The sequence below is a fragment of the Dermacentor albipictus genome, chromosome 1, assembly GCF_038994185.2.
Source record: "Dermacentor albipictus isolate Rhodes 1998 colony chromosome 1, USDA_Dalb.pri_finalv2, whole genome shotgun sequence".
Taxonomy (NCBI): Eukaryota; Metazoa; Arthropoda; class Arachnida; order Ixodida; family Ixodidae; genus Dermacentor; species Dermacentor albipictus.
The window spans coordinates 476,427,912-476,500,000 of record NC_091821.1 but is presented as its reverse complement, the minus strand read 5'-3'; the positions used below and the strand labels follow the sequence as shown (position 1 = coordinate 476,500,000).

The following is a 72,089-nucleotide window of genomic DNA, read 5'->3' as shown; positions in this document are numbered from 1 at the left end:
TCCATGTGATAAAAAATAGTGGTACAATGAAATTTGCTTAGTGACATGATACATACTTCCAAGGAGCACGGTGCCTGTGTTTACTACAGAAAGCAACAGCTCATGCTTGGTTAGGTTAGGCCCACTACAACATGCAGGCATGGGTGATTGGCGCTTTTTTTATTTCCGTATCGTGAGGTTTATTGACGTGCGCATAGGTGCAGTGGCACGCAGTATGGCTAGTACAAAAAGGGGGGGGGGACATATATATGTATGCCACTGTACACGACACAGGCTCAAGGAAATCCGTGTTCAGCAACTATGTTAAATGCCATGTACGTAAATTTTACAACGCTACTCATTCGAAGCGCGCACAGGTGCATATTGAATATAGGTTTTCCAGGGTACATAATTTAGTGGGTAATTTACGCTAATTTTGTCCTAACCACGAGACAATAATTTGAATATACTGCACGGAAAAACCTAGAGCGAATCAAATTGTGCGTCAGCTTCGTGCGTATACATATAGTCTTTCCTATGCATTAGGTTTTCCGCGTAATGCATTACCAGTTGACAGCCTATCTTATCAAGTGTACTCTGTTTACATTACAGTTGTTTATTAGTTTACTCATTTGTTATGCAACATATGAACTGCCGGTGTATATATATTTTCAACATTTGACATAACCCTGTATGTTTTGTAGGCACAACCCAGGACGTGCATTTCTCAGCACCCAGTCAACTGCAAGAAGTGACTCAAACACAGGCCACCAGTAAGAGGACATCAGTTGCAATTTCACATTATGCAGTTGGCTGCTGCCTTCTAGTGAGGCTTTTTTTTAATGAGATGGTGGTGTCGTTCTCATGTACATTTTGACCACAAAGGTGCGATCATGTCTCACAGAGGCATATATGGTTGTTATTCTCTGCGAGGGACGTGTTCTCGTGTTCGTGAAGCATTTGTTTGGCAATATTGTCGCCCAATGAGTCAGATATAAACACTGTAACTCGCCACTGCCGGCAAGTAGTTGCGAGAAACACAATATAATCTGACGCTGTGAAGTTATTTCATTAATTCGAAGGAAAGTTTTGCAGAAGGAAGAAAGGTTGCTATTCCAGGTAACAATGTCTTTTTCTCACAAGTTATTTAACAAAACTGTGGATGCATGAAATTCGTGACTTATGAATAGATTTTAATTCTTCCTTTAGTAATGCTTCTAAAAGAGACTAGAAATAGCATGTGACTACCTCTCCAATCACCAGATCATACACTTACAGTCATAAGTGGTAGTTCCATGCAGTCTCGCACTCTATATAACCTGTCCTTTCAGCAGCATTGGAACTGGTGGCTGCGTTTTCAGAAGGAGGAATGCACTTGGCACTGTAAATGGATGCGTGAATTCGGTTTTCTTTGTATGTGTCGGCTCACTGACACAAACAATGCAAAAATCAGTTGTACCATGAGGCTGACGACGCCTTCTACTGCTAGAAATGCGGCACTTCATATTTTATGGTATTGCATGACATTTAAATAAAAGCTAGCACATAAAATGATCAAGAAACCTAACCGCTGTTATAGCTGTTTTCCTCAAAGAAAGCTTGTCCTTTATGGGCTGTGTTAATCTGAGCTCTCCACTGATGTTTCAGTAGTATTATCCCTTAGTGAGTGAGAGATTGGGGGAATTATTCATGTTAGTGTGTAAATGGTGTCCTAATTATGTGTATTTCTTCCAACAAAGTTGTCTAGATTACTTTATTGTGTAGTGTAAAGCTTATGAAACCATCAGCAACTACTGAGTTGCTAACATGCATATGCATTTGTCACTATACAGGTGGTACTCGGCTGTACCACTGCAATGCTGCAGAAATTGCCAGCACCAGCGGTTTTGCAACTGCTGTTCCACAGCATGTCGGTATGTGCTAATTTATAGTGATGTTGGGATGGGCTAGTATTATGGATCACTGCTAGTCTGTACTGTGACAGATCCATATGATAAGTCATGTTATGGGCGCAGCGAAAACCTGTGAATGTTTTATTATGGTACATAAAAAGGCTCTCTTTTTCGTCACTGGAGCAGGGAAGGAGACTTTGCAGGCACTCCTTCATATATGCATATATGGGACTTAAATAAGGGACAAGCCGCTACTCCCTCAAAGAGAGTGCCCGGAACTCTCTTTGTTTTTAGAGTGTATCGAAAGTTATCGCCGACACTGTGCGTTCCTGCTCCATTCAACACACACTTATCACCTCATGCCATCCTCAAACCAATGGCCTGACAGAGCGGTTAAACTGTACTCTTACCGATATGCTGGCCAAGTACGTTTCCAAGGACCACCACGACTGGGCTATTGCCCTTCCTTACGTACACTCTAAAAACAAAGAGAGTTCCGGGCACTCTCTTTGAGGGAGTAGCGGCTTGTCCCATATTTCACTCTCTCTTCTAGAGTAGATCGACCCTCTTTGAGAGAGAGTAGGTCAACTCCTGTTGACAGAGTTTTGTTACTCCACCGCAAGGGATTGCTAGCACTCTTCCGCAGATGTGATAATACTCTTCCCACAGGGAGTGCTAGTACTCTTCCGCAGAGTGCTAATACTCTCACCGCAGGGGTAATGGCTCTCCACGAGACCGAGTACTTCTACTCCCCCAAACAGAGTGCTAGTACTCTTCCCAATACCCTCTTAGCGAAGTCGTGGCCACGCATGCAGGCAGGAAATCAGATCAAATTAGGGCCGCTGATATACCGTTCCCTAGGCGACCCTCAGAGTCAGTGGCCCAATTCCAAGCGGCCTTCAAGTAGGCGTGAGCAAAGTAATGTAGCATTTTAAAGTCATTTTTCCTGGCTATTTGATGCCTACCATCGGGCGCGACTTCTCGGAATCGGCCTATGCGTATGCGTCCCGAACGCCACTGCGGAGAAAAAAAAGCTAGTTAACATTTAATCCGCAATTATCATCGCAAATTTCAAAATCAGCACTCACATAATCTAATTAAAACACGGTATTCAAGGGAATCACAAACTTATGAAGAACCACATTGCTCTATACATGGCGCGCATTTGAACCCGCGCACACTCGCACCTATACAATTCAAAGCACACATCCCAACCATTAAACCACAGAGCCACCACGCCTAGTCGTGCTCTTCTAGAGGTTATATATATAACAAATGTATTTGAGGGATCGGCTGCAGTGGGTGGAGTTTCTCTGCAGTGTGCGGTGATCTTGTGTACTGGAATACGTTTGCGTTTGCATCATTTCCATTCCTTGCTACGACTAACGAAGGAATACGACGTAGACGACAACGTGATAACTATTCCTGGCTTGTCGTCACCCCAGGAAAATAACAAATGTACCGTTCAGCTCACGATCGAGTGCTTTTCCAGTCCCTGCATTATATGTTCTCCGAAAATACGCGGATACAAAGTATCGTGCCAACCATCCACGTATGTGAATTTAATTCCCGCGTATACTGGCGAGCATTTCTGTTTATTTTTTCCGCCAGTTCCATTCGTATGTGGTCAACTGCGACGCCAGTACTAGGCATTTCGACGTGCCTCACGCTGCTGTGTAGGCGTTCTTTTCAAGTACATTAGTTTAGAGTTTGGTTCAGCCCGCTGTGAACTCTTGTCCTGCATTAGCAGCGGATCGTTAGCGTTTTGACGAGCATCCATTTGGAGACTGCTTATGCCGATAGCCGCGTCACATGCATTGGCACGCATGTTTAAATAACTAATGTGTCCACTTGTTACGCGTGCACTGCTCGTATCCTGTGGCAGTGCTGTTTCTAAAAGCTTCGAAGACCATCTACACTCATACTTGTGTTCAATATACATGCACAGGATGGACTTGCCGGCTAGTTGGTTGAGCATTTTAAAAGAAGAAACAGCGCAACACAACACAAACACAAAGCGCTGGTGTGGTTGATGCTTCTTTTCGTTCTGGTGTTTGCGCTGTTTCTTCTTCCACGATACACGCACACCACAGGTACACGAAAGTTTAGGAGCATAGGGCGTTAACTTTGTTTTCCGTGTTTCCTCTCAGTGTCAGTGGCACAATGCGTTGCCCGGAATTGCGCAAGCTTACCCCCATATTCAGAAATGCATCATAACTTGAAGTCCATGCTTGAATTGATCTAAATGACGCAAGTCGTGAACGCACCAAAAGAAAGGCAGTGAGCGTCTGCGGGGCGTTCGCACCAGGCGTCGTTTATATAAAGTCAAGCATGAGCTTTGCATTAAGATACATTTCTGAATACGGGGGTTAGTAGTCTACTTCTCACAAAATATGTCGAAGAAACGCCCACCAAAACCAGGCACATTCGTAAACTTAACCAGGCAGTACGAAGCTCCATAGAAACAGAGTGGTATTAAAAGCTTTCAGTATTTTTCTTTAATCCAAAATGGTTGCGCTCTCGTGGCTTCATTGTACAGAGATTGTGCAGCGTTAGCTAAAAAGCATGAATTTCCGAATTCCATGCCAAAATAAGCTTGTAAAATTATTTAGGTGCTAGAATCCAGGGTTTGTAGCGATCCTTGAAAATCCTTTATTTCTAAAATACCATTATCAAGGCATTGAAAACTCTGGAATTTTTAGAAGTACTGGAAAGTCCTTAAATTTGTACACTTGGCTAGACTTAGCAGACATTGCGAAGCGTTTTTTTTTCCTTCTGTGACACTCCCTCGCATGTCACAGAGAATTGTCTGTGGAGGTAATAGAAGGAAAGCGACATCCTTAAAGTTGAAATTACAAAGGAGCTGCAGATACCAGTTTTAGGCACATGGAACCGGCGACAAATGGACTTGGAGGAACAGAAGCAGGAAGCTCAACAGTTGAGGCATTCAAAGAAAAGCCGTGATGAGTAAATCGAGAGCTACAGACACAATAAAAGGAAATTACAAATGACTATTGCTTATTTGATGGTGAAAAGCTGAGGCAACAGATGACATCACATACACTGTCAAACCAAACAGTATTCAAAAACTGCAAATGTTGCAGGTCCAAGTAGTTAATTGTGCTTTGCAGAAAAACTTTGAGCGCTTTCTTGAAATGCTTCCTTGTGTGCGTTTAGTGATGGGCGGTGAAAGGAAAATTAGCAGTCTTTCAAATGTTTGAAATCAGTGAAATGCGATTTGTTTTGTTTTCTTTTGTTTGCATTAAAGTTAACGATGTTGTTGAACAAGTTATTGCCTGTCCAAACTACTAAAAAACTCGCACGAGGTCCTTGAATTTACTGTGCCGGGGCCTCGAAATTTCTTGAAAACCATTGAATTTTTTTCTTCAATATTGCTACGAACCCAGTAGAACAACTGTCATGGAGTAAAAGCCTTGGCTGAACAGGGGCTTATAAGAAGAGCACAGGAAGACTAGAAATGCAGTAGTAGGCACGGAGCGCCCTAAATAAAAATGTACCACATCTGCTCGTCTGCCTTATGTTTCTGTATTGGCTGTCACATTTTTAATAGAAGTGCACTTCCTGTTCTACTCCAATAAACGCAACATTACCAACTCCAGTGTGGGGCAGTCCTTCAGCCAGTGCAGAACTTTTTCTGTACATCCCTGTCAGCTCTGTCATTTTTCCAGCATTGTAGTACAAGATTTGTTAAACTGGTTTCGCAGAATATGAGCAGTATACTCTTAAATTAGCTGCTTATTTGTATGCACAAGTTCAGGTCCTCAGTTTGGTTGCATGACAAATTGCCATACCTCAATAGATACAAGAAACAATTTGATGAGAGTTTAATAAAATCCAAACAGTAATAATCACAACAATATAATGACATACATTCATTTGGTACGTATACAGCCCGTGTCGTGGCAATGTATAAATTCAACTATACATCGCAAGTACTGTGTCCTGACCACTATTATTCACATGTGAAAAACCATCACACCAATTCTTCAACAAATATCACAGTGATTAGTGACATACACTTTGTAACTGCTTTACATGAGCATAATGTATACAAATGGTCCCTGTGTACCTACACATGACTAGTGCCACCCGAGACTATATTACTCACAGGTGTAAAACCAACAAAGCAGTTCTTTAAAAATTTCACAGCGCTTAGTGACGTACATGTGTAACTCCCTTGTCAAAGCTTAATACAAACACGTGAGCACACAGAAAGCTAGCAGTGGGCCTACATGGAAATACCACCGCCTCAATACTAATTCACAAGTGTAAAACCAACCAAGCAGTTCTTCAAAGAATATCACAATGCTTAGTGACATATATTTTGTAACTAGCTTATATAAGCTTTATACAAACATGAGAACACACACAAAGCTATCGGTGCACCTACATAGAAGTGCGGCCAACTGAACACCAATATTTGCATGTGTAAGCTCAACAGAACAGTTCGTTATAGTGACGCACATTTTAACTGCCTTATACAAGCTTAGTGCAAGCACAAGAATGCGGAAGAAAAATAATTAAAAACTTGCTCTATGAATACACAAACAGATCAACACAAATGGTAAACACCACTTTGAAGACACGTGACCGTGACAAAGCGCGGTGCTGTGCCGGTTGAAACTGCCATCCACAAAAGTATTGAGAAATGCTTCAACCACACGAAATAAAGTGCTGAGAGACTGCGTCTCTAACGTACCTATCTTAATTGAAATTTCTTGAATCTAGGGCTCTCTTGCAGATGAGGCATCTGATCCAACTGACCTGATTTTACACCTGCTAAATGCATACAATGCACCCAGATATAACTGGTAATAATAATTATAAAAGGCATTTAAAGACTTGATAGTATGATGAAGATGTATGACTAGAAAAGTTCTGTTCCCCTCGTACTTGGTAAAAACGTGTAAGTACGACACATGTTCTTTTTTTCCGCAATTTTTGCATTAATGTACACCCGGGAACCTCGAACCTTTAAAAAAAGAAGATACTGCTGTGTTAATAGTGTTATGAATAATTTTTTGTGAAAGCTTTTTACAGACAAGTTGCAGTCTCGTTTCTGGAGGTTGAGCTGTATCATGCAAAATAACTTGGAAAGTGGTCACATGGGAGCATGACACTATTGACTCTCTTGCTCTACAAGTCACTACGCACTGCGACCAGTGATGGAACAGCAGTGTCTGTGTGATTTTCATCACACTTCTGTCCTATGCTAGCCTTACCAGAGTTGGCGGCACATAGATACCCAAATTTCAATAGTGTTGCTTTCACAGGTGGTTGTTTTTGATTTGCTCAACTAGTCAGTTGGCACTTCAGCTGCATCAAACTTCTTTTTTACCTCTTCAACAACAACATCAACAACAATCTTATGACACCTGTGTTGTCCTTCTAGTTGCCTACAACGACCAGTTAATCTAGCAACAACACTGACAGTCTCTACTATCTTCTAATAGGGAAGAGGTGTGTCCCACCATGTTTTCCACATTGTTGTCGCTATGTCGGCTGGCTGGGGAGGACAACTGTAGTATGTTTGTATATCTTAAAGTGATGCTTGTACTGTGTTATAACACCTAACTTAGTCTTGCATTTGCTGCACAAGAACACTGGCTCACAGTCGTGGTGAAAAGCTTTTGTATGTTGAGCAAATGAGTTGTATGCACTACAAAAAAAGTCACAGTGATAGCACACATGTTACTCTACCACGCCTGGCGCGGTTCCTTCTGAATCTGCTGCTGATGCTGACACACTGCTGCAGCCGCAGTAGACATGGCCGTCTCTGTATCTATTGCTGCCGTGTCACCTGTCATGGTAACTTCGGGTGGTATCGGGCTCACTTCTGCAACAGAGATGTCGTTTGCTCCTTGAGGGCTCTCGTCATCAGGCCCAATAATTTCGTAGGCATTGTTTCCTGCATCGAAGAACCAATAAGAACAGCCCGAATTAATAAACACAGCTTTAAAAAGTACGGACATCAAAACTTAACCACAAGCTTTGCATGTCAGTGACCAGGCTTAATGAATAATACTTGCAGTAGGAGTTACACAATTGTGTATGTACATTACAGTTAAGCCTTATTAGAAGAGATACTCAAGAGGCACGGCAAACATGTCTCTCGAAAGCAAACATTTTTAAACACTGAGGAGCCAGACTAGATCACTTTATTATGCATCATCACTAAAGTAGGTTTAGATATATCTGAAGGAATAATTGCTCCGGGTGGCTTAAAGGGCCCCTAAACCACTTCTCGACATTTTTTGAACATTTCAAGTAAACACGTGCATGAAAATCAGAATGCCATCAAAATTGACGATGCCAAACGCCACAGTGCGTAGCACTGTGGGAGCACCACAATATAAAGAAAACGACCCCGTGCGCCTCTCTGGACCTATCCTGCACCCCCCAGTTTGTCCTCACATCACCAGGCTGTCTCTGATGATGCCACCAGTTTCCGGTGCTGTCGATTGGTCGAACGAAAGTGTACGACTGCTGGCAAGGCCTGCCAGCAAATACACACTCCTTCTTCCTTGTCGCGTTGCTCGCGATGCCATTGTGGGCAGCCAATGGGGCCAAGGAACAGAAACGCCAACAGAAAAGTTTCCCTATGAGGCTCTTCAACAAGAGCCACCATACAGTTCCATTGCATTGGCGAGCTCATTAGCGCCACCCCTCGCAGGATGACGGGGCAGCGCAGCAGCAGCAGAGCTCGTTGGTGATGGCCTGTCCCGTAAGATTTGGAGGTGTACTAGGCGAGGAAAACACACTGTCCAGATGGCGTGTACCAGATGAAAGAGTAAAATGAGCGGGGACTACTTTTCGATAATCAAACACACGTAGCTCCACTATTACTGCACCGCTTCGAAAAATTCTCGTGGCTACGTGTTCGTTGCCTTAACATGTACAACTTCAACACCGCAATTAAATTTCAACCTCGGTGGTTTAGGGGTCCTTTAAAGAAGACATTCACAGCTTTTTAGTGACTGTAGATTGTGTTAGCTTCCTTCCTAACTTCAGGAAGTTGAACACTTCACTTTGCAAGCCTTGTTGCTCGCAGGACCTTTGAGCTGCTCTTAGACGCTCGTCAGCTTCAACTGCAGACACTCTCTGCCCTGCACTGTCCTCGTTGCCCTCCTTTTCTAGTTCGTGCTTAAATAGACATGTGCAATTGACTTGTGTGACGATTGCGTGATCTTCACGCCCTTCGGACAACACAAGGTGCACGAAGTGAATGTGTCTGGGTTGTGTCCCTTCGATGTAGTGAATACTTAAAAAGTCGTTAGTAACAAAGCTGTCTCTTGTGTAGTGTTCTAAACGTGGCAAACATAGGAAAACCAACCAAACCATTTTCAGATGTCTCTTACAACCAAGTGCATCTCATAATTAGATTCTACTGTACTGAATATTTTTCATCTATGGATCATCTGCATCTACATATCGTCACAAAGACATGTTGTGTGGAATGGCGAATCAGGAAAAAGCTCGTACTCTTACTTTTTGTCCCTAACATAAGCAGCTGATAACAATATGTTAAAAAAGCAGGTAATGAGGCTAGCATGGAACATAATCCTTCAGCTCTAAACAGTTTTTTGGGCCCACATCATTCCCTCATCTGACATAAGGAAACAACTTGATTGCAGTAATGGCTGCACGTGAACTGAGTTGATTGAAACAAACACTACGTAAGGTTGCCCTGTATGTAATTTTATCAGAGTGCTTTTTAAATGTCCTGCTGGTGATCCTGGCTGCACGGTGTTTCTCATGTTTTTTGGCATGATTCCTTTCTTTTCCACTCCTCTTTTTTCTGGTTTTCTCCCCTTTCCCTTCCCCCTTGCATAATATAGCACACCTGAAGTATCAAATCTGTTCAATTATGGTGTGTATCAAACCTGTTAACATGCAGGCTTCTCTGTGGTCTGTGTTGTGCTTTTGCGCTGCACAAGTCAATTCAACATGAACGATGGAATGTCCCTGCCTTTAATTTAATTGTATATATATATATATATATGTATATATATATATATATATATATATATATATATATATATATATATATATATATATATATATGTCTGTCTCATGTTTTCCACTGTATGTGCATTCAGGAGTGCCTGCGTGCTCTTCTCCCCTGCTCCAGTGACGAAAAGGAGAGCATTGTTATGTACCCTAGTAAACCATTCACAGGTTTTCGCTGTGCCCATTACATCACTTATCATATGGGTCTGTCACAATATAGAGTAGCAGTGGCTCATAATACTAGCCCATCCCAACATAACTATAAATTAGCACATACCGACATGCTGTGAAACAGCTGTTGCAAAGCCGCTGGTGCTGGCAATTTCCGCAGCACTGCAGTGGTACAGCCGAGTGCCACCTGTATAGTGACAAATGCATACGCATGTCAGCAACACAGTAGTTGCTGATGGTATCATAAGCTTTACACTACACAATAAAGTAATCTAGACAACTTTGGTGGAACAAATAAACATAATTAGGACACCATTTAAACACTAACACGATTAATTGCCCCCAATCTTTCACTCACTAAGGGATAATACTACTGAAACATCGCTGGAGAGCTCAGATTAAGAATGCCCATAAAGGACAAGCTTTCTTTGAGAAAAACAGCTATGACAGCAGTTAGTTTTCTTGAGCATTTTATGTGCTAGCTTTGATTTAAATGTCATGCAATACTATAAAATATGAAGTGCCGCATTTCTAGCAGCAGAAGGCGTCGTCAGCGTCATGGTACAACTGATTTTTGCACTGTTTGTGTCAATGAGCCGACACATACAAAGAAAACCGAATTCAGACATATATATACAGTGCCAAGTGCACTCCTCCTTTTGAAAACGCAGCCACCAGTTCCAATGCTGCTGAAAGGAAAGGTTATATCGAGTGCGAGACTGCATGGAACTACCACTTATGACTGTAAGTGTATCATCTGCTGATTGGAGAGGTAGTCACATGCTATTTCTAGTCTCTTTTAGAAGCATTACTAAAGAATGAATTAAAATCTATTAACAAGTCACGAATTTCACGCATCCACAGTTTGGTGAAATAACTTGTGAGACATGTTTACCTGGAATAGGAACCTTTTTTCCTGCTGCAAAACTTTCCTTCGAATTAATGAAATAACCTTACACCGTCATAATATGTTGTGTTTCTCGCAACTACTTCCCGGCAGTGATGAGTTAGTGTTTATATCTGACTCATTGGGCTACAATACTGCCAAACACAAATGCTTCACGAACACGAGAACACGTCCCTCGCAGAGAATAGCAACCATATATGCCTCTGTGAGACATGATCGCACCTTTGTGGTCAAAATGTACATTAGAACGACACCATCATCTCATTAAAGAAAAGCCTCACTACAAGGCAGCAGCCAACTGCATAATGTGAAATTGCAGCTGATGTCCACTTACTGGTGGCCTGTGTTTGAGTCACTTCTTGCAGTTGACTGGGTGCTGAGAAATGCACGTCCTGGGTTGTCCCTACAAAACATACAGGGATATGTCAAATGTTGAAAATAAATATACACTGGCATTTCATAAGTTGCAACACAAATGAGTAAACTAATGAACAACTGTAATGTAAACAGAGTACGCATGATAGGCTGTCAACCACTAATGCATCACGCGAAAAACCTAATGCATAGGAAAGACAATATGTATACACACGAAGCTGACACACAATTTAATTCGCTCTAGGTTTTTCCGTACAGTATATTCAAAATATTATGTCTCGTGGTTAGAGCAAAATTAGTGTAAATTACGCACTAAATTATGTACCCTGGAAAACTTTTCTTCAATATGCACCTGTGCGCGCTTCGAATGAGTAGCGTTGTAAAATTTACGTACATGGCATTTAACATAGTTGTCGAACATGGATTTCCTTTGGCCTGTGTCGTGTACAGTGGCATACATATATCTGACCCCCCCCCCCCCTTTTTGTACTAGCCATACTGCGTGCCACGGCACCTATACGCACGTCAATAAACCTCACGACACAGAAATAAAAAAAGCGCCAATCACTGCCCCCCCCCATGCCTGCATGGTGTAGTGGGCCTAACCTAACAAAGCATGGGCTGTTGCTTTCTGTAGTAAACACAGGAACCGTGCTCATTGTAAGTATTTATCATGTCCCTAAGCAAATATGCAATTTAATTGTACCGCTATTTTTTATCACATGGATGTATCTGTTGAGAGGCAAGACAAAAAGCAGTCACTTCTCAGAACTAATCAGCTTTTTGAAAACACATTTCTAACTTTTCAATGGCACTTGCTGCTATGTGTTTGTCTCCCGAGAGCATACTTGATTTGACTTTCCAGTCAGAGACATTACATAATTATACCATGTTAAGGTGACTGCCTGGAGCACGTGAGAATTTTCATCTTGGTGTAACATACTGTATCTTGATTTTGTTAACATTTGGTCAAATGGTACACCCGATATACCCACATACTAGTTTTCTTGTCCAAATTGCATGCCAATGTGTTTTGATTTTTGGCATTGGCTCCTCTGCATTACGTGAAGACGCGCTGAACTGGCTCTTTCACATCCTCGCAGCTGCCTTCTTCCGTTATATAAAGCGGGTGCCTGAAAAATATCGTATGCAAAAGTCAACACAAGGGCATGGTGCAAAACAACATCAAGGCAGTCAAGGCCATGGCAATAAAAGAAAGTCTTAGCTCTTAGTCTTCCTGGTGAAATGCATGCAAAAACATCCAAATGACTGCAACAGTCAACTGCTAAGCTAACTTCAATTTTTCAGATTTAAGCAAAAAACAAATAACCAACAATTCATCCTTGTTTGTCACGAATGTTAGAATACTCCTGCTAATGAACAGAATATTGGTCATTTTGAGGCGTCATAGGTCTGTCACGAGTCTGGTGTATCGCAAACACCACTTGTGACACATCCTAAGCACGTGCCCAGTGTGCCCCATGCACCATCCCTGGTTGTGCCACTGCTGAAGCCACAATTTGAGCATCATAGCTGCAAATATGATGCTCAGTAGGGAAGAAAATATTGTCCTTCAGTACAATGGATATATGGATGTGCCTATAAAAAAGGGCAACAAGGCTTGTTATGGCAAGCTTACCCACATATCAATACTAACAAGAAAGTTCACTGCGGCCTGCATCTAAGCTTACTAGAGAGAATGAACTTATTATCATGTATGAGATGCGCAATGGAGTTCATTTTTGACAGACCCGACTACTGCTGCAGTTAGAAATCTTGCATTTTAGATTCTTGAAGGCATGTAAAAGTTGCATTAAACCGCAGTTATTAGTTTATTACACCAACCTATTGTTCTGTGTACCACAGACTAGAAAAACGGAATTAAAGCAACATTTTATTTGGTATTTTATTTTTCTACTAAAAATATTCAAGCGTTAACACATTTTGATCTGCCATGCAATAACAAAATGCACACATTACACTTGCAACCCCCAGAGGAAGGCTGATTTAGCTGTTCATATGACATAACACTGACCCGCCAACTCATATTAGCTAATGCGCAGGCATGTCCAAAACAATAAACGTATGCAAAGCGCCCCTGCATTTGTAATTCCACGCAGCAGCTGTTATATTCGATGCCGATGCATAGCTAGCTGCTCGACAATTCACCGAGTTCGTAGACATAAGGATCCTTTCAGTTTCGCACCGTGCGCGAAAACCGCAACAGGAGACAAAACCAGACCTATAATCACACCATTTCAATACATGAGCAAAAACAGTTCAGTGTTAAGGATAAACACGGTGAGAGCGATTTAGTGCGCGACGGCGAAGAGCGACGGCTTCGAGCGATAAAACGGGCTGTCGCTTGAACAGATGGCTCGGTTCTGGAAATCTAGTAATCGTCGCTCGTCACCCGGAAGTGCTATGAGCAACTAGCCAATAGCGCGAAGCTGGAACTGGATGTACATCACTCAACTACTACCGATTGTCGCGCGGAACGAGGAAATGATTCAATTTTTATACGAGCAAGGACAAGAACCTACTGCAAGACCTCCGGAAATATTTTGTGCTACTTTTTATAGTAAAATACATCAACGTAGATTACTAAAGGACGCCTCACGCGTGATTGCAGTCCTCATGCCGTCAACACCGCGGAGGCGTCGCTGAAAATCGTTGCTCGCACGGAGTACGACTTGTAGAGACGAGCGAACGCGACAGCCATCTCCATCTTGTCGCTTGTAGCTGCCGCGAGCAAGATCGCTTATATGGTGTTTATACTTTTTTCAGCATAACACATGGATTTCTCATGCGTTTTCAGTAAGTTCAGGATAACGCGCCCAACTGACCTCTTGCAGCATGCAGCTGAATGCCTGCGGCAGAGTTTCTAACTAGCACTGGTGCTGCACGTAACTTCAGTGGTCGCAGATTCCCCGTACGCGAGACACCGTCAAGCGCGCTGTTTATTTATAAAAAAAGCATGCTGCCAGCAAAATGACGCCTTCTGTTATGTGATTCCTTAGTTTAACAGCGTTCCGTACACAGTAGACTGCCAAACTGAATAAATTCAAACACACAAAACGCACGCTAATCACGCTCCGCATAGGCTCGGAATCACGGACTGGTGAACGAACCATTTTACGCGTCCTCTCGCTTGGCGTCTTATTGAACGTGCCATAGTTCTGGCAGCGTTTGCGATTTTTAAAGCTCTTACGGACAACGGCAAAGTGATAAAATCAGATGCAGTTATCGCGATGATTGGCTTTTTCGATTGACATCGAGAGACACAGCGCGTATGCCTAGTCCTTTGTCAATCGCGTCGGCTAAGCGCAGCGACGACTTCCTGGCGATAGTATGATATATACGGATAATGTGCACCTAAGTTATAATTTACTTACCGTGGAGGATTTGTTGTTATATCCAAGGCATGATGAACGACTGTCGTGTTTTCGTGGCGACGTGAGATGGCTGACACATGATCTCCCTTGGCTGCTTCGTCGCTGCTCGCAGGAGGGATCACCTTTCTCCGGTGCTGTGTTGTTCCGCGACATTAAGCCCGCGTGCGCGGTGGAGCAACTCCGAGTGAAAAAGTAGAGCGCTCGCTACGCCTTCCTTTGAACTGCGGAGGCCTGTTCCCTTAGAAGCAAAACGATGTGTTCTTTGTTCAAAGTGCATGAATGATACATTGAACATGTTCGGGGCCCGCCACCTACAGCTGAAGCAGAAGATTACACTACGTTTTGTTCTATATTGCCGCAAGAGTAGAACGGGTATTCTACTCTCTCTCTGAAGGGGAGAATGAAAAGCACATTTCACTCTCTCCTTGGTGACAGAGTGAACAATGCATTTCACTCTCCTCGACATTTTGCAAGAGTAAAACGACGCTTTGAAGAGTGAACCGGCCGCTTCACTCCTGCGAGACCCTTCCTAGTTGTTATAGTGTAACATTTGCGTACAATTCTTCCCGGCACGACACCGCCCGATTTTCTCCATTTTATTTACTGTACGGTCCCATTGGCATTTTTGACGAAGCACAAGTCGGGAGTGGTATTCCTGCGTACACTGTCGCCGATACGCGTGGGCCTATCTGGGTCAGTGATGAGTGTAAGTTCTGAGTCACTTGTCACTGAATATAGCGCATTGCCCTTCCTAGTGCAGGTTTGGTATGCCCAGACTGTGTGCGGAGCGTTAAAATCTCCTACAACAACCAGTTATTCCTTCTCTGCGGCTTTACATGCGTTTTTCAGGAGGGCAATAACTCTGTTGCTTTTATCTTTCGGGGAGCTGTACAAGTTAAGGATGAATGCACATCTGTGTCCTTTTTTCTAGGCAGTAGCTGTACAAACGTGTAAGGAATTTTGTCTTCCTCCAGATCAATTTGCGTTGCCGTAAGGTTGCGTTGTATCGCAACTGCCGTCGAAGGTTTGTTATCGGCTACAGTTAATTTATTGAACGTGGTACACCCAGTAATCTTGACTTGCGTGCCTGTTTCCTATAAGGCTACAACATCTACCTTGGCATCAAAGCTAGCGCGTTGGAACTGCAGTGCTGCACGCTTTTGCTTAAAGGATCTGCAATTCCATTTTATAATCTTAATGATTTCAGCCATCTTTTTTGGTGTACGGTTTTCAAGAATTTTTGTGCAAGCTGCTGCGCCGGAGTTACCCACAACAATGCAACACCTCTCTTAGGCGGAACTTCCTTGCATCGTCTACCACTTGTAAAGCCCGCAACTGCGTTTCTACGGCACTGCGCAATACCTACCCCGATTGCACCGGGACTATCGCACAGTCGGCCCACTTACGCTGATGTAAAGCCTTCCGTTCAGAAAGGATCTGGCGCCTGATCAGCTGACGCGTCACTCGTGAAGCCGTTATCGGGTGCGATGAGTTTGATGTCTCATGAATGTACACAAAAGTAGGCGAGGCACCAAGGAGGAAGATAAACGCTCTTTATAACCAACATCCGCCGCCGTTGGGATGTCATTCGAAGAGTCGTACATGGAGGCCGCAATGTCGCATGCGAGTTTTCTGCTTGCCCTGCTTCTTTTCTCTCCGTTAACAGGTGAGATTCGCCGCTGACAATCGTAAAGTGGTTGAACATGTACCTAGGCAGCCATATTCTCTTTAGAGCGCCCGCCAGTCTATTAAAGTAATGTGTCAAGTGGCAACGCATGCTCGGACTTGGCGAAAATCGATGAAATGTATTTGCGTTATACTTAACAGTTTCCAAAAAAAACGATTTCTAGAAGTTCCGGGTCATATTAAAGGGGCCCTGAAGTGATTTTGACGATTTTCTACAAACGTACTGAATCGTTAGAGTAGGTCATTTTGATCATTAATTGACACATCTAAGTGCTCTGCGTAAAGCGTGTAATTTATTACAAGGTTTTAAAAATGCACATCGCTGCCGATCTCAGCACACTGCTCGGCGGAATTTGAAGCCGCCCCTACCCATATGACGTCAGTGGGGCGAACTGTCGGATTGGCTGACCAGGGCGCGTGATCGATAATTTTTTCAACTTTATGGTAAACAAATGATGTTCGTAATAGTTGGAATGTTAGTTAATTTCTTTTTATAAAAAGAAAGTGACATAGAGAGAATGCACAAGAACATTTTTTCAGTACACTTAAGCACTTCCGGCACACAGCAAGTGTCGTCTGCTTGTGTTACAACGTGCTCCGTCTTTGACGAGGGCTCCGCAATCAGTATTGGTTTGTATTTCCTGAGCACTTTGCTTCGACTTTGTTGCATTGTGGACTGCAGACGTAGCGACTGGCATTGTGTCCCTCTGCAAGCCAGTACACGGGCTGACTGGCTGCAGCGCATCGGTCTGCCACTATCCGATCGGCGCCAGGATTTGTGCGATTGCGGCCGTCACTTTACACCGGAAGATTAATAACGCAATAGCGCTTCGCGAGTCCGGTATAAGGGAAACGCAAGCGAAAATGTACAGGGCCTCGCCGTGTCCCCTTGCGTGTCGTTTGAGGTGATGAACAGAAGCGCAAATGTGAATGGTCTGCACGGTGCAGCCACCTGGTGGCATAGAGCTCAACCACACACAGTAGCAGTAACAAAATATATTTTTTGCTGCTGGCGTAAATCTTTCACAGGAGTGTAATCGTTAACATGTTGTTTTTGTAAATGTTTAAAATATTTTACACTTGCTTAGAGCAATATTAGCTCTTTCTTTGGCTGGTTAAGCTCTGCGCCACCGGGTGGCTGGACCGTGGAGGCAGGCACCCGTATCAGGCAGCTCACGTACGTCTACGCTAAAGTTCCTTTATCAGCTTGAGTTTATGCCTCCACCGTTCCGTCGAAATATTCAGGTAATGTGTGATTACCGGAACACCAGACACGTTCGGCGCTAGGACAGAATGCTTGTAACGCACGCTACTTCGATAACTATCGCTTGGGGTCGAGGCCAAGAGGCTAGCGGAGAGGTTTCTCGCGGTCGAGAGCGGGCTCCAAAAGAACCGGAAGTGGACGATGTGACGTCGCATAGTGACGCAGAGCCAGTGAAGGCGAAGCTTAGCCCAGATCACTCGGCGAACGAGTTGAGAAGGAAAAGCACAGCAAGGGAGGAGGGTAACTTGTAATCGCTTGTAGCTCCATTAATACGTAACGCTTCACTTAAATTGTGGTGCGAATGTTCTACTTAAGCTGCACCCTATGCGTTTACAAAATTTGTCCTAACCGTTTCAGGGGCCCTTTAACTGCAACGCCGATGCATGTTCAGTCGGTGCCTGATCCATTCCAATGCGGCAAAAATACTCCGGAACCTAGTAAATAATGGAGAATATATGCATTGTTCCGTAGGATTAGGGGCATTCCCTCCGTATTGGGCTAGACCATGTACTAACCGAACCTTGAATTTGTTCGACACGCAATTCATCTACTTGAACGCTATGACAGTAACATGAGCAGAACGTCAACAAGGTGAATGCAGGAGCCAACGTTTCGTCAAGTGGACTATTCTTCAAGGCGACGTACGCTTTCCTCGCCACAGTATATAGGTGGGGTTCTTCTAAAGGGAAGAGGGTGTTAGGGGGGAGGGTGCGGAAACGAGAGAAGGTGTATAAGCGGGTCGAATTGAGAGTAAAGGAACGCTGTGCACAAGGTCAAACTTGATGAAAAGAGCGCTACGAAGACGCGCACTAAAAGAACAATATGTACGACGGACAAGGCGCTACTTCCAACTAAATGCTTTTTTTGAAGAAACAGGACCTTAAGATAGATGCAACCAAGAATGGCCCATCGTGACATCACGACCTCCCTATCTCATTAGAAAAGCTATCTCTTTTTTGGTAAGCGTCCCTGAAGGGCAACTAATGCACGTGCCCTCGGCCTTTGCAATGTAGAAAGCTTCCAATATCTCCCGTTCTAGTCTATCTTAGACCGTGCCAGAAACCTGGTGTCGCGAAGATACGGACGACAATTGTGACGTTTACAGTGTTCTGCCAGATGGCCCCCCGCATTATAATTTACGGCCCAATTGTGCTCACGCGCCCTTTCATTAAAACACCGTCCGGTTTGACCGATATAAACCTGTTGGCAACTTAGGGGTATCTCATATACGACATTACTTTTGCAAGCAGTGTACTGCGCTGCACGTTTCTTAGAGCATGGTTCGGGTTTTGCTTTTGTCATCATAGGGCATATCTTGGCCAGGTTACATGGTGCAGTGAAGAGAAGATTGATATTGATATTGAGATATTGTGCCTTTGTGGCACCTTCTTGAGGTCGTGGGACACCCTGTGCCAATAAGGAATCACATTTAATTTCTTCCAATCAAATGGCTTTCTTGTGTTAGTGCCCTCTATTGCCTGTTTGATCTTTTGAAGAAGCTTATCGCAAACGCTAGAGATCAAAAGTGAAGGGAAACCGGCTAGGCGTAGCCTTGAAACTTGGTTATTGAAACTGATCTCTATTTTGTGGTTGCAAGATTTGTTTAGCGCTTCTTTTAGACAAGTCATTGCAACTGCTCGTTTCACCAGCTTGGAGTCCGCAGTGAATCTCAAAACATTTAGCAATGTGTAAACACAATTCTTGCAGAACGCTAGTACACAACGTAACCAATTCACGTAAGATAAAAATTGACATATTCAATTTGTCGGCTTTGAATGATCTAATGGATACCATTTACGGAACCACGACATCTATTCTTTACGGAGAGCTATTAATTTGCAAACGTTGTGCTTCTATCTTTTTACCTGTAGAATTTTCGGAAATTACTTCAATAAACTCCAAGCCCTAAATATAAATTCCGCCTCCAACAGTCACTAGATTTTTACTTTCTCTCTAAAATTCAGCAAATTTCAATGAAAGCGGTCCAGCGGTTATCTCAGAAAACCGTTTTTGCGTTTTACGTGTATTTGAATAACATGCGTTGGAGTTGGGCCCGAGCTAAACTTCCTCTTATGAGGGGAGTTATTGTGGCGCGAAGCGCTACACTCTTAGGCAAAGTTACACCCTTTGGAGTGTATCTCTGCCACACAACAATAATCGTCATCTGCCTTGCTTGCGTTTCCTTTCTTGAAAACGCCGCGCCCGCTACTTTCCTGTCGGGGATGCTATACGCCATGCTGATAACGTGCATGCCGTTCGTTACTCGAAAGTACCGGGCTCACCGCGTTAAAGAAAGGAAATGCGGACAAGACAGATGATGATTATCATTGTGTGGCAAAAGGGTGTAAATTTGCTTAACAGTGAATATAGTCGCTCCTTATTTAAACCACTGGCGTTACACTCTAAAAACAGTTGGGGGTGTATATTTGTCGCAGAACAATATTCGTCATATCTGTCTCGCTTGCGTTTCCTTTCTTGAAAACGCTGCGCTCGTTGCTTTCCTGTCGAGAATGCTCTGTCATGCTCATAACGCGCATGCCGTTCGTCACTTAGAAGAACCGTGCTCGCAGCGTTAAAGAAAGGAAATGCAGGCAAGATGGATGACGATTATTGTTGTGTGGCAAATATACACCCCAAAGGATGCAACTGTTTTTAGAGCGCACATGGAAGGATCAAATGGCGTCACCGACATAAAGCCAATATGTACTCCTCGCACCACAATAATTATCACTTCTTCCCTCGCCTCCATAGCGGCCTCATTATTCTTGGCATAACTTGCGCGTTAGCGAGCTCAACGCTCTTTCTTCCCTTCTTCTTTTGTTGGATTGGGTTAGCGCTACCTATCCGTGGTTGTCCTGGCACATGACGTAGTAACAAGGCTCACCTTCTTTGATCGAGGCATGTTTACAATCTGAGAGCAGGAGCTGCTGTGTCCCATAATTGCACCAATGAGCACGCGACTACGTACGCGCTAGTTGCGCGGCAGCTGCGTCTCTAGCGCGTGAAGGAGGCGCAGCTCCGTACTTGCGCATGATGTCGCCTTCGGGCTCAGCGGTTCTAGGGCCGGCAAATTATAGTATGGTCACATGACTCACATAGATGAACCGTTACTATATAGATAATACAGCGTGGCTATTTTCGAACTACCAAGTAAGCTAATAACTTAAACACTCATCTCAAAATTGAAACATTGACTTTCATTTTTAATTTTTTTATTGACAACAGCATGCATCTTTATGATTTTTCAGTATTATGACACATAATTAGGTCTATTTTAAGGTGGTTGCATTATTTCCCATATTGGTATACGAAAAATGATTTTTTAAGATGAACTGAAAAATGTCTGACATTGTTGAAACCTTCCTATATAATGCTTCGCATTAAAGATACCGCGCTATTCTCTATTAACAATTATGTTTACGTTGAACTCTCTTTGTAGATGGTGCAGCAACGCCAGACACATGCCTAGAGGACGCCATCACGGTTTGTCTGGAGGAGCGGTTTGCAGAGATTGAAAAAGTAAAGGCGCCAACAGATTTCGATAACATTTACAAGGCCGTGTGCACGTAAGTCTGCTTTTAGATAAGGGGTTATCGAACCAGGCAGATCTTGAGTTGTTTAGTATTGGTCAATTGTATTCCAAGGTACGCGCAATATGTATGGCTTCATAGCCAAAGGCCTATAAGGGTGATCATTTACTAAGAAATATAGTTGAGAAACTATCAACACAGTATAGAACAAAGACAGAAACTGTAATCAAATACGACGAGATAGAAAAACATATGCTACAGTACGAACAACAAAGAAAGAATACGCCTGCAGACTTTAGAATGAAGCTCTCCAGGCGACCAAATTAGTAAAGTTAAATGCAAGAAACAGGAATTGACTATAAGCACAGTCGACAATGTCAAAATTAACTACGCACGTATGAACAAAACGATTTAAATATAAAGACCTCCACCAATGCAGCAGGTAGAACGTATCAGCGCAAAATAATACTTTCTGAGTTTTCCTACTTTTCCGGGCAAATCCATATTCTAACGAACCTTCAGTCCCACGCTCGTTGAAGCGCCATTTTTGCCACTGCCGTACACAGGAGCTTCACAGTTCCCCTGTAACAATTTTTCGGGGAACTGCGATTTCAACAGCGTGTGAGGGCACCGCACACTAAACAAGACTTGCGAGAAACTGCGCGATATCTGGGGATTGCAGTTCTATCTGCTGCCGCAGTAAAAGAGTCCAAGGACCGAATGGTTTCAGTGAATTCTAGCCACCCACCATTTTTTTCTTTATCTGCGCGGATTTACTTTCTGTAACTTAGTTTGTTTTTCATATTGTAAGTTGTTTCGTTGATTCGCGCGGGGTCCATTTCCGTCCAAAGCGTACCCATGCTTGGTAGCAAAGGCTTTGTTTCTTGCCGTTAAGTATGGTGTTTTGACTGTTCGAACATATCCAGAAACAAGACGAGCAGGGATGTTCATCAAGATATTAATGACCTAATAGCTTTATGGGGAATTTAAGTTACCAGACGATATTCCGTCGAACCCTAGAGATTGCGAACAAGGTATCAGCACAGATCCCGAAACCACATACTGTTGTGACGTTGGTCAGTGATCTGCTTGTTTTCTAGTGAATTTACCTGACCAGACGGTATTTCGTCGAACCCCCGAATATAAGATATTTTCTGTAGAAAAATACGTTTTCAAATCAATGGTACACATAATCCGTAATTATGGTACCAATCGATGCCTTCGCCTGCGTAAACATACGTCAGTGACGTGGCAAGGGTTTTAATCCCGGCCACGGCAGCCGCGTTTCGATAGGGGCAAAAACACACGTGTGCTTAGATTTAGGTGCATGTTAAAGAACCCCAGGTGGTCAAAATCTCCGGTTCCTCACTTCAGCTTGCCTCATAATCAGATCGTAGTTTTGGCACGTAAACCCCTATAATTTTTTTCTGTTTTTAATAATAATAACAACACTGGTGAGGATAATGACGGTGGTGGTGATAGCATTTATTTCTTTTAGTACAGGTGATCAAAAATGCGAGCCTGAAAACGGAAATACGATTGACGTGGGCCTAAGCCCTTTCACAGCAGGAAATCGAAGAGTATATCACATATTTTACAGTCATAACGCCAAGGACCAAAGGAACTTCTTAGTGATAACCGTAGCAAACCCAAAGGAAGTACTTCATTCTACATCACAGTATACACAGCACACTCATGCTTACAATAAAAAACATATGAAAGCACTTATGCAAGACCTGAGCAACAACTAAAATAAAGAAAATGTAGAAGAGACGCAACGCTTGGAGATCCAACATAACATCGCAAGAAAATTGAACATTGTAGCATACCTGCATATATGACGAGTCCTTAGAAGGGAACGCAAAAGTTCTTTTTCACTTTCAATGCGCGAAGGCTCTGCTCCTTAACAAGTAGCTGGCGCTGAGATTTGTTAACTGCGTACGATATTCTCCTGTCATATGGACGTCCTTGAACACGCCTCTTTACGCCAGGTGGCCGCAGACAGATAGGCTTACGTTCCGTAGGCTGTAAGGATGTATTGTCGCCCTGAAGGGACGACGCCTCTTCCTTGAGGTACGCTGTAAGAAAACAACCGTGTAGTTAGTTCAGTAAGCGTCTACAGTGAATGAAGCTATTTTCGACCTCGGCTTCACCTGTCGCATAATTATGGGCTCGTACTACGAGCCACGCTGCCAACAAAAAGTAGTAGTCCCGCGTAAGGCTTGGCCTTCGAGACTGTGACGGTGCGCGCATCTCAAATGCCATGTCGGGTGTGACCGTTTCCTTTCAGATGCTACGCGTAGAACCGATTTTGACTCGCGGGCTCGACAGGCAACGCAAAGGCGTTACGCGTGACACGGTTCTTAAGCAACGGTCACAGTGGCTGTACTTTGTTTGCTTGATCAAAGAGGCACTTTACATGCAACATTAGCGATCCTGCGACGACTACCTCCTTTCTATCTGTTCGAGAGGCAAGTGATGTGCACAAAGCTTGATAGAATGGAGAATCGTCCACTATCCGAACAGATATCGTCTAACAGCTATAGTATGCCCCGACAGACTTTTAGTTGTTGTGAGCGCGTTTTTTTTGTATTTCGATCATTATTTTGTAAAGGCATCGCGAGAAAATCACGAGGGGCAACGCACTTACCGCCTGCCCCATAGGGATACTCACTAGAGGGAGAGGGGTCAAAGTGTGCAAGTTGCTCTCCCACTTCTGAAAGGGGGCACTTTCGGCTGAGCTCTGGAAAGTCCAACAAAACTACAGCTGAGGCTAAATTTTCTTTCTTAATAGAGTGTCCACAGAAATATCGCTTTTCTTTACTACGTATCCCCTGCTTGGGCAGCGAGGACTGTCTTTTGTGCCTCCTCGGGGCGTGCTGTAACGGATGACGCATGGGATTCCCCATGCAGGCTCGAATTTCGGAGAAGGCCTGGCTCTGGGTAGGTCTCGCCTTTGCGAATGTCAGCTTGCGCTGCTGGCAACATGCCCAGCTTTTAGAGCGCAGCTCTCAGGTGCCCGTTCCTGTGGCGAGCGTCGGCGTCCATCGTAACCGAGCGAACGAGCGTAGTGAAAGATGAGAGAGCGAACGCGGAACGCAGCGGGTGCCGAAAAACGGTTATAGCGAAGAAAGCCCAGAGGAGGATAGCGGAGGAGGAGGGTATGGCGCAAGCGTGAGAGAAAAGCGTAGTGCCGCGCAAGATGGGCTCTGCGGCTGCGACAGCTACGAGGTGGCGCCAGAGTAGCACGCGTCGTCTGTTCGCCGATGACACCACCGATACCACATATGGAAACAAAGCGCTGCATGAGCGGAAGTCCGTCTGCGGCGGCTGCTGTGAATCACGCCCATGCGTCACCTACGCGCTGCCTCTCGCGATCTCCCGATTAGCGAGGCAGTCGCGCCACACTTCGCTCCGTTTGCAACGTGCCGCACAAGACAGACTGCCCGAGCCAGCCAATATACCGCGAAATCAAAACACGTATAGAGCAAGACTCAAATTTGCCATTAGGGAGTATCGTAATTGTCGGTGAATTTTTGGGGGAAGGCTGCATTCGCATTTAAAACTCAGCTAGCTATATTGATCCTGTGGGCGAGGGGGAGGTCCGGATAAAGTATTATGATCAGCTGCGCCCAACGAGTTACCTGCCTTACGGTTAGAAGTCATTGGATTATCAAGTGCTGGAACTATTGAATCTCCGTCCACAGATAGCCTACATAACGTTGCAGTCTCAGTAACTTATCACCGTCAAAATTCTAATCAAACATCTTACACGTATAACTGTCGAATTTCACTATGTAATCCCCACTTATCGTACATATATTCGTGAAAACGATCTTGGTCGAACGTGCAGAGCCATTCAAATACCAATAGAACATTGACTTAATTTTTTTCTAAATAATGTGTCGCCACTGATTTGTGGATTTCATTTTCAGGCTGCTTCCACATAAAGACTACACTATTACTAGTTTCCCGGTAGCAGCGAAAACAGGAGATATTTCATATGCTGAATAAATAAGGACCACATTTTGGTGACGTGTACCGAAAATTTGAACGGTGTAGGTTGCTTATCTGCTCTGAAACCAGTTACTGAATACTCGCCTTCTTGTAATTTTATGCGTTACACACGGCGTTTAATTCTTTTCCCCTGGTATCCTCGGTAAGCTATGTGGAGTATGGTGGTTATATTTTTCCAAAGTACGAAGCGATATTCTGAGTTACAAGTGATAAATGCTTATTGTGTGTACGTTTAATACAGTCTTTGTAGAAAGTTACTCATCGTATCATTCCAGGGTGCCATACTATCACTAACCGACATGTTTCGCGGATTCCTAAAACAGCAGCATGAGATACGGACGTGAAATTACGTGAAATGCGAGAATTTTAAGCGCACTGGGTTGCGAGACTCACTTTCCTGCTTTAAATGCGGGTGTAGCAGATAATTACTAAACCCTCGTTTTTCCATGTGGTTTCGTGCATACTACGAGACTCGCAGTTCATTTCTCCGGTGCCCTCGATCAGCTAAACAAGGTGCCTTGTTTATATCTGGGGAAAATTAGGAGCAGGTTATGGATAATGTTTATGAAACGTTCCATATTGGTGGGTTAAATGCTCTTTTTCCTGTAAGATACGTATGTCAGTGGTCCATAGTGTTATTGGTTTGTTTTGCGAGTAGTGTAAAATTTAGGTGGCTGCGCTGGCATAATGACAACTAGGACTAAGCTCAAATTTTGGAAACGTAGGGGAATACAGCTTAAGTTGTATCCAATTGAATATTTGCCAGGACGTATTAGAAAGTATCATCCCAATGTCTCAAGAAAACTTTGCGTTTTTGATATTCTATACTTTGAAGAAATAGGCAGCATTTTACGTACAATGTGTCGTGTAATTTTAACGTATTTGACTTCTTTAGAAGCATTACAAATAATTATTGAACACTCATTTCCTATATTTTCGTGTGCGTGATATATTAGGTTCACCCGGACCACTCGCTCTACTAAAGAAGGCAGCTTCTTTATGTTTGGTAACTGTAAGGACAACTGTAAGGTGATGTTTAGGTGAAGTTCAATATGTATGGTAATTAGGGCTTTCGTAATAAATTACGTATGCAGGATCTCTAGAGAGTTATGAGGGTGTCTAACGAGCGGGGCAGAATTTAGCCGGCTACCTTGACAGAACTTCTTATTCAAGTGTTAGAGCGTGCGATATGGCCACTATCAGATATGGTTTCCCATGTGCCGGCCTAGTTGTAGGTTACAACAGGTCGATATTTCGTGGAAAGGAGAGGGCGGTCAGAGTATGTGCAATGTGCGACATTTTTACCTTCCTGGTCCAGTTGGAAGCGTTGTAAATAATTACTGAGTCGCCGACGCCTCCTCCCTTATAATTAGGGTTAGAAGCGTCATAAGACATTCCTAGTTGGTTTCAGCGATATTCGCAGTAATCTTAACAATATACCTTGTTTATATTTGGCGAAAACAAAGGCACAGTTCTAAGCAACATATACGCAAACATCAAAGGCAGGGGCCTAATTACGACATCTTCAGTAATTTACGCAATCAAGCGATCCAGAGTTTTCTGAACGTGCTTTACCAAAAAAGCAGAATTTATCTCTCCGCCCTGGGAGCGCTGTGAACTCAATGAACATCAAATCTAGCCAAAATTAAGGTGGGTGGTTGCAGGAAGGGAAGGCAGCATAGTAAATGTCATGACGAAGTAAGATCTGTATTGTTGAAATACTGGCTTTTCTAAAAATTCACTACAAGAAAGGCTTCAATACGTTGAATGGGGGCAAGGTTCCAAACGCAACAATCAAATACGGGCAACTTCTTTAAAGTACGCGATTTAGTTACAGGAAACTGAAACATTTATTGCAACTGTTCGAAACGAACGGCTTCACTGGAAATTAAGTTGTAATTCTCCAAGATCGCAAACATCTGCTGTCTTTATTTCTTGTGTCGCAAGTCATTTGTGGTGATTATTGTACACTTCGTTCTGCATAATCTCGACAATACTATTAGCTAAAATCGCGCTATGTTGTAGACTTATACACCAAGTACGATTATTTCTGTGCATTCTGTGCATTTCTGTGCAAATCTTCATTCCTATGTGTGCTCCTGCTGGCACTGGGCGGGATCAGGGACTTCTATCCTCTAGCCTCATTGCCTTTTCACCAGGCACCATCATGAGATCTGACATACCCGTAGTTATAATGGGGCCCCAGAACCACGGGGGCCCTATATCATTTTTGGGCCTCCACTGTTTACCGCGTCTAAATGATGAACAAATCTACGTCTGTTAAATATACAAATGACTGACAGACGCATTTCGACGCTCTTTCACTTGTTGTTACAGTAATTCACAATATATATACATATATATATATATATATATATATATATATATATATATATATATATATATATATATATATATATATATATATATATATATATATATATATATATATATATATATATATATATATATATTGACGGAGCAGAAATTCCTAGGCGTCATATTGTAACCAGATCTGCGATGGGAGTCTCATATACAATATACCGCATGATCTGCGCTACAAAGACTGATTTTTCTAAAGAAACGATAGCAGCTAGCACCACCAGACACAAAATTATTTGCCTGTGATACATTTATCAGACCCATCCTGGAAAACGCAATCACTGCTTGGTTTCCGAACAGAAAAAAACACCAGCCAACACACTTGAAGGAGTTCAAAGAAATGCGCTTAGGGTCATTCTTAAAAAATTTAACCGAACAGATTCGCCCACAAAACTGCTTAAAAACGCTGGATTACCAGCACAGAAAAATGAGCGAAATTGGCGCGCTTAAATGTAATGTACGAACTATTAAACAACCACCTAAATATATACATGTCCCGTTATATTAAGCAATCCACAGCTATAACTGTCGGCCAGAAACATTACCATACTCTTGCGTCTTACAAATTCCATAGATATTCCCTCAAATTCTCGTTTTTTTCCCTGGCAATCAGAGAATGGAATAACTTGACCCCCTTCATTACCAGTAGCACATATTTAGCTCGTTTCTCTAAATTAATGCCAGTGTCATTTGTCTGTGCAACGTGTGATATGTGTGTGTGTGTGACGGGTGTGTGAAACATCATATATTTAAATATATATATATATATATATATATAGACGCCCGTGTACTTAGATTTAGGTGCACGTTAAGGAACCCCAGGTAATCGAAATTTCCGGAGTCCTCCACTTCGGCTTGCCTCATAATCACAAAGTGGTTTGGGCACATAAAACCCCATAATTTAATTTAATTTAAGTTTAATGCTGTTTCAGCTAACTTTAGCGAATGTGTAAAAATTGTATCCATGAACACTAAGACGACGCGACCAAATGCATGTTACTCATTTTTGTATGCTTTGTGCCACGCTATTTTGTGTGCTTTGCCTAATTAAATAATTCATGAATAATAATGAAAAAAGTTCTGAAGCAATGAAGTTAGGCAAAAAATTCCAACTAGAAAGCTGTAGAGCGCTTTGCAAAACGTCTGATTGGACAGTTTCTAAGTTCCTATCTAATAAGTATTAGCGTTTTTCCGCTTACTTCGGATGCTCGCTAAATACTAAAGAAAATTACACCACGTGACATGCCCGCTAGCGGGTCGTTAGTGCACTGCTCCCAAGCGTTACGCGCACAAACAAACATAGCATTTAGCAGGTTGTGCTGCCGCTGCATCTGCTTATCGCTATCATTAACCGCCTCGAAGGAACCACATCGCTGGCGTAAATCGCACGGTCAACGCCTTCGTCCCTGCACTGTCGCCTTTTAAGCGGCAACACGGCCTGCTAGGGACTTTGTTCTTTTGTACGCGGACAGTTTGGGAGCGCTGCAATCACTCCGCGCAAACAGGTCTGTCACGTGGCATTATTTCTGTATTTCGCGGGCATCCGCTGTGAGCTGAAAAACACTAATACCTAGTAAATAGAAGTTAGAAACTGCCTAATCGGACGTTTTTCATAGCGCTCTACAACTTTCTAATTGGAATTTTTCGCCCAACTTCGTTGCTTCAGAAAACGGTTAATAAATCTTGACGTATAATCTAATTAAGCAAAATATAAAAAATAGAGTGACACACTACACTCTTAGACAAAGGTAAAGATCTTGGAGTGTATATCTGCTTCACAACAATAATCGTCATCTGCCTTGCTTGTGTTTCCTTCCTAGAAAACGCCGCGCACGCTACTTTCCTGTCCGGAATGCTGTCATGCTGATAACGCACCTGCCGTTCATTACTGGCATTTACCGGGCTCACAGCGTTCAAAAAAATAAATGCGGACAAAACAGATGACGATTATTGTTGTGTGGCAAGATGCGACCCAAGGAGTGTAATTTTGTTTTAGGGTGTACATACGTACAAAAATGAGCCGCATGCATTTGGTGGCGTTTTCTAGAGTGCATTGGCAAAAATTAGCTGAAACACCCTACATACACACACACACACACACACACACACACACATATATATATATATATATATATATATATATATATATATATATATATATATATATATATATATATATATATATATATGTAGAATCCAGTGCCTTCTTGGGACGTGGAAATGAACTAGCGCCTCTTTCAGTGCACCTATATATATTTATATATAGACGGCTACCTGATACGCTTCAATACTTTCAGCGGGAAGAAAAAGTCTTGCACTGACCGCCACGCAAGAACAGGCTGTCCCGCGGAAGACAAGGAGGCGCTGGCTATTTTCGAGAGTTCTTTCGCGGCAGGGCTCGAAACCCTCTGTGAGAACGAAGGATCCCTTGTGAAGAGTAAGTACTAAAGCTCCCATTCACGCCCAAGTTTTTTGTTTGTTTGTTTTTTGTCGGCACGCGGCGTCAACGTGCCGTGTGTTTTCCTTCGGCTGTAATGTCACTAAATGCACCGCAATGCACCATCAGCACACATTTAAAAGTGAAGGAAAATTAGGTGACCATGATACCACTTCCCCCGTGTTGGTGCTGGGAATTTCGGCGTCTATTAATTTTTTAGTGCACTTCTAAGCACGTGGCAGCATTAAGCCGAATTCCGACTTTTAATGAAGGACGAAGAAAACAGAGCGTGAAGGCGCTGTACTGAAGGTGTCGCATATTGCCCTTCATCTCACCCTGTGGCTGCCTTTACACTTTGACTTTTTAACACGCGAGGGGGTAAATCTCGGGGGCCATGCCCCGACATGCCTCTGAAAGGCTGAGGAGGTAAGGCGGGTGGGTGTGGCAACGACCGAAGGTGTGTTCGCGGTGAGGGTGTAGAATTGAGACATAAAGGAGTGCTGGTGCAGAAGGCCGGTGACACGGCCGCGTGTCAGCCGGCGTGTCAACGGCCGTGTGCACAGCACCCCTCTGTTATCTGCTTCGCTCTCTGAAAGAGATAATACAAGGAGCGGCAGAAAACGGTGCTCCTGAAAAAGCATTACTGAAATAGAAAAAGAAAAAAAAACAGGAATGAAAGGAGGGGAAAAGCCACTAAGGAACCAAAGTAAGTGTTCTTGACTATAGCTTGAAATTTAGCATAGCGAATATATTGTAAAGCTCCCTTTGAATCGTATGCCTATTCGTTGCAACGTCTTGAACTTACGGATAAGGTGTGATTCTCTGTATTTTCTTTCTCGTTCAGAACGGAAATTTGATGTAGAGTTTGAGTTATGACCTGGTTGGTTGGAGTGCTCTTCAAGAGCATTGAGAAGCTTTTTAGCTGTGTCCGCGCGATGTCCGTTTAATCTTACGTTCAATGAGTGTCCCTTTTCACCGATATATTGCTTCTTACAGCAGGAACATTCAAGCACATAAATGACATCCGAACTTGTGCAAGTAAAGCTAGCTTTCACTGCGTGTGAATAACTATTTGCGGTGCTTTTAATTTTAATGTAGCTTTGAAGGTGCCTGCAGGTTTAGCATCTGGGGCGACAGCACGCTTTTATTACCGAGGAATGATGTTGGCTGACTTTTGCATGCAATAACATGTCTTTAAAGTTTCTCCTGCGGCAATAGGTAACGCTTGGTACATCCGGGAACGCTTTTCTCAGACGCTGGTTACTTGATAATATTGGATGGTATTTTCGTAGGATATTTATGTTTTGGAGGTCATTCGAATACTTTGTCATAAAGGCTGGCAGTCTGTGAGATTCTAGCGTATGCTGTTTATTAGGTAATTCTGACTGTCTTTCCCGTTTTGACGCGACATCTTAAGCTCTGGCGAGAGCAAATTGTGGATAGTTTCTTTCGGCTAGCGCTGCTTTAAGATCATTTACGTAGTGGATATACTGCTTGTCTTCGCTGCAGGTTCTTCTTTTTTTCGTTTCGCTTGTGCGGAAAAAATTCCTTGCTTGCAGTGTCGCGGGTTATTATTATTGTAGTCTAAATATTTCTGGCTATCCGTGGGCGTCGGATAAAGTGTCGTTTTCAGTTTTCTTTTTTCGATGTATCGAGAAAGTTGGTTTGACTCACGGTGGTTTGACTGGAAGAGGGGTGACCAGTAAATAGAACAGTCGGATGAAAGCGACTGAAATGGCTAATTAAGTCGGTTAACGCGCTTGTGCCGTGTTCCCATATTATAATTATGTCGTCAGTGTAACGCGGATAGGTGTGGGGTTTAAAAGGGTAGGACTTGAACACGTCTGCTTCAAGCTGTCCCACGAAAATTTTCGCGTACGTGGGAGCGAGTGGTGGTCCCATACTAGTTCCGAAAGTTTGCAGGTAGTGAGTAGAACCGAATTCGAAATAATTGAGCGTGAGAACTAAGCTAAGCAGTGACAGGCAAACTTCAGGAGCGTGCGCTTGGGTATTGGCTGCGAGGGATTTAGATACGGCTCCAATTCCTGCACTCATGGGTATGTTACTGTAAAAGGCAGAAACATTCACAGTGACTAGAATAGCGCAGTTGGAAAGGATTTGATAGGTGTTGATTCCGTCGATAATTAGAAGGCAGTGTGGCGTCACTTGAACAAAAGATGAGAGGGTGGTAGGGATAGATAGATAGTAGATAGATAGTAATTTTATTCATATCAATTCTCATACACCAAAATCAGGCCTACCAAAGCCTCACCAAGGGCTTGAGTGGCAGCGCCTGGCAGACTGCGAACATTAGCAAAACAAAGGAAGAATAGAGATATTGCAACGAACTCGACAAACAAAAAAAAGAAAATTTAACAACTCAGAGACAGATATAGAGACATAACTATTACAACATCAAAAGGGATGACAGCAATACGAAATTAAGATAGTAACACTCGATTAAATAATTATGGGGCAGGAAGCAACGCGGAGACATACCGCAAAATTTTTCTCAGGGTGTATTTTGTTCTCATGCGGAATACACTAACTGGCATACTATTGAAACAGGCAGGTACATAGTATTGACGTGTGCGCTTTCCGTACCGGGTTGAGGGGCGAGCAATGCAGTAACGGTATTTTGGTCTTAAATCACGTGCAGGAACATATGGAATGGTGAACTGACTGTACCAAAAATGTTTAAGCACAATAGTTTCTGCTAATAAAGCGTTAAAATTTGGAAACTTTAATCTTCTGAAAATATCAATGTTATTACCAATGGAAAAGTCGTAGGCAATATTCTGTAAAAGTAAACGCAGAAGCAAATTCACCCTGCGCTGCCAGCGAACAGTCCAGTGACCGTAAACAGTGATTCCGTATTTTAGTACACTATAGGCTAGAGCGTGTGTAACACATTTACGGACAGAAAAAGGCATAAAATATCTAATATTACACAGGACACAAGATACAGCACGAAGTCTTTGACAAACGAAAGAAAGGTGCGAGTTCCAAGTGAGATCACTGTCGAAGATCAGACCAAGATATTTGGCCGAATGCGCATATTTAACTGGTACACAGTTACAATGAAAACCGGAGGAAGTATGCAACTAAACAGTATGACTCAACTCAAATTATTTTAAAGGTTTATGAAAACATATAGGTTGTGTTTTAGAAGTATTAACATTGATAAGGTTAGACTTAAACCAGTCCATGGCTTCAATAGCTGCCGTCTGTAATGCGGTTACAGTATCAGTGTATTTCTTTGCGCGCGCAACAATGACAGTGTCGTCAGCATACTGGAACGATGAAACAGGCACATTGTTAGCAAGATCAATAACGTATATATTGAATAACAAAGGACTCAATATAGAACCTTGCGGGACTCCAGAAGTAACTGCCATGAAAGCGCTATGGAATATTGGAATCGACAAATATTGGTGCCTATCTTGTAAAAAGTTAGTTAGTAAATGTAAAAACGAACCTCGAAATCCCAATGTAGAAAGTTTATCAAGCAGAAGAACGTGGCAGATGCTATCGAAGGCCTTGCTTACGTCAAGAAAAAGAGAGCATACGACTTCATTCTTATCAAAAGCTGAATTTAGTATGTCAGAGAATTCTTCAAGAAGATCTGTTGTTCCTTTTCCTGGTATGAAGCCATACTGACAAGGTGATAGAACATTGTGCGTATTCAAAAAATTCGTCATGGTAAGTAGTAGATGCTATTCAAAAATTTCGCCAATGCATGGCAGAATAGAGATAGGTTGGTAATTACTCATCATGTTTCTGGAGCCACCCCTATACAAAGGTATAACTTTAGCAGTTTCCATTGAAGTCGGTATTATACCCCTGGAAATGATACTATTAAGGATAACTAGTAGGACACCCTTAATCGCCTCAAAATTTCTGCGCAATTCAGAAACAGTGAGGCCGTCATGACCAGGAAATTTGCTACGTTTAAGACTGAAAAGTGCACACCTTTAATCACTTTCGGTAATGTCAGGAAGGAAAGCAGATTCCATCACACTGGGAGGCATAGGACAGCTGTTAGGCGGGGTACCAGATGCACCAGAAACCAGAGAAAATAGTTTGTTAAAGTCATTCGCAATGCTCTGTCCATCTTTCTGGAAATGAGATATGAAATATGTATCATTATAAATAGCAGCGCTCACTCCTTTCAAGTTATTTACCAATAACCATGTTTTCTTGCTGTTAAAACGTGCGTCGTTAAACTGAGACCTAAAGTGGTTGCGCTTGGCCAGACGGATCATGGCATTAACTCGGTTTCATTCATGTTTAAACTGCAGTCGTAGTTCAGAACAGTTTGGAGCACGTCTCGATCGAGCCCAGAGCAGATCTTTTTCTTTAATGGCTTCCAGTATTACGGGCGACATCCACTTATTGTCTAAATTTCGTTGCTTAACGATCACCATGCGTGAAGATTCGGCTTTGTGTGAACGAAAAACCTCGACGAAACTATCATATCAGTCTGCAAGGGACACATTGTAAATAAAAGAATCCCAATCATACTTTGCTATTCTTTCATCGAAACGCTTATAATCAAGTACTGATACACTTTGCTGGCTGCGCAAAGGTGCAGGGTGGCTGGAACCATCCGTTAACGAGCAGCAGACGAAATAGTGGTCTGCAAGCTTGACTTCAACCACAGCAGACCGCACCAACCGATTTTGAGAACGCACGTTTATGTGGCCGATGCAAGATGAGACCAGATGCCCACATAAGTATTCCTCACGTGTAGGGCTGTGAATTTTAGTCTCTAGTCCCCACTTTGATAAAGCGTCAAGATATTCTGCGACCGTTGGCACAGTTGGGCGTAGAATATCGATATTCATATCCCCGATAATGCACACGTGTTCTTCACTGGAAAATGATGATATTTCAAAATCAAGCTCAGCTAAAAAGATTTGACCGTTACAACACGGAGGGCGGTAAATTGTGGGTAGAATCAACGACAACCAAGGTGTACTTAGGCGGAGCGCAACTACTTCTGCTTGAGTAAAAGGAATACTAATTTCAGAAACAGACCAAGAATCTTTAACAAAAACTGCGATTCCTCCTCCTGTTCGTTGTAGACGAGTATAAGAATGTAACTGGAAACCTGGCAGCGAGAAATGTGATGACACGTCTGACGAAACGTTCACTTCCGTGAGGGCAACAACGTCATAATTTGAATGAAAAGGGTGAGTCAGCGCACAAAAACGGTCCCAATGCTTCCGTATACTGCGAGTATTAACGTGAGTAAACTGAAATTAATCGCCTGTGTGATGCTGAAAGAACTTCTGGACTTCAGGAAAATCGGAACACTTCACGAAACCAATGTCAGACATGGTTGTGTTAGTTTTTCAAGATCCGAAAGCTTGTTGATGCGAACGAGAGGTGCGCCTTCGGACTGTTTTGCAAGGACTTTCCCATTTTTGGTCCAGATGAACTCAAAACCCTTTTCTTTGCCACGAGACCTTGCTAGACGGAACAACTCGCGATTAGGCTGAAACAGGTTATCGTTGAAAAACAGCCGAGGAGACTGATCGTCATGCACCAAATCACGAAGGCCCTTCCGGGCCCCGAGCCATTTCTGCTTAACAGTAATTGAGCGAGTTTGCACTAGAATTGGTGGAATATAGTCGCCTCTGGATGGCAGCCATTGCACTGCCGAGATATCTGCTTGTTTAAAATCGGTTATGTTTAGCTTGCCTGCCAAAGTACTTAAGAAAGTGTGTAAGTTTTCATCAGATTTGACAGGAAGGCCGTGAATCTCGAAGTTACATCTTCTGTTGTATTGTTCGAGGTCATTTATTTCTCCACTCATCCTGTCAATCACCTATGTCTGGGAAACTACTGTTGAAGCAAGCAATTGAACTTGTAAGGTCTGCAAGCTCATTCTGATTAGTGGCCACTGCAGCAAGCACCGAGTCATACTTTGACGAAAGGAAATCAAAAGCGGAGCGTATGTCCTCGACTACCGAAGCAACCTTTTCACTAGCTTCGCTGACCAGCAACAATTCCTCAATTTTCACCATCAATGTTGAAACAGTTGTAGTCGAAGAATCTAGTTTCATATTTAGATCAGACAGTTGCTGTGAGAATGAACCATCACCTGGGCTGGATGCTTGACCGAATCAACCTTGCATGAAGGACACTTCCACGTTTCGCGTGTTACTGTACTCATCTTTTTGTAGGCGTTATCAAAAACTGACGAGCAGTTTTTCCCCAGGTGGAATTCGCCCTCACAGGTAGAACAACTCATAAATCTTCCATCTTTCGGTATGTCTTTTGAGCAAAAAGTACAGAAAGAAGACATGGTGCAGTCAGCGGCAAAACCCAAAAAGTGATGAATTACAACAGGTGTAATCAGCACTCACCTGCCAAAAACGAAGCAAACGTTTAGTCTAGGACAAAGGTTTGCCGCTGACTGCAACGATCCACGAAGTTGACGGCCTTTAAATAATTGGTGATCGACGCCAGGGGCACGTTATTGGCAGGTCCAGAGCCAATGAAGTCAAGGGTGGCTTGCTACGTCGAAACTGCAGCTTCCCCGAGATCCGCATGCGTAGATCAGTCACCAGGAACAGTTGCGAAGTTGATAGCCTTTGAAGATACGAGCGGCTTTCCAGCTGATACTGTCCCACAGCTTGCAGAGCCGGCCAAAAACGAAGCAAACGTTTAGTCTAGGACAAAGGTTTGCCGCTGAGGGATGTTTGACAGGTGGCGATTAAGGAACTTAGTGACTCGGTAGGTTTGTTGTTATTAGACACTAAAGGCCCACCTCGGATTTCTGCCGCAAACATTTCTTCTACGTGAACCGTACGTATTTTAGGGAGAATATAAAAGCGGCTTGTTTCTTTCAACCCAAGGCCATCATGCCGGAGCGATCACGTGATAACAAGCATGAACGCGCCAGCGCGCCGCTGCTTAAAGACTCTTCTATAGACGCTTAAAGGTTTAGAGAAATAAAACCCACAAACATAATGTCTGCGAGTCCTTGTTTTACTTCGTGCCGTAGCAAGAGCGGCGTACTTCAATTTCGTCTGCTTGTTCCTAGGTCGTACAGTTGCGCGCGCAGAAAACGACACAATCGGCCACTTTCTGCCGTGTTCCAACGCTCGATCGTGCTCTTTGACATGGCCCCTTGCGTCTGAGTCAGTGCTCGTGACTGTGACATTGACTTATACCGTTAATCACGTGTTCTCGTGCAGATCTCACGAAATCGTGCGCTACGCGAAATGAGACAAACGCAACACCTCGCGCGGGAGACCGTCACCGGAAGTGCGTGACGCAGCAAAAACGCGAGAGAGGGAGAAAAAAAAAAGACGGGGCCCGTGGCGTATCTGTCACGCGATCCTCTGGTTCCGGCATGGGAGAACACAGGGAAGGAAATTCCCTTGCGGAGGCTAGCCGGAGAAATGTGGAGATAGCTTCTCTATTGGCTGTGAAGCTCGCCTCCTGAAATTATGAGTTCGTGGCACCGGAAGTACTTCTATGTCTGCTATTAATTAACTAATTTGAAACTTTGTGGTAGAACACGGCTTTGAGTGCACGTAACATCCAGCATATAACCGAAATTTTGTATGTGGCTTGGTGAGGGGCCCTTTAAGTAAAAGAGATCTCGATCTAGGCAGAGCACGGAACCACGCCAGTGGAATAAGACTTGCGCTTTCCGTGCCTGTCAAGCCGTGTCCGACTTCGGGTTCCTGGTGCACGTTCCTCATTGTATTCTGCCGCCAATTTCTGGAGAAAAAGAAACTCTGGAAAGATATCATCTTTCCTTGTTTGTTCTTTCACCGCGCAATATTTATAAACAGAGGAACCGCATCTAACCTGACAAAACAAACTTGTTTCAATAAACTCAACGTGAGCTTCAACACGCAAGCCGTGGCCGCAGCTGCGCTCTCGACGAAAAAAAAAGAGGACAAAGTTTCGCCACTCCAGAAATGCGCACACCCCCTCGCCTTACGCCGTTCGCTTTCTTCGCGCCGCGACAATGCAGTGGCCCTCAAATATTCCCGTAATTCTTAGCCCTTGGCGCAGCGTGCTTCGTCATAGCGTGAGCTAACCTAGCTTCGTAACCATTCTTGTTTTTCTTTTCTTTTTTTTCCATTTTTATCCGCGATGCAGCAGTAGCTGCTCGGTGGGCCAATGATTTAACGTTCCGCGAAGAAAGCGCATGACGGAAGGCAGACGGTATGCGCGTTGCTCAAATGGCGACACACTCTCCACTTTTTTGCTCAAAAGCGTCCCTGCAGTCACGGCCCACACGTTGCAGCTTATATTGAGCGCGATAGTACAATGAGTAAATGAAGTATTTGACTTCACTCAGTAAACTACGAGGTTACGCTTCTTGATCTTTTATTGCACACTGGATTGCCTATACGTGAGCGCAATCACGACAAGTATAAGACGAACACACGCGTAATCTACAGCATCTCCTTGACATTTATGAAGTGCCTGTAATCTTGTGAGCGGTTCTATTGCGCCCGCTACCTCGAGTATTTGCCAAACAAGCGATTTCTTTGATCTGCGTCCTTTGATCACCCAAAACACCCTCACGGGTGCTTTGATCTTCTGAGATCCTTACTGGAGCTCTCAGAACAATAATGTGACGCAGCCGTGACGCTATCTGTCTCGCGGCAGATAACGTCATCCTCGCCCTACCCTATGTGCCAACGGAATATTCGTAATCTTGATATCAAAGCATGCGGGTGCAGCACAAGAGAGCGAGAGAAGAAAAAGAAAAAAAGAAGTGGAGCTGTATATGTCTCCTGAAGACAACACCATGCGCAATTGCCTGACGAAACAATGGGGAAAACGAGAACAGTAGAACATCACGCCCGGTATGTCAGAGTATAAACAATACAAAACGAGCATTTCAGTTCAGTTCAGTTTATTTCCAACAAAAAGTTGGGGGTCCTCCAGGCAAAAACTTGTCATAGACAACTTGAGGGGACCTGGGGACCATACAGACAGCAGGAAAAGTGATACATTTACAAAAGAACAGTTTGAAAGACTTTACATCACAGGGTATTTTCAAATAGTCAAAATAATATACAATCCAAGAAAAAAAATCAAATACAGATATGGCTACTACGAACATACAATGAAAACATAAAAAAATAAATATGCACTTGTGTTAAAGGGTTCTTCACTCATACAACAAAAAACGTCTTATTTGAGACTCATCTCACCTTACCTCACCTTACCTCACTATCTCCTCACCTTACTTTCAGTTCTACCAGACTCTCGGCTGGCATTTACTCTATGCAAACCGAATACGCCACTTATCCTGACAACGAATTTATTTGAATCCAAGACGTACCAGCTCAAAATGGTGCTTTTATTATTTTCTCTGCTTTGGCGTCAATAAATTCAACCACTGAAAGTCTATAGCATGCAGGATCAGGACACAGTTCTGTCGTACATTCTCAACCACTATTGAGGACTGTATTGACTTTGAAGGGGAGCTTACCCGCTTGTGATCAGCGACGTATGCTTGCAGTGGCAGTTTAAGGCGCTCTGTCTTGCTGCGAGGCTGACTTGGAACGAGACGGTAGGATAAAATTAAGAAATTTGCAGGCAGACGGCGCAGTCGGCTGAGGCAAGACGAGGCTGATTGGATATTGCTGGTAGATGCCTTCGTCGAGCAGCGTACGTATGAGGTGATGAGGAGGAGGAGCAAAGTGAGAATTGGTGCACGTGCTATGCGGATAAGCAGCTAGTCTAGAGAAAGGTCATTCTAGCTTCACGCTACTTTACTACAAGAGAGAACCTGATAAGACAGGATATTATAGCTGAAATATATTATCTAAAAGCATACTAGAGAATTTCTGGAATTTCATAATATTCTCTGCCATGCTCCGCATGGTTCCCGTAGCACGTATAGTACAATTACCCAGCCAACAAAATTCACTCATGATAGCATGCAGGCCCCCTGACCATAGGTAATCAGATTGATGCAATATTCATAGATTTTTCCGAAGCCTATTTGCCACCGTCACGCAATCAAAACGTCTGCACAAACTCAGCATCATACTAAACAACCCTAACCTCGTTAACTCGATAGCCAGCTTACGTTTGAACCGCACTCAATATGTTCGTTTCAATTCATCCTATTGTGTGGTAGGACATCTGTCATCAGTTGTACCGCAAGCCTCAGTTCTCAGGCCTGTCCTTTCCTCGTTGTATATAAATGACGCTCCTTTTACAGTTTCCGCAAAGATACATCAATATGCTTACGATTGTGTTTTGTGTGACACAATTATGTCGCTTAAGGGCAACAATTCCCTTTAAAATTATTTCTCGAGTTTTTCAAAATGGTGTAAAAGGTACAAATTAGCATAAACTTTAATAAAACGGTTGTTACGTCCGTCTCAAAAAGTTCATCTCTTTCTCTATTTAACTACAATGACTCAACTACGTCTTTACAGTGGGTAGCAGAGTGTAAGTACCTCGGGCTCAATTTTCCTTCTAACATGTCCTAAGCTACGCGCACACAACTTTGTGACAAGGTCCTCAAAAAACTAGATTACTTGCGACGCATTCTTCGAGTAGCTCTATCATGACTTTTAACATATAAAACCCTTATGAGACCAATATTCGGGTATGGTTTTACGGTACAGAATCTATGCACAAATTCCGACATTAGTAAAGTAGAATCAGTCGAAAGGAAATTTGTTAGTTTTATTTGTCACTATTATGACTAACTTCTCATTTTCCTCCCACCAAGCTTCATTAGGGCTCACCCCACTCTCCCAGCGGCGCCGAGTAGAAATCTTAAAACTTCTGTTCAACTTGCTCAACTCAAATGGTTACTTCCCCACATAAATTTTTATCCCATGCACACATGTCATCAACAAAAGACAGTCACGCACTTAATATTCCACCATTTACCTCTCGCACTCACTTATTCAAGCGTAGTTTTAGGGTGAAGCTATCTTTGCCTACCATTCCATGGTTTCGTCTGGGTCTGTCACACGTCGCTGGTCGGGTTCTCGCCGAGTAGATTCGCATTAGCTTCAAAAAAATTCAGCGCTTCTGGCGGCTGGGATTCAAGCCCTGGCCCCACAGCGCAGCAAACTGATACGCTATTAGGCGACAGTCGCTTTCTTTTTTTTCTGTGTTGTAAGGATTCCGCAAGTAAGTATGCCGGTGGCGATGTCATTGGTGCCTTAGGCACTACCTCTGTTGGATGCCTATTGTGTTGTGTTCATATGTAAACACTTTATATATGTTATTCATTAGGCCGCAAAAGCACGTACGCTTTTCTCGTGCCAACACCAGCTAGCTATTTGCGATGAGAGAGAGAAACAAGCTTTAATGGTATGCTGGAGATGTTAGCCTGGCTGTTCGCCTAACATGCTATTCCAGGTGCTGGGTGATGATTATGATATATACAGTGACAAACACTTTACAGCACGTACAGTCACACACACACACACACACAGATACACTATACAGATATTTACAAAATTTAGTTAAGGCTCGTGGCCGGCAAGAACGTCAGCAGCGCCTTCGTGGTGCGTAACGCAAAGGTGGTACTTTGCCGTGGGCCGAGATTGTGCTGTAGTGCCAAGCTCGAGTCCCGCTGAAGGCGCAGTGACGCCTTCAGAGACTCTCACTCGTAGCAGTAGCAGTCGCACAGAACATGTTACAGGTCTTCAGGGACGTTACATTCAGCGCACAATGGCGAGTCCGTGAGTTTAATCTTACACCCGAAGTAGTTTGTCTAGGCCACGCAGAGGTTTATGCGGTAAAAGCATGCTTGGTCTTGTCTGTTGAGGCCTCACGGCATGCAAAAGTTGCACGGTGGATCTATTTTGTATATGGGTCCGTACTGGTAGCTCACATCTGTCCAGAGGGATCGCTTTAGACGCCAAGCCAGTGCCGCCGTGTCTTTTCTCGAGAAAGGTGTCTGGACCATTTCTCTCGAAGTGTCGTGTCCAGCTTTGGCAGCATGGGCAGCCTGGACGTTGCCTTGTATTCCCCAGTGGACTGGTAGCCACTACAGCACAAAGCTGTGATGCAGTTCGCAGGCTTGTTTGCATAGGCGACTAATGTCCGTTACGAGTTATTCCTGCACGCGTGGTGGCGACTTCGGGTTTCCGCAGAACAACTACGTCAAACACTTGCCTTTCCTTCGAGTTGCCGATAAGTTCGATTTCGCTCTGCCATCTGCTAGCCGCCTCGTTAGCTCGGACGCTAGAGCGGCTGCTCCGAAAAGGGGGTGGTCCCGGGCTCAAGTGCCGGAGGAATTTTTCTTCAACTGCAAGGCTTTTCCTTCGAGGAACCCTTACGTGTTTCTTTAGTAGCAATTGCTACGATTGAGTTTACGTCTAATTTTCCCTTTATTAATTTAATAATTATGTTTTAAAGCAATAACTTTGGAATGTGATGCAGATTGCGTTGCTGACTGTTCTTTTATAGACGTTTAATACCGAGCATGTCGCTCCACCAAAACGTTTTGTCCTTGACCTTATGAGAGCCTCGCCACACTTGAGAAATTTCTGTGGTGGTGAACTCAATGGACCATTTCGGAAATCGCAGCGCCGCGAGAAAACCTAGCGGGCGCGCGACGCATTATGGGAAAAGTGAGCGCGCGCCGACCAACCGCCCGCCCGTCTTGGCTGCCTCCTGCGTTCGCTGCTGCGGTGTGTGTGTGTGCGCGTGCTTTGTTTGGTTAGAGATTGTGTACTTTTTGGTGGTGGGCGCTTGCAGGTGCGTTATATTAACTGTTACGTGCCTGTGGGTTACTTAGTGACCTCAGCCACTACTGCGCGTGATGTCGTCGAAGTGCCGAGGCGGCGGTCAGACTTGTTGTGTGCCTGGTTGCGACAACAACACGCTGAAAGACAAGAACGTTTCATTTCACGCGTTCCCTGCAAATGAAAAAGAAAAAAAGGAGTGGGTGAGAAGAATCAACCGCCAAGGAAGTGCTGGTCGCTTCTCTTTGTGGCAACCTTCTAAGCACCACCGGATATGCGGAGCTCACTTCAACGCAAGTGGACGCCGTGGTTATATGGACCGGCTGCCAACAATTTTCCCCCACAAGGTCATCAATCAACTATCTCCTTCCTTTAATACCAGTAAGTATATATGTTCAGACGGTTATTGCATGTAATCATAACTTCCAAATCTTTTCCAGTCGCGAAACGCAAGAAGACGAGCTCCCAAACTGCCTCTGCCAGCCCGGCGCTCCTTCTGAACGAGTTGGATATCGGCTGCGTAGTTGACGTGCCCCAATGCGATCAACGTAAGAGACGCTTTAACTGTGCCATCTTTTTTCTGAGGCTTCGGCTTTGTGTGTACGCATTTTCACGAAAGTGTATTATACGCAGAAAGCGACGTTGTTTCCCAGGAGCCCACCCAGCTGACATTCGGTGCACCGGCTTCGCCTCGCACGGAAACGGAAGGTTGGTGAGAATTCAAAATTCTCGCTTTCTGCATTCCACTATGAAAACTTATTTTTCGCATTTAACGGACCCCTATCGCGCCCAGGATGCCGGGGTCCACGGGTGCTGTGGCGACCGGTATATTAATAGCGAGCGACTTCCTTATCTAGTGAAAACTGACGAAATTTCTTCCCGCGAAGCCAGTTTTTCGCAAGCTTTTGCAACTAGCCATGGGAAGTCTGCATGTTAGGAGTGGCAGAACCGCATGTGTTCTGTGACGTAAATGTCATAAGTCATTTTACCGTCCATGTGTTAGTACTTCAGCGAGTTTTCTGATAAACGTGGTACCTCTTCCACCAGTGCACGCATTGTGAAACTTACCCATTTCATTTCTTTCACCTCGATATTATTCCCTTTACCCCAGCTTGGAAAAATGACTCAAAAGTCAGGCTATCCAAATGTAGTGCAAATATGGCGGAACAATGCACTGGTAGCACAAGCTGCAATGTCGTCGAACTGCATGCTCAGGAGGGGCACAGACAGCTCATGAGGTTTACGAGTATAAATGGATAGCATTAATCTGGGCTTGCTGGTTGGTAAGCTGCTTGCGCAGGTGGACCAGTGGAGTGAAAGAGCGCTGGGCTCTATGGCTTTGGCATCCTGGTTCTTTGTTGTCTGTATATCAATGTAAGCCGAGAGCAAAGGTTCAGAACACACATTGTGGGCTGAAGTGACTATTTAAAACCCTGAAATCTGCATTAAAGTAGGGCCTAACCGTTCGCAAATCAATAAGTAGTTCATTTTTTTTTTTTTAGGTGCCGACCACTCGTACTCCACGGGGCCTCCAGACGCAGCATCTGCTGCCACACTAAGAAAAGTCAACCACCTTCTCGAAGTCTGTGGAAAACTCGAGCATGAAAACAGCTTGCTCCGCAAAGACAAATCTGTGCTCCAGAAAGAGGTTGAGGATCTGAAGGCTCAGTTGCACGATATGAAAGTTCAGGCGCTCAAAGAGAAGCTGAAGCTAAAAAATCCTGTCTCTAAAGTTCACGATTTTGTTTCAGATGAGAAACGACTCGTGTTTTATACGGGGTTTAACTCCTTCAAAAAATTTGATGCGTTTGTGGAACATGTTGAAGGCATGTACGAGGCACTGAAAACGGGTGCTGGCAGGCCACCAGCACTGACAATGAAAGAACAGCTCATTGCAGTGCTTTGCAGGCTCAGGGTTGGGTTACTCGAACAGGATTTGGCATATCGCCTGAAAGTGTCTTTGTCGACCGTGAGTGCCATGTATACATTTTGGATTAATTTTTTGTTTGAAATGCTAATCCAGATACCAATGTGGCCATCCCGTAACACAGTGGACCTGTTCATGCCAGACAATTTTAAAGAATTGTACCCATCTACACGCATTGTACTAGACTGCACAGAAATTTTTATCGAGAACCCGTCTGACTACAATACACAAAGCGACACTTTCAGCTCGTATAAAGGACACAACACCGCAAAAGGGCTCATTGGCATCACTCCGAACGGCTTCGTTTCTTTCGTGTCTAATCTTGCTCCTGGAAGACTTTCTGATCGAGAACTCACAAGACACAGTGGCCTGTACGAGTTGCTCGAGAAAGGGGACAGTGTAATGGCGGATAGAGGATTCCTCATTGAAGATGACCTCCGTCAGCTTGGAGTCGAATTAAACATGCCACCTATGTTGAATGGCCGCTCGCAGTTGTCACTGGCAGAGGAGTTAGCAACACGGCAGATAGCCAGTTTGCGAATTCATGTTGAGCGTGTCATCAGGGAAGTTAAAAACTTCAGAATACTCCGTGCTGTTTTTCCGAATGTTATGGCAGAGAAGCTGAACAAGATATGGAAAATTTGTTGTTATCTCAATAATTTCATGCGTGAGCCCATTCTAAACAGATGAGCGATGGTGGTGTTTTTAATGTTTTGTACGTTGTGCATGATCTACTGTAAAGCAGGGGTGCTCAAACTTTTTAGCCTTTTCAGTTGAAGAAAGACTAACCTCATTTGGCTAAAATGGAGTTGGCTCCTACCATATTTCATTTCTATTTTGGCCAGCTTCGGTCACGGAGCCTATATTGAAAATATTTGCTTTATGGGGGTTTAACGTCCCAAAGTGACTTACACTATGAGGGACGCCGTAGTGAAGGGCCCCGGAGATTTCGACCACCTGGATTTCTTTAACGGGCAGTGACATCGCACAGTACACGGGCCTCTAGAATTTTGCCTCCATCGAAATTCGACCGCTGCGACCGAGACTTGAAAAGGTGTTGGCCGGATAATGTAAAAGGGGTACGCAAGCTGCACAGCACCTGAACAAATACTTAAATTCAGTTATGACTGGCTGTATAGTGAGATAGCAGTAAGCGGCTAGAGCATTAGTCCCAAAATAACTGGCTAAGGCCGATGAAGACATGCATGAACATAGGTGCTTGGCGATTCTAGGAAGTGTTCCAAGAAACCCAAAAGTTCCACAAAACGCAGTTTGAGAATCCCTGCTGCAGTGCAAGGCATTGAACTTGCGTTAAAGTACACTACTTCATGTACAGCAGACTAGAGCAGCATTTCTTGCTCTGCTGAAGTAAGCCTGAAGTCACTGTACAGGCTATATAGCGCTGCAATGCCTTATTTCTGTGTCGGTGTTGTGCAAATGATTCGAGCATAGAATGTGGCAGTACTATATGTGAGTCATGACTAAAAACCAAATCACGAGTCTCATTGCTGAGCTACACAGACAAGTTGGAAAGTTGGTGTTTGCAGCCATTGTCTTTTCTACCACAGATTTTCTTTCCTAACTTTTTGGAGTGAAATCTGTAAAGTGAATTTCACTTTGTCATTTTTACATGTGTTAGTGACGCGTTCATGTTTAAAAAAATTGTGATATGTATATGGATTGTATATTTGTGTACTGTATATGTAAAAAAATTTGTATATGTATGCGAGTATTTCATGGCAATGAAATTTGAGACCTTTATTACAAACTCTCATGTAATGTCCTGCATGGAATTCTTGAGGAAGAAGTTATGAAATAACTGCTATCGCACTCAGTATCAGTATGCAATACTCGAGATGCGGTAGGTTCGAGCTTGGTCGTCAAAGCAGTGCGAGCCCAGTGCAGCTCGAAACTTGGGCATTAGCCCCTCAGAGCAGAGATGAAGTATGCTCAATGTGCACCTTGGGCACTCTCTATGACGGCACATTGATTACTGTAAAGCATAAACATTTGTTGGTTCACTCCACGTATGTTACAAGTCGTACCGAGTGCAAGAGTACCTACACTAAGGAGAACACACTTTTCACTTCGCAAAGATTTTGCTTGCAACTTTCAATGCGGTTTCCTTACAGAGACCAATGTGAAGTCACTATCACCATCAAGTATAGGAAATGTTGAAGTGTGTAGCTGCCCAGATTCCTGTGTCCAAGAGTGCGTTATGTATGTGTTCAATGACAAGGCAGCAAGACGTGTGGTGCTTGATTTACTTTTTACACACCGATTAGTTGCACACACATTTAAATAGGTGGTGGCAGCACATACGCGTGACCATAACGATATTACACAGAAAAACACTTTCTTCATGGAGACTAATGCAATACAACATATTTAAACACCAAATATATGTAAGATGAACACATGCCAAAGCATGTTATGAGTCCGAGCATCTTTGTCCTGCAGACCAATGTGACTTAACTAAGTCGTTGATATTCACACACAAGCACAGTGCTCTTGGTAGTTCTTGAAACATTCCAGAAGCCGTGGCAGCATTTGTGAAATCCAAAGCGAGCTGTCAAAAGTGATCCTCTGAAGAGTGCAGTTTGCGCCATTATCAACCACAAAGTCACACCAGGAGAGTCCAGTCAAAGCCATTTGCCCCTGGACCTGGTAAAAGTACTTGTGGGTTGGTTTAAGAACTCCATTCTTCAGGTAGGATGCCGTATTCACAGCATTTTCTAATTCATCACCCCGTTCCTTGGCAGCTGAGAGGGTCTTAACTTCAAGGAGACCAAAATCTCCTCCCTCCTGTACAACACGGTCTGGCGTTGCACCAAGAACAGGGACACCAGGGTTGACGCACAACCCACAACAGTAAATCCTAACTGGGACCTCTCTCTTCTCTATGTAACGCTGCACGGCTGCAGCTTCATTCCTTAAACCATCAGCCATGTATTTGGTCTGCATCTGGCTAGACCCAAACAGCCTCTTGAAAAACTTCTCGTCAGCTGGCTTCTTCCGTGACACCACATCTCCGAAGTGTGAAGCAGTCAGGCGCTTGGATCTCTCGAAGCTCCATGTTGTAGAGCCGCTCTGCATCCTAGTCGCTTGCTCAAGGGCCCATGAGTCTTCTAAAGTAAGCTCACAGGAGCCGAACTTGTATCCAGCTGGCACATGCTCAACCCACAGGGCTTGCACCGGTAACCTGATTGGCATCTGGCTAAGAGCATCCTCGTGATGTGCTCTTTTCACTGCTACGGGCAGAAAGTGGTTGTCCTCCAGCGTCTTGCATAGCATGGCGTTTGGAATATTTTTCTGTGTCTGATACATTCTCTTAATATGGTCTTCTGTCACTGTCAGAGAAACTGTGGTTTCTCGAGTCAGATGCCTGCCAGCTTTCATTGGCATATGTTTCACAAAACGTAGTTGTGAGAACTCGCGTGAGTGCATGTTGGCCTTCTTAGCGCCAGTACCCCATGCTCTGGGTTTGTCTGTACACGACTGTGTGTCTCGCACGTAGGCTGCCCCAGAGCGCTTCAAGTCTAGTACAAACCATAGTAAGGCAGCTACATGTTTACAAACACCTGCAGCTCCAGCCCGGCAGTTGCAGGTTCCTTCAACCACAGTTCCATTTGACGAGAGCACAGCAGCAGTGTTATATAATTTTGCCAAAGAGAACGATGCCTCCACGGTTGCTTTAAGAAAAGTGGAACTGTCAGCCTTGCAAATAAGAACATTGTGAACCTTATCTGCTTTAAACATCCTGTATCCGCTTATAGTATGCTTCTGAGCACTATGTGCATTCTGATGTGCCAAGATTTCTTGCTCTGAGAAACCATCCGGCACGTCTTTTAACTGCTTTGTCCATGGTCCCTTCGGTAACCTTGCTTGAAGAGGATGAGTATTTTCAATGGCTCGTAGTGGTTCCTGCAACATGGGTATAAGCAAGCGTCAAAATGTTTTCTTCGGCACTCCACATATGAACAGAGCATGGAAGCATACACAGCTGATCATGGGATCATCAATGCGATCTTGAAATAAAAGAGTATTCATTCATTGTGTCTTGGTCACTTGTGGCAAGCATGCTTGAAAAGCAACGCTGAACCCGTTTCGTTCACTATGCGCGTTCGTGAAGAATGTTGCACAAGGACGGGCTCCGTAAGCCACTAGCTAACTTAAAACTCTGAGGCCGCCCTAGTACAAGGTACTGGCGCGTTCAATACTTTTCAGGCTAGCCAAAACATCCGCCGCAGTTTTTTTAGACCGCGTTCGCGTTACTTGTAGCCACCGAGGCACGTTCATATTTTGGGTGCGTCTATCTGCACTCCACGGTAGTAAGTAATGTACACCGCGACCGAGGTAGTACGAGCTGTCAAACAAACAGCAACTGCTATCTATACCGCAATGCTATGCTCAGATATATACACTGAATGTAACAGTACTAATAGAAGAGCTTGTTGGTTCTACTTCGTACTTGCTGCGTGCTATTCAAACAACACTATAGGCAAGAAAATTCGCTGGCACAAGCTAAGCGCCAACTCAGCTACTTATTTCTTGCAAGATGTACATTACTGAACGTATGCGCTGTCCGTTCCTTTCGACGATATGCTTGTTTCAGACTCGTCCGTAGATTAAATAGCCCGATGTAACCAAAAGACTGAATGGGCAGTGCTCGATAACGAGGTATTTTGCTGAAATGCAGCACATAAATTCTCACAAGAGGGTGTCGCACTGTTGCAACAAACATGAATGTACTGTACGCTACGTACTACGCCTGCCGCCGGAACAGCCGCACAAACTTCGAAGGTTTGCGACGGGCGACTAGTAAATAAATGCACTGTTCGCGCGTGCTCACCAGCAAAACACGCCTGCTAGCCGTAGGATCGCGCTCGTGCCTTCAGTAGCATAGCTATAAAACGCTGACAAAGGTGTTGCTATGCAACGCAAGCTCCGAGCGCGAGACACTGGCACATGTGCGCGCTTCACGTGCGAAAATGCTCGCTTCGCGCTCGTAGCGTCGGCTGCATAACCACAAGAAAGTTGTACGGCAATGTAAAGATCACTTGCGCGGCGAAAACATGCAACAAAACTATTACTAGCACTCCAAAAAACGTTTTTTTTTTTTACCTGCGGTTGCGCAACGTCCATGTCGTACCGCTTCTGCGCCGGATCCTGCCCGCCAAGATCGCTCACAATTCCCAGCCTGCTTTGCGGCGGTCGCGTAGGGGGCGCGCGCAACTTTCCGAAATGGTCCATTGCTGCCACAGCAGCAGCAGGCTGTCACAGCTCACAGAGCCATCTTCTGAACTACTACTGTGCGACGCACACAACATCGACTTCCTTCGCAGAAGGGTGCGGTTTGTTGTGGCCTCCGAAATGAGCGCACGCATTCCGGAGTCTGCACCTGTGGGATGCAAGACCCATGTGCAAATTACCAAGCGCAAACGTTGTACGGAGAAATCATCAAGTCACGTGGTGTATATATTGTCGCAGCACTGCGCGACTGAGGCCGAGAAAGAGGAAGTAGAGTGTGCGCGCGTGATCTCGTGGTACTCGGCGCCGGCTGGGCCTGGCCTGTAGCTTCCATCTCGGACCTCGTTTCACCGTGTAAATAAATATCATTCGTAACATCTTTGGTGGACGTGCGGGGTAAATCTTGGACGATCCTGGACGACCCAGCTCTACCAACTGTCCGACGGAGTAGGCGCTTGGCCGGTTTACGACCACAAGCAGTGGACATGGCCGATTCCGGAGAAGGCAATGACGACCCCATCTGTGGCGGACCAGACAGCAATCACGGAGGTCAGACTGGCTACTGGACACTGCTGCGGGCGCCACCCACCTTTTCGGGGAAGGCGAACGAAGACTTCGACGACTAGCTTAAACACTACAACAGAGTGAGTCGCCACAAGCACTGGAGCACTACGAAGCAGCTCGATAACGTGGTTTTTTTCTCGCTGAAACCGCGCTCCTCTGGTTTGAAAACCACGAGAGCGTTCTGACAAGCTGGGATAATTTTGTAGAAGAATTCACCAAGTGCTTCGGGAACCCCATCTCTAAGAAAAAGAAGGCTGAGCAGACGCTTTCCCGATGAGCTCAATTACCTGGCGCAACGTGTACAACGTACGTAGAGGCTGCTCTGAAATTATGCGGAATCGTCAGCGCTACCATGACAGACGAAGACAAAGTAGGACATCTGCTTAAAGGAATCGCAGAAGATGTTTATAATTTTCTTATAACGAAGGAACATCTTAGTACTCCGTCTGATCTGAGGAAACACTGCCGGGCGTTTGAAGCGCTGAAAATGAGAAGGATTGGTCCAAAGTTTGGACGCTTGGATAATGTTACTACTGTTGCAAGCGTGTCCGTCCCAACCCACGACATCTCCTCGGTGATTCGGCAAGTGGTTAAAGAAGAGCTTGAATGCCTTAAAGTTATTGACTACGCTTATGTGTGCCATCAGTGTGCATTTGATCATCGCTCTCGTGTGCCACCGGCCACCTGGGCACCTCAGAGTTACCGAGAACTTCGCAGGACCTATGCTGATCGCACGGAGAGCAGCACCTTGTCACTGCAACCGACAAGTCTGGGACGCCGACAAGATGCACCACAACGACTTGTTCCGCTGGCTCTTCCCTCCTACAACCAGCCTGAGAGTACGTTTCCACCCATGACGCCCATGTCAGCGGTGTCACCCGCGACAAGCTACGACTCCAGCATTTGCTACAGCTGCGGTGTGCCTCGACACATTGCTAGGTATTGCCACCACCGCCAGCAGCGTGCTCCATGGTTTAACTCCTACACACCCCGCGTGCGCGCTGACGAGCCCTGGCCGTATCCCAGTTCCTTCCAGCGGCTGCAGCAGGGACGCGCGAACCGCAGTGACTCCCCCGTTTCCGATCGCAGCCTCACACCACCACCGACGCGACAACGACGCTCTCCGTCACCTCGTCGTCGCTCGTTATCACCGCCGCCGCTGGGAAACTAGCTGGTGCGACCGACGGGGGTGAGGCCGCAATATGTTCATCTTCATCAAGACCCCCTTGTGTAAATTGATTAAAAACAAAGTGTGCGTTTTAGTTGACAATGTGAGTGCTTTTGCTTTAGTTGACACCGGTGCGGCAGTTTCTGTTATGAGCCTGTCCTTCAAAAATCGTCTTGGACAAAAAGTTGTGTTTTCTTGGGGTCGGAACGCTACTTTTCGTGGAGTTGGCGGGGAAATGTTACGCCCACTTGGGGTTTGTTATGTTTCAGTTACGATAAGGTACCAGACATTTCGAAGTGAATTTACTGTGCTTGAACGTACAACGCATGACATTATTTTAGGAATTGATTTCTTGCGTGAGGGGGGGGCAACTTTGGATTGTGGAAGTCGCGCGATTTTTCTTCGCCGCAACGCGCGAACTTCAATGACAGATAGCACCAGTAATGCCGCCGACGTTCTCTCCGTGTCACAAGATGTGTGTTTGCCCCCTCAGACTGCAATGTTTGTACCTGTGAATACCTCTCGCCCTCGTACAGGTTCTTGTTGGGGTTTAGCCGAGCCCGATTTTAACAATGCGCTCAAGAAAAATGCGACAGTCCATCGCTCCCTCGTTGTCACCACTGATGGTTGTACTCGTTTGTGGAGAGTGAACGTTTCAGCCCAACCCATAACATTGCCGCTAGGACTTAAACTGGCAAGTTTTGATGAACACGCCATTGTCAGCGTCGGAACGGTCGAAATGTCAACCGAAAAAAAAATCCAACCCCAATTCCAACCATGATAATTCTGCTGAAATTAAGCGAATGATTAACAAGTCGCTGTCTTCTAGTGAGCAGTGTCTGCTGGAAGCTGTGCTCGCTCGCTACGCCACAGTGTTTGATTTTGCTCAAGGCCAACGAGCGTCCCATACACCACCGGCATCTCGTATGCAACACCACATCCGTACAGGGCAAGTAACGCCAATTCGTCAGAAGCCCCACCGCGTTTCACCTTCCGAGAGAAAAGTCATCGCCGAGCAGGTCGAAGAAATGTTACAGAAAGAAGTGATCCAGGAGTCATGTAGCCCTTGGGCTGGTCCTGTGATCCTAGTGAAGAAAAAAGACAACTCATGGAGATTCTGTGTGGACTATAGCCGCCTAAACACCGTCACAAAGAAATACGTGTAGCCTCTACCACGAATAGATGACGCCGTCGACTGCCTCCACTCCGCGTCGTATTTCTCTTCTGTTGATTTACGGTCAGGATATTGGCAAATTCCCATGCACCCCTCAGACGAGGAGAAGACTGCCTTCGTGACACCTGACGGTCTCTTTGAGTTCAACGTTATGTCCTTTGGCTTATGCAACGCTCCAGAGACATTCGAGCGATTTATGGATACCGTGCTCCGCGGACTCAAATGGGAAATTTGCATGTGCTATTTAGACGACGTCATTTTCTACGGCCGGACATTTCAGGAACACAATCAGCGCCTGTCGATCGTTCTTGATTGTATCCAGCTAGCTGACCATATTTTGAACTCGAAGAAATGTCATTTCGGTGAGCGTCAAGCCCTCGTACTAGGCTTTCTGGTCGACAGAGACAGCATACGACCAGACCCTGTGGACTGCTGGACTGCTTGTGGACTGTGGACTGGCTTGTGGATACTTGTGGACTGCTGACTGCGAGTCGGCGTTTCAACAGATGAACTTTTTTTTTACTTCTGGACCGGTACTGCGGCATTTTGATCCGGAGGCGTCAACTGAGCTGCACACTGACGCCAGCGGTGTGGGTGTTGGCACTGTGCTTGTTCAGCTCTGCGATGGCCGTGAGCATGCCATTGCCTACGCTAGTCGCACACTTACAAAAGCGGAGACTAACTACACTGTTACTGAACTCGAGTGCCTAGCAGTCGTATTCGCAATTCAAAAGTTCCGTCCGTATCTAAATGGCCGCGCATTCACGATAGTGACTGACCATCATTCACTCTGTTGGCTGGTTGGGCTGCGTGACCCGTTTGGTCGGTTGGCCCGCTGGGCTTTGCGCCTTCAAGAGTACAGCTTTTCCGTTAAATACAAGAGCGGGCGCTGTCACACGGATGCTGATTGCCTATCCCTTCTCCACCGCACACTAAAGCTGAGGATGATGACTTCGATGACTACCTAGTTTCCATCTCATCCGACTTTCCAGACCTGCGTACCTTCGAGAGCGAGCAACGTTGCGACCCTACCTTGAAATCCCTACGGGCAGCTGCACGTGAGCCAGCAGGAACAACACCGTTCACTTTTCGTTATGGTTTGCTGTACAAAAAAGATTACTCAGCTGATGGTCCCCCATTGCTTCTAGTTGTGCCCGAAAACCTGCGCCCTGCTGTCCTTCGTTCCATGCATGACGATATCAAGGCCGGGCACCTTGGCTTTGCACGCACACTACACCGACTTAGACAGAGATTTTTCTGGTCTAAGTGCTGGAAAACTACGAAACAGTATGTCGCCAGCTGTACTGTTTGCCAGCGCCACAAGCGAACGACGACGGCCCCAGCAGGCTATTTACAACCAGTTACGCCACCGACGTTACAGTTTCAAAAATTAGGCATCGACCTGCTTGGCCCGCTCCCAAAGACGTCAGCTGGCTACCGCTGGATTATAGTATGCGTAGATTATCTTACTCGCTACACGAAAACGGCGGCACTTCCATCTGCCACTGCAGCAGATGTCTCGTCATTTTCGTTGCATCACGTCATACTCCGTCACGGCGCTCCCCGGGTTGTCATCAGTGACCGTGGACGGCAATTCACCGCCGACGTCGTTGAAGAACCTTTACGGTTTTGTGGTTCTGTATATCGCCATTCCACTCCTTACCACACGCAAACCAATGGCCTCACGGAGCGGACGAATCGAACCCTTACCAACATGTTATCAATGTATGTCGCTGCCGACCACAAGAATTGGGACGCCGTCTTACCTTTTGTAACGTACGCGTACAATAGTGCCAAGTACGAAGTTACTGAATATGCGCCGTTCTTTTTGCTGTACGCACGCGCTCCCCAGAGCTTTCTGGACACTATTCTACCTTTATCGTGTCAAGAAGATCCTTCCATCGCCCAAACTCTGTGTCATGCAGAGGAAGCACGTCGACTGGCGCATCTTAGGACGTCGTCATCACAAGGCCACAGCAACATTCGCTATGTTGCGCGGCATATCCCCGTCAGCTTTACTCCCGGTGATTATGTTTGGTTGTGGACACCTGTTCGCAAAAAGGGATTGTACCGCAAGTTTCTCGCCACTTACGCCGGACCATTCGTTATACTCAGTCGCTTGAGTGATGTAAACTATGTCATCGCTAAATTGACGGCAAGTAATTGGCGTTCAAGTGCGATACAAGTTGTTCACGTGGCCAGACTCAAGCAGTGCCATCACCGGTCCCTTTGACTCGCTCAGCGAGCTTCGTCTGCCCCGGGGGAAAATGTCGCAGCACTGCGAGACTGAGGCCGAGAAAGAGGAAGTAGAGTGTGCGCGCGTGATCTCGTGGTACTCGGTGCCGGCTGGGCCTGGCCTGGCCTGGCATGCACCTTGGTATAGAAAGTTACGTGCACCTGGAGCGGCGACCGGGGGACAGGCGCACATGCTACGTCATTGTCACCGTGTGCGCGATGCATGCGTGCACTTGTGGCGAATTTCTTCAGTCGCAATGCTATGCAAACGGCTTTTAGCTGTTGGTTTTCTTTTTTGCTCAAATTGGATTTTTCTCTGTCGGTGGCTATCTTTAATAGCATAACATTTTCCTTTCTTTTGCGCAGAGCTGCCTATTACTTTCCGGTGCTGGAACTTGGAAATGTTCGGCAGCTGTCTCGAGCAACTTCCCCTGACGGCCACGCGTCTTGACCTCGCTGCAGAGTTGACTGAAGAGGATTTGGAGTAAGACTATATTTTCTTATTTTCTTTTAATAACTGGGCAGCTTGTGCGATTAACTCAGCTGACCATACTCTAACCCTTTGATTGTTAAGAGTGCGGAAGGAAAGGCGTGACCTTAGATCACTACTCTAAAACTGGTGCCCTTCTATTTTACATGTTTTGTTTATGGAACATGGTGTGCGCAGTTTTCGGTTTAAATCGAGAAAAATGGAAACAAATATAGTATGCCGAATTTTCTTTCCGGTCGTCAGCTTTAACCGAAAAGTGTCAGTGAAAGTAAGTTTACCTGATAGCTAAGACAGCGATCTACAGGCAGCTGTGAGCTTGCCGAGGCCAAGGTCACGTGTCGGCCTGTCGCAGCAGCAGTCTTTACTTTTTTCTTGCTTGCGTCCGTTCGCCTGCTGGTGCGACGAAAACGAGAAGTGGGAACGGGGTTATGCAGAGGGGGTGGTGGGCCGTAGTCCTTCCACTCTACCATCTGTGGCAGAAGTGGTGCTATCTATCTATCTATCTATCTATCTATCTATCTATCTATCTATCTATCTATCTATCTATCTATCTATCTATCTATCTATCTATCTATCTATCTATCTATCTATCTATCCAAGTACGCCAGCAGGGCAGGCGGTGCCTTCTAACTTGAGTTGCTGGGTATACAGGGTGTCCCAACCTACAGGCACCAAGATTTTAAAATGTGGAAATGCCATGTTGCTGAACAGAACCAAGGTAATGTTGCTTGCTGTCACTCGCAGATACTCAGATTACTTTTTTTACTCCCCCTAACTACGCAATTAGTCTTAACAATTAATCAACTTGTCCAATAGTATAATTAGATGACAAGCTTCAACGAGAAAATAGTAGCGCTACATGAAAAACTCCTGAGACAGCTTTCTGTTGCTCCATACGTGCTACATAAAGGTGTTTTTTCCAGCATGAAAGAGGCCCGCGAATACAAGCAAAATTGCCGCGCGACTGGCCGCTCGAGGCACATTGCTTATCAAAATACGCGCGCGCTGAGTAAAATGACATATACATCTCCTACTATTGAAATATCTAGTCGCACTTGTGTGTAAGAGAAGGAGAGAGAAAGCTGTTTAGAGGAACACGGGGAATTCGGCAGCCTATATGTGAGCGTCTCATCTGCTCAGCATAAGGATGGGAATCTGGAACATCAAGTCCCTAGCTAGAATAGGGCGGCGAAAGTAAAGAAAATCACAGCTTCGCTACAAAGGTGAAGCGATAAATGCGATAGCAATATGTTAGCATTTTACACTAAGCGTAAAGCTCGTAGCTGTAGTGGCAGCCTGAATTGAAGTAAACGCAAGCTCTGAAAGTAAATAAAAACGAGCTGCTGTGTAGCGGTGTATTTTGTTAATCCTACCATCGGACAATTTCATTTATGCTTACTTATTTAAGCCGCTGTCTTTCTTAACGACTTTCCCATCGCTTTTTCGCATAGGGTATGTTTCAAACCTCCTTCCTGGGCCGATCCCGCAGGAAGTGCTCTGCAGCGCCAATAAAATGTCATTATTTTCAGATTTGAACTCTTTTATTCTCCCACGTTTAATATTTAAGTCTGAGAAAATTTAAGACAAAAGCATGCGCTGTCGCTGTTTTGTTTCACGCCTTTTGTTTTTGGGCCGCCGTTATCAAAATTCTGAGGAATAATTTTGTCATTAATGTAGGGCCTGGTATGAGCAACTATATTTATAAAATGGAGCGGAAATATAACCCTTATGTCGATCATTCCACGGCATATAGCGTACATATACCTAAATATATACGGAACCTCACGGCATGCCGACGGCAAAGATTCTCTTGGTGTGTCCATATAAATGCTATCGCAATCAAAAAAAGGCAAGAAAATATACGATCATGGGGATTAAATATCGAATGCATTGACTAGGCTATTTGAATAGACATTTATCAAGTCAAGCTTGCGTTGAATGCCAGTATATGTTGAATTTCCGCTGACACCGACCAATCAAAATAAGGCACCCGGAAACACATAGCTTCCAAGCACACAGACAGGTTTCCCAGCAACATACCACAACGTGCTTGCTGCTTCGGAAGACGTGGGGTCGAGTGCTGCAGATCGGGTCCAAACATCGGCATTACGATGACGAGGGCAGCGGCGACGAGCTTCTTAAGCTTCTTAAGCTTCTTAAAAACGTTTAAAAGTTTTATGAATTGCGCTTCATTTATAATACGATACATGCGTTAATGAAACAGGAAGCAACGCAGATGCGACCAAATAAAGTAAGTATTTCTAATTATTTTTTTGCTTAACGTAGCGCAAGTGCGAAATATTGCGTCGATGCCCGAAACACTAGAAAAGGAAGGTATCAGCCACACTTGCGTTTATTAGTCAGTATTATTAGTCGTTTGTTAGCCAGTTTCGGTCACCTCACGTGCCCCGCTTTTGCCCACTATATTCTGCAACCTGGGCCCCAATCTTGTACGGGTTCGAAATGCCGACATTCGGTTTGGCCTGAGGCGACTGTCCCAGGCCGCGCCGATGTGGCGGCGTGAGCCAATCTAGGCCAATCGCGTGAGGAGAAATCGAACGCGAGCTTTTCGAACGCGTACAAGATAGCTACCCTGCTGCCACTGCTGCTGACGATGGTGATTTTTGAAATCCCCTTTGAAACGGAGTGGTGACAACTAGTCACCTATCCTGGCTGCTTGATTTATTTAGACATGCTAGAAAAGTTTTTAATTCCAGCATTTTCGTATAGATCTCCATCAGCTTTCCTTTTATTCCTCAAAACCTGTCTATCTAGCTTGTAGCGCTACTTATGCCTGTACTGGATCCGGTCGTATCAATTTATTATCTGCTTGTTTTTTTCACCAATATTCTAAACGTCTCTGGCTTATCGCGACAGCTGACCGGTTGATGGTTCCATCCACTTTAAATCCAAGCGCTTCAAGAAGGTGTACCGCACCTACGGGTCTCACTCGGTGAATTGCTTCCAATTCCATCAGGATGTGTTGAGGAGTCTCTATATTTTTGCTGCGGCATACACATGCCTCATCTTGTTGCGAATACTTGCTCCGGTATGTTTTTCTCTTTGGGCAACAAGTTCGAGCCCGAATTAGCTAGGTGCCGCCCTTTGTGTTGTCGTACAGATTCTCCCTTCTAAGTTTTTTTTGTCCCATTCATGTAAATCTCGATGGATTTTTTTTCATTCTTTGCATCCATTTTGTTGTTTATGTTTGTCTCACTTTCTTTCTGTTGATTCCTGGTTGTCTATTGACAATTTCAATTACCCCGTAATTGATTGCCGACTTTCTCGACCTCTTCCTCCATTCTGTGGCCACGCTTTAGGTACAGATACCTGCACACTTTAGCTGCCCGTATGTTTCGACCCATCTTCCTGGGTCGTGAAGACTAATTTTGATCTGCGCTTCTCTGACTTCAAAAGAGGAGCAGACCACGTGATCCTGCACTGGCTCATTTGACGTTTTAAACGTTGCCTTCCAAAGCCATCCGGCCTACCGATATTTGGTTAGCTTTCAACCCTACGAGATATCCGTTTAGAAGCAGAGAATCGCATTTCCGAACGTTAGCGCTCACACCGTTACTCCTTTCCAGATTCCACGCGCCACTTCACATTTATCGCGGTGCCAAAGTGCTTTATGTTTCATTATTGCTGCATGGCGCTTCCTCTTTATTTTGCGATTATCTTGACGGGTGCTTGAGTAAGTAACTCTTTCGTTGATGTATACGTCGAACTAGATATAGTGCTTGACTATGGGTATGACTGGCCGTTGAATTCACACTGCGTAATTACTCGTCTCTTCGTTAAAGATCTTAGAGATCATAATTCCCGATTTCCATGTTCTAAACTTAAGACCTAGATTTGTTGCTGCGTTGCCAAAAATATTCGTAAATATCTGTACGTCGGTCGCACTCTCCGCTAGTATCACTATGCCGCCCGCATACGTCAGTCCGGGGACCTTCTGTTGCATTATTTGTCCATTACGCATGTTGTAGAAAGCAAACTTTTATTCACTGCTTTCCAGTCATCTCTTGATGCCCTCAACATAAAGCGTGAAAAACCATGGAGACAAGGGTATCCTTAATTCAGCCCTTCGTGAATTTTCACCATTTCATTACATTTTCGACCTCACGATGCAAGTGGTACTCGGTTTGCGCGCTATGTGCACAAATTTTACCAGCGTCCCCTACTGAGAGTACGAGACGTTGCCGCCAAAGTAAATGCACAAAGTCCATTCATATAAGCTGGGGTGCCTGGCCAAGGAGCAGAGATGTGTCCCAGAATTACCTCTTCGTCAATTCGATCCATGTGATATGCAAATGGATATAACATTCCGACGCAAGGACCACAAGGTGGAGGAGATCTTGTTTTATATTAAGCTCCAGCTTCAGAAACTTCAGCTTTCTCTGTCCTAAGCTACTCTGACGAAAACTAGTTAATATCGCACGCCTGTAATATGGCGTCCATCGCCCTTGCATTTCGTGCACTAGGAATTTTTGTTTGTCTCCAAGAAGGATTTGAAAGCCGTTAAAAATCTGTAAGGGATGTTTTCGCACCACCGAGCGTTCACCATGCCGCCGTTAAGGCATTAAATCAGCCAGGTCTAGCGGGGAATCTGCTTAGATGAGAGCAATGCTTTCGTCTTACGTAATTCAGATACGCCGGCAGAGCTGTCACGTTGCGCAACAGGGCACAACGTGGCGCGACAACATCGTGCCCGTGTCAGGCGCATTCTGATGAAGCACGAGATTTTATATGCACATGGCAAAGCCGCGGGATGACAGAATTGATGCTCAGACATGCACTCAAGCAAGCCCTTCAAAGCGTGCCGAGTTAACGACCCTGATATCACGACCTACTGGTTTTCAAAATCAACGAAATTTGCCATTGCCTCTCTGAACGAGCACGTGATATAAACTTTCAGTGGCTGCCGGGACATTGTGGCATCGTTGCTAACTAATCACCTTGCCGATGATTCTGCCCTACATGCCCAGGCTTGAGCAACGACAGTCTTTTTACCTTTATCAAGGGTGGACGCGGCACGGGAGCTCCGCCATCTCGCGCATACCATCAGGCTTAGTCACCGGAATACTCTGCAGAACTCCAACCGTCGATTATACAGCCCCAACCCAGTACTAAAACTGCAGTTACTACCAACAAATAGTTCACAACGGCGCTCAGCACTGTTGTGTCGGCTGTGGGTAACAGTACATTTCACTAACTCACACAACAATGACAGAGGAATGGCTGACTCATCCATGTGTGCTAAGTTAACGTGTGAAGAGACCTTCGATCACCTTCCGTACCACCTGTCCTCGCTTCGATAAACAACGCCAGACTCTCCAATGTGGCTTTATTAGAGTGGACGATCGGCCATTAGCAGAAACAAAGTTCTGGGGAGCCTGGCCTCACCGCTCTTCTGAAGGCTACAGACTTGAGTGCCGGATTTTGGATACGCTACACCTGGCTTAGTGCATGTGAAACTGTGACCAAGCCTTGTGTCCTTTCTCTCTGTCTCTCTCTGTCTCTCTCTCTCTCTCTCTCTTTGACTACCCCATGTCCCTCCCCACGTGTACTGGACAAAGTATAGTTCAGCTCCCTGCCTGTCCTTCCTGCCTTCCCTTTCTCTTTCCACTGAATCAACCTTTGGGTTAAAGAGGCACTTCAAGACGTTCAGCTCTGATAATTATTTTATGCACCTTATAAGCAAGATGTCACCATACATCAGGTGGAAAGCAGTGTCAACCTCCCACGATTTCAGGAGCCGTAATTCACGCGATTTGCAGCAGTCACAGGGAAATAATGTCGACCTTTGCTTTCACTGCAGGGTGCTGACGGTGGAATTCCATAAGTGCTACGACGGCGCCCGGGATAAGAGCACGGAGTGCGCACAGGCCGACATGGAACCAGTTGAAAAATTTATCGCGAGTTTCATGGAACACGCGGCGGCTGGTAACGCGGCTCTTGGAACGCGCGGCGACGGCAGTGGAAGAGCCAACGTGGCCACGCAAGCCGGCTGGAGCTCCGCTGCCATGCTGACTGTCGTCCTGGCTGTGGCTTTCACGGGGCGTAACTAGAGTGCACACCGTGAACAATGACTAGCCTGGGAGCTAGGACGCTAGATAGGGCCAAAGTTGCGTACATTTGCGAAGCCATATTTTAATGTTTGTATGGCATACATACACGTCTGAGCATGCTGTGCCAGCACCTACTCCAGGACGTGCGGAACACGTATGATGGGACGCCCTGTATAGACGCGTGCAAAGTTTCAAGGAGAAAAGCTCAACCATTAGCCTTCAGCAGCAAATCTAAAACCTAATTAGCTGCTGAAGGCAGCAATAGCGTTTTGGAAAGTATCCTACTTCGCTCCACAATGTACATACAGCGTCGAAGTTTTTCCCCCAGCTTGCCCCTCGCAAAATTTAATTCCTGGGAAGTACTCGTTTTATACACACAATGGTTTTCAAGCGGCGTGGTGTCGAACACTCCACGGAGCTCCAGAGCTTAATTAATATTCGGTACATTCCCCACTACGCGTCCCCTAATTACTCGTCCACCTATGCTACCGCCCATACATCTATACATACCTAAACAAAATTACACCCTTTGGGTTGTGTCTTGCCACACATCGATAATCTTCATCTGTCCTGTCCGCATTTCTTTTCTTTCACTCTGCGAGCCCGGTACTTCCAAATCACGAAGGGCATGCGTGTTATCAGCATGACAGAGCATTCTCGACAGGAAAGTAGCGAGCGCAGCGTTTTCAAGAAAGGAAAATCAAGCAAGACAAATGACTATTATTGTTGTGTGGCAGGATATGACTCATAGGGTGTACATTTCTTTTAGAGTGTACTTAAACACGTGCAATGACTCCCAGAAATCTTTTAGCCCAATTCAAATGTTCTGTCAAACTTATTTCCACCGGCATGTCGAGCGGGCAGAATTTTTATGGATGTCCTTGGGCGAACGTTTTCCCCCCGCATCTAGTCGCACTAATGAATTCGCTGTAAAACTGCACGTAGTTGAACTACATGACGTGATGCGGTCACCAGTTAGCAACCACACAACTTTTTGACCATGTGCACCCATGGCGAGAAGCACTGAAGGGCAGTGTCTGTTCTCGAACCGTGCTAAATTTCTGAGCGCACAAATTCCTTGCACAAGTTTTTCCTGGCCTGAGATTACTTATTCGAAACGTTAACAGTGACAAGTCGTTTATTCGGCGACAACTGTGTACCGCGTTCCTTGCTGATCACTGTACCGTCTGTACATAGCTATGACAGAGATACTCTGCGTTATTTATGCTGTTGTCATCGACGTTCTCGTAAATAAATGGTTGATGCTGTAAGCTGCGTCCACGTATTATTCGCGCGTAGCGTGTAGAAAGCGCGAAGAAACTGTAGATCATATTTTGCTAGCACATCGCAATATTCATCCAGAGGTAAACGATTACGGCGCCCGAGGACTTTCACGTTAACGATAATAGAGCAAGCGTATCCAAGACCGTCCGTCCCCAACCTTCACTGAGCTCAATACTGCTCAACTTCGGCAACCACACTTAAATTGCATGATGCATACTCAGTATTCCAAGGTCATTTAGAGCCTGCATTCGTTTTCTATTTTTTTTTTCGAAAGAAAAAAAATATCGGAAGAATATAGCCAAATGGGCTGGGCAGGGTCACGCTATTCTCGTGGAACTCAATCGGCGTTTCCTCGACGGAATAAGGACATCTCCAAATGTAAGATGGTAGGCGACATTCTGCAAGCAGAATTTTCCACACACCTAGTTAGTGCTGACCAACGACATAAGATGCTTATTATGGGGGTTTAGGATGGCGCTCTGGAGTTTATGGTTCTCCAACAAGTGACCGCTTTGCGTTAGCAGTCTGCCCCGCCCGGAAGGTGCAAGCGTCGCACACGTGGACCCGCATTTTTACTTCCTGCACGCGGAAGGAAAACAAAAACATAAGGCCAAAGAAAAAAAGGAAACCCGACTTTGTGTCACCCTGTGAAAGTGCATGTAAAGCGAAGCTGACACGGACGTAGGATGACCTTGCACAAGATCCAGCGCCACGAGCTACGTACGTCACGCCCGCACGCACGTGCGTGCGTGGAAGTGCAGCACACGTGCTCATTCTTGTAGGCCCTCCACCTGCGCTTGTGCGTCATTGAACTGCTTGAATTTCTCAGCGTAAAATGCGTGACAAAGTGTGAAAATTCGTAAAGAACGGGCTTACACACAGCCTGCAGACATAACAAAATCGGATTGCAATTCGAATACGCAACATAATTCTGCTACGCGGAAACTAAAACACAAGCCCCTTTTGCAGCTGAAATTTTTTGGTCAGCACGCCACCATAAATCCCGACGAAGTAGAGTCTAACAGCTCCGCTGTAAAAAAAAAATACGAAATAGCGCAGCCAGTAATATTTTACAACATGAAAGGCATACCTGAGAGTTCTTTATTTTCTGTTTTATTTTCTTGTCACCATTGAGATTGACGATGCAAAGCGGGTTTGTGACGCTTCGGGGCACCCACGATATTGCTGAAATGTAGCATTAGGGGTGTGCGAATATCCAAAGATACCGTTTGGGTTGGGCGCTTGCGCTGTGGCGAGATACTAATCGTTGGTGTCTCTCTATATCTCGGGGCCCCTATTCTAAAATGGCCTACTATTTTTCACCGTACCCTAAGCTGACCCACATGACCGACACTCTGGTGCTAGAAGGTGCTCTTCTGAAAGCCCGGATTGCGTGAGAAACGAAAGCCAACAGGAATGGCAGCAACAGTTCGTACACTGAACCCTCATTCATCCTGCTTAGGTCAGATGAACTGCCTGGAGAAGTGCACTCGCCGATATTACTATATCGTCTTTTAGAGGCTGGACTCTCTCAAGCTGAACCTCGGGCACTTTACTTGGTCACTTTTGAGCACCACACGCTTTCGAAAACGACGAAAGATTATTTGCAGCGTGCATCCCTTCCCACGCGCATACGGGCTCTTTAAAGCACCCAGCTACAAGAACCGACATTGAAGAAGTGAGCTTCATTTCACTAAAATGGATTGCAGAGAATTGCCGTCCACTATATCATCATCATCAGCCTGGTTACGCCCACTGCAGGGCAAAGGACTCTCCCATACTTCTCCAACAACCCCGGTCATGTACTAATTGTGGCCATGTCGTCCCTGCAAACTTCTTAATCTCATCCGCCCACCTAACTTTCTGCCGCCACCAGCTACGCTTCCCTTCCCTTGGAACCCAGTCCGTAACCCTAAATGACCATCGGTTATCTTCCCTCCTCATTACATGTCCTGCCCATGCCCATTTCTTTTTCTTGATTTCAACTAAGATGTCATTAACTTGCGTTTGTTCCCTCACCCAATCTGCTCTTTTCTTATCCCTTAACGTTACACCAATCAATCTTCTTTCCATAGCTCGTTGCGTCGTCCTCAATTTAAGTAGAACCCTTTTCGTAAGCCTCCAGGCTTCTGCCCGGTAGGTGAGTACTGGTAAGACACAGCTATTATGCACTTTTCTCTTGAGGGATAATGGCAACCTGCTGTTCATGATCTGTGAATGCCTGCCAAACGCACCCCAGCCCATTCTAATTCTTCTGATTATTTCCGTCTCATAATCCGGATCCGTCGTCACTACCTGCCCTTCCAGTACCTCGCTACCTATTGTAAATTGCTGTTCTCTTCCGAGACTGTTAAACATTACTTTAGTTTTCTGGAGATTAATTTTTAGACCCACTCTTCTGCTTTGCCTCTCCAGGTCAGTGAGCATGCATTGCAATTGGTCCCGTGAGTTACTAAGCGAGGCAATGTCATCAGCGAAGCGCAAGTTACTAAGGTATTTTCCATAAACTCTTATCGCCAATTCTTCCTGATCCAGGTCCAATCCAGGCCCAATATATAACACCCCTCAAAAATTCAGTTTTCTCGAGAGGCCATATTTCTCGCAATACCACGGCGAGTTGGGCTAGTTGGTTAACGTTCTTATTTGAGTTAAGTGGAAGCGCATCTGAGACGCGGACACGGAAAGGAAGGGTGTCGTCCTCTCGTCACTTCCTTCCTCTCGTCACTTTTGAGCAAGCACCGGCTTCGTTCACGAACCCTTACGGCACACTTGGACAGCAGTATCAATCAGTTGGCGAGAAATACGCTAAGTGTAGCGAGCTTTCTTTTTTTTTCTTCTTGGAGCCTGAGTGACTGATTCAGTGACTTCTTTGGGTACGTAAATAACTAGCGAATGTCAATAGCAAGGTTCCTCCATCAACTTTGTCTAAGTTCAATGTCTCGCCCCCGCATTTTATCCCGAGGGGAACACGTTCGCCGCGTTGCGACTTACACGGCACGGGACTACGCAATGCTTTAGATAAAGGCAAGCGCATATATGATTGCCTATTTTCTAACCACCTAAATAACTGGCTGTAATACGTTCCTTTCTTGTGCGTGAAAGGGGCAGTAGCTTGGCACAGGCGCGGATTGATATGCCGCGGATTGACGCTTTAGCTCCTCTGATTGGCCCACGCGCGCCGTAGCTTTCGCTGCGCTTCGAATGAATTGTTCTTGTGCATGGCGCCACAGGCTCCCTCTTGTATGCGCCGCAGACGTCGACTGCTCGTACGTATGGCATGGAGAGTGTGCGACTCACATTCAAGCTTCCTACCTATGGTATACGCTTAGCGGAGCCTGGCTGCTTCGCATGCGGATGGAAGGCGATCCGTCATACCCGTTGCGAATTCGTTCGTGCGTTCTCACGCTTTCGATACACCTGCCTCGGGCCCTTCTTGAATCGCTTTTAATACGGACACAAAAGTTGGTGGCTGGTATTTTGCGTTATAACAAAAATTGAACTGCTGAAAATGACGAATACAACAAACTGCTTTGAAAAAAAGGAGATACGTCTTTTTTTCTTTCTTGCGATTTTCTGTGGCACCTTGTCTCCAAGCGGCCGCCGGTAGAAGCTGAAGTTTGACGTCATGACCTCCCTCTCCCCCTTTCGTTCGCGCGCGGCCAAGATCAGCCACAGCCGTCGCATTCTTTCCCGAGTGTCGGTCCCTTGCAGCGTTTGTTTATCGCCATCGGCGATGTTCGCACGTGGTCCGTCTGGAACCTTATCCCTCTTGGCGCTGCACGCAGGTGGTGCGTCTTGCACGCGTGTTCCCACGGTTATCGATCGGTATTAGGCTGTTTCACATGGCGCGATTGGGGCGAAAGAAATCGTTCTGCCACGCACGTCGCAGAGCGATTTTCGCTCACAGCTTTCACATGCGTTTGCGGCAGCGCGATATCCGTCGCAGCGATGCGCATGGTTGCCTCTTGCTCACAATGTATTCATGCCTGCATCGTAAATAAAAACAACATGAAAACTAGTCAAATATTCGAATTTTCTTATTTTTATTCGATAATACAATAGGTACACCATTTGTAACGTTTAAAAGGGTTGATACTTTACGACAGCTTGCAGATACGGTGATTCAGGCGCTGCTCAACAACGCAAGTCTGAGCGTGCGGCGTGCGCGGCGTCGGTGGTGTGGTTCCGTGTAGTACACTCTAGTTTCGTTGTTACTATGGAAGCCGCAACTTTTATCCCTGGATGATTATTTGATTTTGCAGAAAAACAAACTACTGTTGAGTGTGCATGTATATAAGCAGCTGGCGTGATTTGTAGGGATTAAGACCTTGACGACGGCGGCAATCAAGTGGGTACGTGCCTTACGTTGAAGTGGCGTCCTTCTCCCGATCTGGATAGCGTGCAGCTTCTCCTTTCAAACGAATTGCGTAAGCGAAAGAAACAAATGGCTGTGGCTTAGCTAAGGTTAAGCCCAGGATGCGAAGCATACTAGCCTTTATTTTAGTTGTTGAACCACTGTTTAGCCTGGTGAACTGCTGTTGCTTGGCTATATTTGGTTCGGCTAGACGAAGAAACAACTCATGCGTTACTCTGCTTTGCCTTCAAGAGTGGAACGCGACAGCGTTCCCGTCGACCCGCCAAGGGGTGTAAGACAATGGGCTACGGCGCAGCGACTACGCGCCCCGCATTGGACGCGGTTAGCGTCGAGCAACGCAGCGTTACCGACGAAAGCTGAAGAAAGCTGAAGAAAGCTGGGCATTTTACCTGCCGAAGATATGACAGGAGGACTCTGCAGCGTCCTCTAACTTTCCCATCTGAACCTAGACCCGATCGTGATACGTCGCCACATTCAAAACTTTCTGCATCCGCTAATTAACTCTTCATGCAGTATCCGCCGAGATAAATTTACTAAGTACACTGAACCTTCCCCGTACTGGTAGGTAGGCCCAAGTCATTTAATGTTTCAACCTACAGAACCAACTTGCACAAATACAGTTTTTCTCACCTCTTTACAATTCAACATTGGAGTGCTTTGCCTGCAGGTGTACGTTCATTGCCATAGACATATTTTCGTGCCTGCAATTGATATGTGATGTTTTACCCACCCTTGCAATAGCCCCAACGGGGCGGTATGTAAATATAAATAAATAAATAAATCCAATGCTTATGTGCACGTGAGCCAAGGGCTTGGCAAATCAGTGCAGCATGTCTGAGTTTGGTTCATATTATCAAAATGAGCCGAATCCTAAAGTTGTTTCATCTGATTTTCACTGTGGTGGCACATAACATGCCCCTTCCCTTCTCCTCGTTTGCATATATAGAAATTATTGCACCTGTAGCTTTTGTCTGTAAAGGAGACACTTTACTTGGCTTTCGGTTTCATTCTAACAAGGAAAGCCTCCGCCGACATTCCTTCCTTTCATTGACTCTTAATTTCGATGCAGCCCTTGGTGCTGTCATATAACAAGGTGGTACATTCTCTGGCTGTATAAATCGAACTGGCGCAGTTGTACAGCAACAATTACATCGCAGGTCTTGCTTCCGACAAACAGATGCAATCCTTAAATTTCACGTCATGCGGGTAATTTCAACTCTTAAAGGTACACTACAAGATGTTTATTAGCACATTACGCTTCATAAATAGCCAAACGCCCCATTTTACCATGACAAGTGAGGCAGATAGATCGCACCAATGATGTCCTGGCTGTACCTTATCAGGATTGGGGGCTCAATCTCATCGCTCGTTATCCTTTGTCAAGATTGGAGTCCAGCATGAATTCGAAGGTAGCTGGCCCATGCCGTCGTCCAACTTATCCACGCTGAGGACGTTGATGAAGGGAAGAACTGCTTCTCATCGAGAACGAGGAATATGGGTTTATTTACAGTATTTAAATCAGTCTAACGTGACTGCTTGAGAAAAAGAGTGTCAGTCCAACATGACTGCACGAGAGAAATGTGTCAGTCCAACATGACTGCTCAAGAGAAACGAGTCAGTCCAACATGACTGCTCAAGAGAAGTGTGTCCAACATCCGCACCACAGCAGTTTTTAAACACTCGGTCCTCGCACGATACAAGGTGACGCGAACGTTCGTTTACTCATTGTCAACTTGCCGCCGCCCCGCAGAACAGTTTACGCACACATAGGCACACACATTCCGGTGTCCGGCGCCGACGTCAGAGGGGCGCCGTTCCGCAGAACAGTTTACGTACACATAGGCACACACATTCCGATGTCCGGCGCCGACGTCAGAGGGGCGCCGTTCCGGGAAGCTTGGGGCCATGGTGGGTAGCTCGTTGTCCTGCGTCCCAGTAGGCCCGTGGGTAGCAACAAAAAACGGTTTCCACGCGGCAGCTCATTCACGCGTAGCAGATCGGGTCCACGCTGGAGAGCTCGGGCACAATAGTTCGCCCCCTGAACTCGTTCCGTCACAATGGCGATGGGGCTGGAGGATGGCGGCGGTGTCAGCACAAAGCCCGCTTCATCGAAGGCATCCTAGCTGAAGCGACGGAGAGTGGGGGATGCGTGTCTTGCTCCCCGGTCGTAACTTGGTTCTCTGCATTGAGCTCGCCTGCCCAGACATTTTGGATTTTGACAGCATTTCCATGGATGTAAAGTTAAATGTTTTTAATTATGTAAGGGCTGCAGTCCAGACTGCATCTTGAAAAAAAAACCAAAGGTTCTACATGGCAAGTTTTGAGAACTTACTGACGTTAAAAAAAGGCCCAGATGCGAGAACAAAATTTAAAATTCGCGACGTCACACTTACGTAACGGCTTTGAGGTAGGACAAACATTTCTAACAGTTTGGTCTTCATTTCTTGAATTAGTATTCAGAAGCTATTTTCAGAGAATGACTAAAAGCGTTTCGATTGAATGGTTTACCATTCTTCTCTGGTTTCAAGCGGGTCGCAGATGACAATATATTTACGGCTCTTCCTTGCCCACCGTTTTGTACGTCTAAAGGCGCCTGCACGTGTGACATAGTTTTTGCCTTGGCGAACCCGCAATGTTTATTGACCACGTGGCATTCGCAATACAAAAGAATGGCTGTGGCTTAGGTAAGGTTAAGCCCAGGATGCGAAGCATACTAGCCTTTATTTTAGTTGTTGAACCACTGTTTAGCCTGGTGAACTGCTGTTGCTTGGCTATATTTGGTTCGGCTAGACGGAGAAACAACTCATGCGTTACTCTGCTTCGCCTTCAAGAGTGGAACGCGACAGCGTTCCCGTCGACCCGCCAAGGGGTGTAAGACAATGGGCTACAGGGCAGCGACTACGCGCCCCGCATTGGACGCGGTGAGCGTCGAGCAAAGCAGCGTTCGGCGCGGCAACGAAATGTGCGCCTGAGCAAGAGACGCACGCCTTAGAAACAGCTCGTTTCTAAGGCAACACCGCATTCACTAGAGGCGCTTTTGTACCGCTTTGAAGCATCGTACTCGTGGCTCAGTGGTAGCGTCTCCGTCCCACACTCCGGAGACCCTGGTTCGATTCCCACCCAGCCCGTCTTGCAAGAGTTGAGCCAAAGCCACTTCTCCTGTGTCGTGACGTCAGGGTGTCACGTGGTTTCAAGGCGACACCGCCGCGCCTGAGGAGCTGGGTTGAGCTCTCGTAATATGCTTCGCATAAAACAAAGCATCCAGAAGTGTGCAGACGGTGCACCAGCCTCCCCTGTTTAGTAGAGTGAAGGAGTGCAGCTTTCATGTTTGGTAGACGAAAATTCCGAAATCTACCAAGAATGTCATAGCGAAATATATGAGAGTTATTTGTTATAGAGTGTGAACCTCCTGTCATTACGTTTAAAAACATCTAATTGCATGCCCCCTCATCTACTTATGTTCTTGCTTCCGTATGCTTAAGAGTATTTTTCCAGTCTTTCCAAAACTACAGGAAAGAAATCTGTTTTCTTCATGTTTTTTTTCACGCCTTCAATATATCCGGTAATTACACACCACTACATAGCTGTGATGAAATGCGTGAGGGACCTTTAATCATAATGCTCAGAATTTATTTTGAACTCGCCATTAAAACATCACAATCGAAGTCTGCTTTCATCTCGAGTTTCATTGCTAAGTTTAAGGTCAACCAACCTTAACTATCAAAGTCTACTATAGACATGAGCTACATGCAGCGCGGGATTCTTCCAAATTGGGGCCATGGGCTAAATTTGTCCCAGAGCCTCAGTGATGATGACGATTACGATTATCCCGGTAATCGGTTCGGAGTAGGAGGAAAGAGAAAATAGAAGGCAGGGAGGTTAACCAGAATAACGTGCGGTTGGCTACCCTGTACCGGGGGAATGGGAAAGAGGAAAAGAAAGATGACAGGGACAAGAGGAGGGAAATAAAGAAGGAAATCAGCGGTGAGGTCGCTGACGCGTGTGGTCTAATAGAAATTGCATTATTAGTCACAGACGTTCAAACAAGCCCGTCGTCCTCAAGAAGCACAAAAGCGCCTTCACCGCTCTATGGGCCGACGAGCGATGGGGGCGGTGTTCCATCAGCAGCTGCACAGAAAGCGGCCGATTGTCCAGTTTTTGGAGAGCGTTAGCAAGTTCTTGTCTTTCTGGGGCACATGGTGGACAGTGGCACAGCAGGTTGCCGATATTTTCTTCGGTGCCGCAGACCTCGCATGCTGCACTGTCAGTCGCTACAATTAATGTAGAGTGTGCTTTTGTGAAGGCAACTCCTAACCAAAGGCGACAGAGAAGCGTAGCTTCACGTCGAGGAAGTCCGAGTGTAGGTCGGAGTTGCAGTGAGGGGGTTAATCGATGCAGTCGTGTACGTCTTAAGTTTGGCGAGTTCCAGTGGGTCAGTGAGAGACTGCGTGCCAGGCGTCGAAGCTGCCTTGCAGCGTCTGTCCTCGAAAGCGGAATTGGAACGCTGTGCTGTTCTTGATGTGCTGTGCGAGCAGCGTTATCGGCGGAATCATTGCGACTGATTCCACAATAGCCAGGTACCCATTGAAAAACAACCTCGTGACCTTTTTGTTGGACATGATGGTGAGTGAAGCTTCACGATTTCTTATGTCAATTGTTCATGACATCCGTGTCAGAGAACTAACTGCATGCACTGAAATGGCGGTTTTGAGTCACAGAACACAGCCCATTTTCTAGGTCTTTCAGAGTCAATGAATTCCAGTGCACGACGCAGAGCC

General features: G+C 45.1%; 2 protein-coding genes across 2 annotated transcripts; both read left to right on the top strand.

Annotated features, from left to right (window-relative positions):
- Nucleotides 1-16,288: 16,288 nt before the first annotated feature.
- On the top strand, nucleotides 16,289-62,923 carry LOC135900236 (uncharacterized). Its single transcript, XM_070537936.1, has 5 exons — nucleotides 16,289-16,416; nucleotides 21,140-21,266; nucleotides 29,927-30,066; nucleotides 55,458-55,575; nucleotides 61,403-62,923. Exons 1-5 carry the CDS (start codon nucleotides 16,332-16,334, stop codon nucleotides 61,650-61,652), a joined length of 720 nt encoding a protein of 239 aa, XP_070394037.1. The 5' UTR covers nucleotides 16,289-16,331; the 3' UTR covers nucleotides 61,653-62,923.
- Nucleotides 42,624-46,331, top strand: LOC139059512 (uncharacterized). The gene is made up of 4 exons (XM_070537935.1): nucleotides 42,624-43,154; nucleotides 43,214-43,321; nucleotides 43,407-43,481; nucleotides 44,276-46,331. Exons 1-4 carry the CDS (start codon nucleotides 42,851-42,853, stop codon nucleotides 45,388-45,390), a joined length of 1,602 nt encoding a protein of 533 aa, XP_070394036.1. The 5' UTR covers nucleotides 42,624-42,850; the 3' UTR covers nucleotides 45,391-46,331.
- Nucleotides 62,924-72,089: the final 9,166 nt, after the last annotated feature.

Excerpts from the sequence above, each read along its gene's own strand:
- LOC135900236 (XM_070537936.1), top strand. The coding sequence starts at position 16,332 with ATGTCATTCGAAGAGTCGTACATGGAGGCCGCAATGTCGCATGCGAGT. Across the intron at positions 21,267-29,926 it reads ATTTACAAGGCCGTGTGCAC|CGGGAAGAAAAAGTCTTGCA; the intron begins GTAAGTCTGCTT and ends CAATACTTTCAG. Across the intron at positions 30,067-55,457 it reads CGAAGGATCCCTTGTGAAGA|AGCTGCCTATTACTTTCCGG; the intron begins GTAAGTACTAAA and ends TCTTTTGCGCAG.
- LOC139059512 (XM_070537935.1), top strand. The coding sequence starts at position 42,851 with ATGTCGTCGAAGTGCCGAGGCGGCGGTCAGACTTGTTGTGTGCCTGGT. Across the intron at positions 43,155-43,213 it reads ATCTCCTTCCTTTAATACCA|TCGCGAAACGCAAGAAGACG; the intron begins GTAAGTATATAT and ends AATCTTTTCCAG. Across the intron at positions 43,322-43,406 it reads CGTGCCCCAATGCGATCAAC|AAAGCGACGTTGTTTCCCAG; the intron begins GTAAGAGACGCT and ends TATTATACGCAG.